General features: G+C 35.4%; 6 protein-coding genes across 6 annotated transcripts; 4 read left to right on the top strand and 2 right to left on the bottom strand.

Annotated features, from left to right (window-relative positions):
* Positions 1-3,959: 3,959 nt before the first annotated feature.
* LOC123654877 (sphingomyelin phosphodiesterase-like) lies at positions 3,960-23,620 on the top strand. The gene is made up of 9 exons (XM_045590737.1): positions 3,960-4,076; positions 4,747-4,908; positions 10,476-10,640; positions 10,925-11,287; positions 11,368-11,543; positions 11,716-11,910; positions 15,833-16,003; positions 16,390-16,564; positions 23,117-23,620. Exons 1-9 carry the CDS (start codon positions 3,960-3,962, stop codon positions 23,465-23,467), a joined length of 1,875 nt encoding a protein of 624 aa, XP_045446693.1. The 3' UTR covers positions 23,468-23,620.
* Positions 23,621-23,874: 254 nt separating this feature from the next.
* LOC123655387 (ubiquinol-cytochrome-c reductase complex assembly factor 1) lies at positions 23,875-32,511 on the bottom strand. The gene is made up of 5 exons (XM_045591201.1): positions 32,234-32,511; positions 31,981-32,148; positions 30,364-30,642; positions 29,693-29,887; positions 23,875-24,013 (listed from the first exon to the last, which is right to left on the bottom strand). The coding sequence occupies exons 1-5, from the start codon at positions 32,258-32,260 to the stop codon at positions 23,933-23,935; spliced, it is 750 nt and encodes a 249-aa protein (XP_045447157.1). The 5' UTR covers positions 32,261-32,511; the 3' UTR covers positions 23,875-23,932.
* Positions 32,512-34,579: 2,068 nt separating this feature from the next.
* On the top strand, positions 34,580-36,198 carry LOC123655386 (ATP synthase subunit beta, mitochondrial-like). Its single transcript, XM_045591200.1, has one exon. The coding sequence runs from the start codon at positions 34,595-34,597 to the stop codon at positions 36,140-36,142; it is 1,548 nt and encodes a 515-aa protein (XP_045447156.1). The 5' UTR covers positions 34,580-34,594; the 3' UTR covers positions 36,143-36,198.
* Positions 36,199-38,821: 2,623 nt separating this feature from the next.
* On the bottom strand, positions 38,822-46,615 carry LOC123655385. The gene is made up of 10 exons (XM_045591199.1): positions 46,462-46,615; positions 45,815-46,002; positions 45,540-45,701; positions 45,014-45,295; positions 44,571-44,736; positions 44,212-44,359; positions 43,868-44,027; positions 42,183-42,402; positions 40,949-41,779; positions 38,822-40,344 (listed from the first exon to the last, which is right to left on the bottom strand). Exons 2-10 carry the CDS (start codon positions 45,992-45,994, stop codon positions 38,948-38,950), a joined length of 3,546 nt encoding a protein of 1,181 aa, XP_045447155.1. The 5' UTR covers positions 45,995-46,002; positions 46,462-46,615; the 3' UTR covers positions 38,822-38,947.
* A 153-nt stretch (positions 46,616-46,768) lies between these two features.
* LOC123655015 (nedd8-activating enzyme E1 catalytic subunit) lies at positions 46,769-50,647 on the top strand. The gene is made up of 7 exons (XM_045590863.1): positions 46,769-46,862; positions 47,164-47,504; positions 47,587-47,747; positions 47,908-48,076; positions 48,336-48,585; positions 49,359-49,578; positions 50,332-50,647. The coding sequence occupies exons 2-7, from the start codon at positions 47,167-47,169 to the stop codon at positions 50,544-50,546; spliced, it is 1,353 nt and encodes a 450-aa protein (XP_045446819.1). The 5' UTR covers positions 46,769-46,862; positions 47,164-47,166; the 3' UTR covers positions 50,547-50,647.
* A 3,425-nt stretch (positions 50,648-54,072) lies between these two features.
* On the top strand, positions 54,073-56,007 carry LOC123655014 (signal peptidase complex catalytic subunit SEC11A). Its single transcript, XM_045590862.1, has 4 exons — positions 54,073-54,257; positions 54,340-54,599; positions 54,906-55,083; positions 55,481-56,007. Exons 1-4 carry the CDS (start codon positions 54,210-54,212, stop codon positions 55,529-55,531), a joined length of 537 nt encoding a protein of 178 aa, XP_045446818.1. The 5' UTR covers positions 54,073-54,209; the 3' UTR covers positions 55,532-56,007.
* Positions 56,008-60,948: the final 4,941 nt, after the last annotated feature.

Raw genomic sequence — 60,948 nt, 5'->3', positions numbered from 1 at the left:
ATAGATTGCTCGTTTAATAGCATAAGATATTTACTTTTAGAGACATATTCTTATACAAAGATTTGGTAATATTTCTAATTGGTACATTTGTACATTTTTATTGACTATCAGTTTATCTATCAATATTTTTATACCTATACGGGATTTACCGCGATTATCATTTTGAAACTAGCCGATATTTCGCTGACGTTGCAATCGCTATGATTACGAACAAAAACGCAATTTAAAAATTTCTGACATCATATATACTCGCCGGTAACTATGAATAGATTTAAAAAATCACATCAAAGAAATTATACAAATTTTAACTTAATTATTTTATTTACAGGGAACAACGAATTCCTGGACGACTTAGAAGAGGACCAAACTCTGAGGCAGAATATTAACATATTTAAAGACGAAAACAAGATACCAGTGGACATAGACAAGATAGACCCGGCCCTGCTGCGGATAACCCTCGCCGAAATGTTGGACGATTTGGTCATTGAAGATGTAGATATGACAGAAGTATGGAATATGCAGAAGTTTTCAAATAAATGTTTTTAAAATGTATGTATTCTTCTTTACAAAATACTCTTATCAGTTGTTAATCAATTCAGTACCTAATAATGTTGGATAAAAAATATATGATATATGATACAGATAATAATACTATAATAGGTAATATTGCGAAATAAATGATTTAAACAAACAAAAAATAATAGTAAGTGTCAACCTTGCATTATCTTAAACAATGATAAATTAAGACTTATCTACACTAATATAATAAGGCTAAAGAGCTAATTAAGCTGAGAGGTTTGTTTGAACGCGCTATTCTCAGGAACTACTGGTTCGCCTTGAAAAATTCTTTTTGTGTTAGATAGCCCATTTACCGAGAAAGGCCATAGGTTTATAGGTTTTTATTTTAGTATTTTTTATCTTCACATCAACGTTGATGAACAATGATTCGCAGGGCACAGTTAGCACGTGAATATAATAAGTGGGGATTAAAATCGTATCGTTTATGGGTTCATATCACACCAGCCACAAAAACGAACCTGTATTATAACTTCTTTGTATTTGTCAATATTCCGGTATTTTTTAAATGATACGGTGTTTATATTGTACTCCTAAATAGTTTAGTTAAATTTTTGATATTAATAGCCGGTTTGGTTCAGGAAAGAAGAAATTAACAAAAAATATGGAATTAAGCGCATTTAATTTTAAGTGCACGTCTGCTGTTCGTCACGTTAAATTTAGACACGATGTCAAGGAATCATTCTTCATTTCTTGCAGTTGTTCGTGAATATATATATATATATATATATATATATATATATATATATATATTGTATTCTTCCTTAAGACACTTCGTCTTATAAAGGGTTATACGTTAAGTCCACCAAGTCATATGGAATTCGGAATCAGAATTTCTTTACATTCGAAGATTGTTTCCTATGTACCAATAAATTCTGTGAACATGAGAAAAATTATAATCAATTACATAAAATTAAAAGTGCCTCCTTATCGACTGTTGAAGATATTAATATTCCACCTGGCAAACGAATAACTGCATTGAGCAAAATATCTTTAAAACACCTCAATCAGAATATTGCATCAAATTCTGAGACACGTAAAACTAAACAACCCAAATTAATAAAAAGGCTTGCAGATATAAAGTCCCATTAGACCAATAAAACCTTCATAAATAACCATGTAAAGACATCTGGACATGAAGAGGCTTTTCTGTGGTTCATTTATGATAAGACTTCGCAGTGTAAATAATCATAGAAAGAAGAAATGACGATTCTGATTTCGTAAATTAACAAAAATTTAAAATACGAAATCAAAAAGGGAACTAGAATAACTAATACCAACCAGAAAAATATAGAAATGACAGCGACTACATTAAACGCATAATTTTAAATATTTCGTACATAAATCTGTATATAGTATACGTTATATGGGCCCAATATTAATTAAACGACGATTTTTGCAAAAGGAAAAAGGTGGCAATTTAAATCGTTTTATGAAATCAACCCTTACAATTCCACAAATATGTTAGACGTGGTTCGGTAAACCTATACCTACTCACGCGCAAAGCGTGACGAGATTGTTGCGATAATATTATTTTTCCTTTTATAAAATATATTTGATAATTTATTAAAGATTGACAGTTATAAAGTAGTGTCATAGCACTTATCGTCCATTGCCAGTGTCTACTCTTACAATGGTAGTATTTTTTGGATTATTGTTGGTATTAAGTTCAAGTTTTGCATCACGGCTCATAACTTCAGGTAAATAACTTTAAATTATTAAAACCACGAATTTTTTGTTTATCTATTTGTATATTTACAGAAACAAATACAATTTGTGTAATAAACAGTGCAGCAAAAACAATTAATTAATTATTTAAATAATTTATGTTGTTAATGTATACATGATTTTTTTCAAAAAAGTTATATTAATAGTTTATTTCAGACTGTAGATCAGTAACATCTTAAACAAAAAGAGGTATGACACAGATAACCATCATTCTTTCATTTAAATTATTTAATTTTAATGAAAATTATTAGACTTTTAAACTTTTTACTTATTGCCAAAATTTCTAGCTTAAATTTTTTAGTAAGAAAAAACTTGGTTATTTTACGGATGTCTGACGTGTTTTTTTTTATATTTTTATAATGTGAAATTATCAATTTTGTATATATCTATTATATATTATGCCGTGTTCGAATTTAACGGTTGGCATACAAAACGAATCGTTTCCTAAATAAATATAGGAATCGGACATAAAAGGTTCAGCACCTAAAGGGTCGTAAATTTATCACTTGATGTTATTTAGAAAATTTTAAACCCCCTAAGCCACTTGTATACACTTTACTTTCCTCCCCATACCCAATGATCAGGTGTATTTTTCTGTGTTTAAAACAGGTATAATCGGATTATATTTTGAAAAATTAAGCATCGTGATGTTCTAGACTGGCATCAAGGTTGCAGGGTGTTTCTTGGGTGTTTTTTTTTTTCAATTAAGAAACGAACGAAGTTTAAAGAAAAATAAATACTCGTGACATCTCATTATAGACCCCTCGTGATATTTAGTGATTTTTTTTCCGAACCTTTTGAGCTTCGCGTAATTATTAGAAAACTCATAAGTGCGTCAATAGCTAATTAATACGACATTTAAAATTTATTGAATTGTTAATACTTCAAAGACAATTTAAGGAACAAAAGAAAAATTCCATTTACTTATCGTGTAATTTTAGATGAGCTTCAAGTATTGTTTACTAAGGTTTTAAAAAACGAAACTGTAGACAACGATTTGAAAAGTATTCAAGATGTCTTTGAAATCTACAGACCGGCTTCGAGTTCCCTAAATATGCAATTTGAAAGAAATAGTAGAATGGTAAGTACAAAGCAATCCCGATTAGTGATTTAGCTCACCTTAGTCTTATTGTTTTTATTTTTATTATCTACTTTATATAAAAACACCGAATCATGTCTATTGAGAAATCGCTTCTGTAATCAACCAAGGCGGTTGCTAATAGAACTTCTAGCATATAAAGGACCTATATTATACTCTTATCTGTCAGATATTTCTTCTTGCGAATCCGCATCATCTAATTTATTAATTGAGGTATAACAGCCCTCAGGGGCCAGTTTTACCTTATGTTTTTGTACCTATCAATAACTTATGTACATGTGATTTTATTAGTAACCGGTGAAATATGGCAACTAATATAATGCTGACAGTAAAGCCTTGTTAACCTTGAAGTTTTGATTATTGTTATTTTCGTATACTTTTTTTTTTGGTTTACTTATCAATCAGGGTTTTTTTCTTTAATTATCAAAGATTTACGCTATATATTACGTTATGGAATTATCTGATATTCAATTATCTGATATGCAATTACATTAAATGTAGGGTACCTACTATAATTTACAAACTATAAAAAATTAAATGCTTATTAGTTTATATAATGAGTGTATGGGTGAATTTAAATACATTACATACATTAACCCTGTGGAAAAAATCTCGTAAAAGTCATAAAGACATGGACAATGCAGACCAAATGGTCACACTGAGTTATGGGAGGGTATTGAGATCTATGACAATTTGGTCTGCCTTTGTCCAGATTTTTATGCGGTTTATGATTTTTTTTCCATAGGGAACTGTAGTCGGCTTTTACTACCCACTTTTATACTTTTTTTTATTAAACTATACATTTAAAGAAAAAAAACAGAAGTCCGGTTTAAAATATTCAATATCATCGTCTAATTCAAGAATTTTTTTGAATAGATCGTACCTACAACTATTTTAAAAAACAGGCATGGACACTATCTTTTTTATATGACTAGGTCAGCAAACTAGCGGTCGGCCGACTTATGGTGACCGGCCGACCTGGTGGGAAGCGTTTACCGTAGCCCTCCCCAGGAGCTCTGGACCCCTTACTCACCACATGAACAAAATGGCACTTGAGTGTACTTATTAGGTATTATTTAGCTGTCATTTTCAACAAAATACATGAGTTCACGCCACTTTTGGTGCGAACTTTTGGAGGCCTATGTCCAGCAGTGGACTGTATTAGGCTGAAGTTATGATGCTGATGATGATAATAGCTGTCGTTTTCTGTAAGGTTGAAGTGCTTCCCCAGATGGGCTGCTTTAGATTTCAAGCAGGATACATCCTATTGTTCCCTATCTCAATGAAATCTATATGTCTGTTTCTAAACATAATTTGTTCTCAAATTGAATTATCGTTTTCAGGACGTTACTTGTTTAATATGTACCAGCGCTTTCGCTGCCCTACGCGATCTAGTACTCGAAGGGCAAACTGATGAAATGCTTTCAGAGGCTGTCATTACTATATGCACATCCCTGCAAATCGTCAGCCACAGAACTTGCCAAGGAATCGTTCCATTGAATATAGTAAGATTAAGTTTGATTATTATTTTTTACATCTTAAGCTTAACTTCCTTTACAGTCTACCTTTAGTCCTTTACAGTTTAATACAAATAAATACGATGAAAAGGCATTATTATATAGTACAAACCCTGCAATGCATTTATAAAACATGAACGCATCTATGCTCTCTTAGTAAACTGGTTTAAAGAAAGTGATAAAAAGAACATCTATGGCTTATATAGACGATAGAAAAGTTTGCTGTTGTTTTGTGTCGATGACCTTTAAAATAATTTTAACGATTCTTTAAAAATATTGTCTATTCTACGAATATCAAGAAGTGAGATACAACTGTAACACCACTCCACGATATATTTGACAACTGGTTGATTTAATGGTCATAGAAAGTGCTTGTTGTATAAACGGTCGCGGTTTTGATTCCCGCTCATGACTTAATTATGTTAAATATGTTGACCATTGTTTGGGGTTTTTGTTTGTTCTATAGTTTTAAGTTAATGTTATACATTAAAATATTTTGAAAACTGATAAAGCTTGGAATCGTATGAAGAAATCCGTCATCATTTATTTTTAGTCTATCATAATTTTCTTTCGTACCACTTGCTCAAAAAAGTGACATTCTATGCCACAAAAAGTGAACATAACAATAGTCATTTTTAATCTGTTAAAAACAGGGAAAGAAAATTGTACTGAATTTCATTCATCCTCTAGGGGGAGAATGTAATTTAAATTTGGAATATTTACCGAAATTTATACTGAACTATATCTGTGTTTACACCGTTGACTTTGTATATATTGCTTTAGAAGCTTTTATATATACTGCTTTAGAAGAACTTTGGCGACTTTCTTGGCGGATTCAGGGGCGGATATTACGTCAATAAAAATAAACTGTGGTCGGAGCTCTGATGGAGTAGTTGAGGGTTATATCGAAAGCTCATTGGCAAATAAAATCATATTAAGTAGTCATTAACAAAAATATAAAACTTAAACCATCAGAGCCACAACCATCAACTTCTGGTATCTTATCTTCTTCCGTAACTCACGATGCACCACCACTATCTCCGACGTATACCTACTATCTATAATGAAAAGCAAGTTTCTCAGACGCAAGAACAGAGAAATACTCAAATCAACTCATCAACAATAAATGTACCAAACAAAAATGTAACTGTAATGTAATCAATAATTGGATTAATGTTTCGAATGTTAACTTTTACTTTTAATTGTCATTATTTTTCATAAATGCTTATCTCATATTATTATTGTTAATTTTTTCGCAAATGGTACGAAAAGTAGAGTATTTTCCTCGGTGATAAAGCTGTCTTAGTCTTGGGTGAACTTAAATCCCTCGCTACGCTCGGGAGTAAACCTCGAGTCCTTCGTTATGCTTGCGATTTAAATCATCACCCGCGACAGAAGACACTGCTTTATCCCCTTGGTTAATAATCTGCTATTATTACCTTAAGATAAAGCAAAATTGTTACATTTAATCCTTTTTATACGTCGCGAATGTTTTGATAATTTTATTGTACTAGATTTTATTTACCTTATTATAGAAATCCCTGTCCCTTGTAAGTTAAAACTCAAACCTTCGTATTTTGTCGGTTTTGTTGGTTACTGTACTGCTACTTACATATTAGTTTTAACTTAATATTTAATAGTCTGACAGTTATAAACATAATGATTTTTTTTTTCTTCTGAAATCATCTGCTTTAGCAACGCGATGATTTTTCAACCCTGAATTCATAGCTAATTAAGTATGCTTAGATTTTATTTACAGTAGACGTCGAAGACGGTTAATTTAAAAAGCTCGTATTTTTAATCGCCCTCAAAAAAAGGAGCAAGTCCTCAATTCAACTATCTTTTATGTATGTTACTTCAATAATTTTTTAAAATCGAAATCTGATGCTTTTTGTGTGGTTTCATTTAAATTTAATTGATATGTGACGAGTACTTTTTGACTTATTTCTAATAATGCGTATTCATTTGACTATTTTTACATCGACCTAAGTTGTATGTATTAATGGTCCATATAACTGAAGTCGGGTTTTTTTCTTGCGCAAACAAACACAATTATTGCATTTACCGATGCTAGTTTATATAATCCTTCCTCGATAAACTTGCTATATCAAGAAAGACCATTTTTCTTTAAATAAATCAAAATCAAAAATAGCTGTATTCAAATAGTCTTCAAAAGTACTTTCAAATTGTCATTTTACAAATTAAAATTTAATAATGATTATTATTTTTAGAAGTAAAGCTACCACCGATCCGGAATGAAAATTCTGCAGAGAAGAAACTCCGCAATAACTCTTTTTCAAAATATAATATAAACTGAGTTTTAATACAAAATTAGTAATACTTACATGAAATACTACGTCACAAAGTCCACACAGCTTTATCCACTATGTAAATCTTGCACCGAATAATAAGCTTTATCTATTCATTTATATTTAATGAAAAGTTATTTAAATTTATGGTGCGACAGTTGCAAAATTGTTTGTGGGATTTTATTAAACATGCGAATACCACAACACAGAAAGGAGACGTTTACATACTTACTTAGCGTTCAAAACCAAGTTGTTTGTTTTAAACCAACCTTGAATTCGCGACAAAGAACAGTTCACGTTAACATAATTTATTTTTTCCTACCAACTTTAAATATAAGCGATAAATTACCAGCATTACATCACAAATACCCTTAACTACGGTCGTATACACGTCGTATATACGACCGTTCCCTTAACATAAAATGGTAGAACATTTATATATATGAAGAAAAAAAGAAAATAACTTAGAACTGATCCCTGTGGAATGCTTATTTTTAGTACAGATCCAAAGGACTTCATTCCGTTTATTGATACATGTTGTATCAACTATTAGATATGAAGCAATTAGATTAAGAGCTTTACCATTAAGACTGTAATACTCAAATTTACTTAATAGAATCTCAATGACCACTAAATCAAATACCTTTGATAAGTCACAAAATATACCAATAACATGATGTGACCTCTCCTAAGCGTTATATCTATGCTTAAAAACTGCTACATCAGCATCTGTCATAGAATCTGTCGTGAAACCATATTGTTCACAATGAAAAATGCCATTAAGTTTAAAATGGAAAAGAAGTTGATTTAGTATAACTTTTTCAAAAGGACGACAGGATTAAAATGGGTCTATAGTTACTGGGATGTCCAATTTCCCTTTTCAAAAAGTGCTAAAACTACTATATTTTAAGAAATCTGGAGAAGAACCCACTTTAATAGAACATTATCATTCATGAGATTAGCACATTCATAGAAGTTCTAAAGTGTAGCATTAGTAGATAAACATATATTAGTACTAGCTGTGCCCGCGGCTTCGCCCGCGTTGAAATCAGTTTGTCACAAAATTTTCCCGGCAAACTTCCAGTGAAACTCTCATCAAAATCGGCTTAGCCGTTCCGTAAACCTTCCTCTTGAACCCCTCTCTCCATTGGTGAAAGCGCATGAAAATACGTTCAGTAGATTTTGAGGGAATCGATCACATACGCTTTTGGGGACTTCAAAGGCACAATTTAGTTTAACTTAATAGTTATTCTTATAAAACCTCTCTATACCCCACATTTTTAGTTTTATTTTCTGGCTGCAATATAAATAACCTATCAGGCGAACTTATAGCTGCTGTATATGTTTCATACAAACTATCAACCCCAATTAAACTCCCTTAGCGGTGGAATATCGCAAAATCCGTTCTTAGCGGACGTCCAATAACTATAATGTACCTCCCTGCCAAATCTCATCTTTGTCCATCCTGGATGGATGGACCATCAAGCGGTTTTTGAGTTATAGTTTTAAGTGACTCAGTGACCTTTCTCTTTTATATATATAGATTACGATGCATTATTTGGACACTTCCTCACCATCTATAGAGCATAAATTTTAAATGTAATCTTTACTTTTAATTTTTATGCGAAGTAATTTTAATTATACTTGCTTCATGGCATTAATATATTGTGGAATGTTGTGTACCCCGTAATGGGATACACATTAGATAATAATGTAACAGTAAATCATATATAATGTTCTATATGTATTCTGTGGATGTACCTATAAAATAAAATAAATAAATAGATAAATAAAAAATTATGTAGTGAAATTTAAGTAAATAATAGAAATAGATAATTTATACATAGGTAAATAAATAATAACTATATAAAAAAATATATACATAAGAAAAAAAAAACCCTTACTAACAGTAACATAGGTTAAGTGTACATTGTAAGTAGAACATAAGTGTACATATATGGTAATTAGGAAATAAGTGTACATATATGATAACTAGCAAATAAGTGTAAATATAGACATATATAGATAAGAAAAATAATAATGTTAGAAATTAGAAAGCAATTATGTGTATACTTCTGCATAAACAGTATTTAGTAAGGAAAAAAAACCATCGGCGTCGGACCACGTCCTAGTTTTACTAGGCAGTCACAGGACTGTTGATCTGTATAGTATAATAAGTAGAAAAATCGCCTGTGGTATTATAATGCATGCATGATAAACAAAGGCACGGGCATTTTGAGCCCGTAGATCAAAATTTATAAAAAAAAAATAAAAGAACAAAAAAAAAAAACTACCATCCCCCGTTTTAACCCCAAAAGGGAGTTACTTTCTGAAGATACATTATTTGGACACCTCCTCACCATCTAAAGAGCAAACATTTTAAATTTCAAGTCTCTTACCTTAATAACATAGGACACTCATACAAACTTTCAACCCCCGTTTTATCCCCTTAGGGGTCGAGTTTCATAAAATTAGTTCTTAGCGGATGTTTACGCCCTATAAGAAACCTACCTGCTAAATTTCAAGTTTGTAGCTGTTATAGTTCCGGAGATTTCGTGATCAGTGAGTAGTAACCTTTCGCTTTTATATATATTATAGAGATAAATATAAGTATCTTATATTTTATTTTATATACTATTAAACGAGCAATTCTTGTATATATATATATATATATATATATATATATATAATCTGAATCTCGGAAACGGCTCCAACGATTTTCATGAAATTTAGTATGCAGGGGATTTCGGGGGGATAAATAAATCTAGCTAGGATTCATTTTTAGAAAATGACGTTTTATCCACGTTTTTAAGCAATAAAAAATGGCTACACTATGGTTAGAATACGAAGGTTATTTTCGCACTTGTCTACAAAGTTGTAATAGCTCAGGGGGAAATCGGCCGATCGCAATCGACCGAAAAGATCATGATTCAAATCCTCATGTTTCCAAGATCAATTATTATTTTTTCTTTTTTTTCTAATTGCACTCGTTATTTTTATTTAAGTAGTCAGTTCTTATTTTTTATTATTATGTCGGTAAAATCGGTATTATTATTATTTTTTGATTTTTTATATTTGTTTATATTTCTTATTATTGTCGGTAAAAAAAATACTATTCATATTTTATAAATATTTAATTCGTATTTAAATATGATTTCCAAAATACACGATTTACTAAAAATACCGAGCTAAGCTCGGTCACCCAAGTACTGTTTTATATACTTACAATACTTTTTATACTTTCAGCCAATAATAACATATATAGTAAAGACAACGCCAGAAGCCTCGCCGAGAACATTCTGTAGCCTCCTTCTACAAAATGCAGGCAATCCAAATACCTGCCCCCACAATGATCCTCGATTTGAATGGACGATAGACTTGCCTGAAGAAAATCCAATAGAAAATGATCAAGTACGTATCAACATAATGTCAGCGCTGTTATTAGTACGATTGTTTGCCGAACGTGTACTTAGTATTACGTGTTTCTGCTTCGATAAAATCTTCATATTATATTTTGCTATAGTGTAGTTATATAACTAACCGGTAACTAGTACGTTGACTTCCCACAATGTATGTAACATTGTGTTCCGCACATTGCAAGTACTATAAAGTTTATCAAATTGGTACTAGAGTAACTTGATTCGACTTGACGTGACGCTTAAGTATATTTTATTCTACTGCATAATTTTTTATAGATTATAAGATCAAACAATAAACCATTAAAAGCAGTTCTCGTTGCGGATGCTCATATCGACCCTTCGTATGAACCCAATGGCGTTGCTGATTGTAATGAGCCAACTTGCTGCAGAAAAGGACAAGCTCTAAGAGCTGACATTTACAAAACCAAGATACCAGATTCAGTATTTAAAAATCGTATATTTGAAATAAGAGACGATTTTATAATGGACCTAACTCTCGCTGACGATATTAGAAATTTATCAAATGTGAGAAGAAATTTTAGAAACTCACCAGGAGCTGGTTATTGGGGAGATTATAGGAGCTGCGATTCGCCTCCTTGGGCATATGATGATGTCATTGAAACTATTGCAAAACATAGGGTATGAATTAAAGATCTTATATTGTTTAAGTGGTGGTATACGAATTTATTAATCGGAACATTTTTAAATAACACTTTCAGGACATAGATGTAGTTTATTACTTGGGAGACAGTATCGACCACCACGTGTGGGAAACAACTTATGAACTAATCGATAGCGTTAATTTGTACACTATCGATAAGATTAAGAAAGAATTTGGTGAAAATGTCATAGTTGTACCGTGTATTGGAAACCATGAATCTCAACCTACGAACCAGTACGTTTTAGAAACTAGAATATTTGCCAAATAATAATTGGTTAATAACTTTTTTTATAGGTTTTCGACTTTAAGTATTTTCTTATCGTTCGTCTTCCGTTAATGTATAAATAAAAATATTATTTCGAATTGGTCATATAGATTCTTCTACTTAAATTTGTCTATTTTCTAGATATGCTCCAAGTACAGTCAAAGGCGCCAAATTAAACACAACTTGGTTATACGATTCCTTAGCTAGGAAATGGGATTTCTATTTAAGCGAGGACGCAAAGGCTACTATAAAAAAACACGGGAGCTTCACTACGTTGATCCGCCCGGGATTACGTGCAATTTCTGTTAATAATAATTATGCTTTTAGAAGTAACTGGTATGTTGCGTTTTCTGATTCAATTCTATTATATTTCCACCGACTTAATATGTTTTATTTTTGTCTTTTTGTATTTGTTTTCGTCGCGTGGCAACCGGCGTAGAATAGTGTCACCCCATCTCATCCCGTGGGTATCGTAAGAGGCGATAGAGGGAAAACCACTAGAGGGTGGGCAGCAGCGCCTTCTAAACACATGGTTACAACTGCAATCACCAACCCGCCTGGTAAGCGTGGCGATTACGCCAAATCCCCCTAAATGGCAGACACGACACAAAATTGTCAGCCAGTCCTCGGCGGCCCCGCTAGTTCTGGCTACGGTGGCGGCCACGGTAACGGCGGGGCAGGAGGCCATAATCTCCGGTAAAAGCCAGGCCACCACACTCAACGACGACACTTGGCCCTGGCAATATATAACGCTAGGACGCTGCAGACCGACGCGAAGCTCATTGAGCTGGAAGAAGCTCTCAGCAGGTTGAGCTGGGATATTATAGGATTATCTGAAGTCCGAAGAGGGGGAGAGGACTCGATGAGCCTCAAGTCTAGCAATCTGCTGTACTACCGGGAGGGCGACCAACAGTCCCGGGGTGGTGACGGGTTCCTCGTCCGCAAATCTCTCGTCAACTGCATCATATCCAAGCGGTATTCGCTGAAGGTCATACAGGTTTACGCACCGACCTCGGCACATCTAGATGACGAAGTGGAAGCTATGTATGAGGAGATCTCTACAGCCATACATAGCTCTAAATGCCACTACACTGTTGTGGGGGCGTTCAAGTATTACGTAACGCATTTTGGGGGGAGGGGGGGTCTTGTAAAACGTTACAATGCGTTACAGGGGCGGGAGGGGGGTTTGAACAACGCGTTACGTAACACGTATTTTATTTAAATAAAAAAAAAAACTAGGGTATTAAAATCTCCCAAGTTGGCAATCCTTTTCGTTTATGGTTTACGGGGAATCCCCCGATTGTATTGTACGACATTTTTATTTTGCTCTCCCAAGTTGGCAACTCACGGGGAATCCCTCACTGAATTGTTACGTGTAAGTTTATTAGGACTTTGAGCCAATTTAATATATTTGAAACTTAAGTAAATGTTTATTAAATTATGTGCGATTATTTATTAAATAAATATATAAATAAATAAAATACGCATCTATTGCGAATTAGAAATCTAATGTTTTATTCATTAATTACTACCGCAAACGCGATTAGAACAATAACAAAAGTAATTTAGCGACTTTCCGGTAGTTTATTCAAAAAAGTTGTGACATTTGGATAAAAATGGTCAGTTGGGTGTTACGTAACGTTTATGGGGGGGGGGAGGGGGGTGTACAGGAAAACGTTACTGCGCGTTACATGGGGGGAGGGGGGGATCAAAAATCTTCAAAATTTGCGTTACGTAATACTTGAACGCCCCCTGTGAGAAAGACTTCAATGCGAAGCTGGGCACACGATGCGATGATGAGTTGAGAGTGGGGCAATTTGGATACGGGTAACGGAACACCCGGGACTGGCTGCTGGCTGACTTCATGGAGAAGGAGGCACTCTTTATGATGAACTCCTTCTTCAGGAAGCCGGAACGGCGCAAATGACCTGGTTGAGTCCCGACGGCACCGTCAGGAACGAGATACTTTATCATGTCAACGAACAAGCATATATTTAATGATGTCTCAGTGATCAATGCTGTGAAAACAGGAAGTGATTACCGACTTGTCCGAGGCACATTAAATATCGATGTCAAGCTTGAGAAGGGTCGGCTGATAGGGCTACTCTACGACCTGTGCCTGCTCAGATTCAAAACCCCGAGAGCTTTCAACTCGAACCCCAAAATCGCTTTGAAAGCCTGGGCGACTGCGTAGATGTGGACGAGCTCAACGACGGGCTGGTGGAAATTGTCCGCGCGGTGGGGTCTAAGTTCTTCAAGACCCGCCGCCAAAAAACAAAGAAGATCTCCGACCACACACTCCGACTCATGGCAGAAAGGCATGATATGCAGCTGCAGTCTTCGGCGGATGCTACCCGTTACCGGTGGTTGAATAGACAGATCTCCAAGTCCTTGAGAAGCGACCTTCGCCGCTTTAACACTGAACGTATGGAAGAGGCCATAGAGTGGAACAAAGGCTCGAAAGTGTTCGCACGAGATCTGTCTATTGGACAAAACCAATTGGCGCAGCTGCGAGCCGACGATGGCAGCGTCATCTCGTCAAAGCCTGAAATCCTGAGGGAGATCGAGAGCTTCTACGGCCAATTATACACCACACAGATACCCGCCAACATCAAGGCAAACGCCCCAGAGCGAAATTAACAAGGCACGAAACCCAAGAAATCCCAGACGTCAGCCTGTACGAGATTAGTAGTGCTCTCAAACAACTTAAAAACAACAAGGCGCCGGGTGATGACGGTATCACAACTGAGCTTTTGAGAGCGGGCGGTAAGCCAGTACTCAAGGTCCTCCAAAGGCTCTTCACTTCCGTCACCCTCGAGGGCAAAACGCCAGCGGCATGGAATAGAAGCGAGGTGGTGCTGTTCTTCAAAAAGAGTGATAAAGCCCTACCGAAAAACTATAGGCCCATCTCGCTTCTAAGCCATGTCTATAAGCTGTTTTCGAGAGTCATTTCGAACCGTCTCGCACGCAGGTTTGACGACTTCCAGCCTCCCAAACAAGCCGGGTTCCGTAAAGGTTTTAGCACCATAGACCACATACAGACGATGCGGCAGGTAATACAGAAAACCGAGGAGTATAACTTGCCATTATGCTTAGCGTTTGTGGACTATGAGAAGGCCTTTGATTCGATTGAGACATGGGCTGTGCTGCAGGCTCTCCAGAGGTGCCAAGTGGACTGCAGGTACGTCGAGGTGCAATGTCGGTCCGATTACAGGGACAGAGCTCGAAGCCAATACCACTTCAGCGAGGCGTGAGGCAAGGGGTTGTTATATCTCCGAAGCTGTTTACCGCCACGTTGGAGGACGCTTTCAAACTTCTGGACTGGAAAGGATTCGGCATCAACATCAATGGCGAGTACCTTATCCACCTACGTTTTGCCGATGACGTAGTCCTTATGGCTGAGACCTTAGAAGACCTGAGCACAATGCTCGAGCATCTCCACAGTGTTTCCCAAAGAGTGGATCTCAAACTGAACATGGACAAGACGAAAATTATGTCGAACGTCCATGTCACACCCGCTCCAGTTGACATTGGGAACACTGTTCTCGAAGTTGTTGACAATTACATATACCTAGGACAGTCAATTCAGTTAGGTAAGTCCAACTTCGAGAACGAGATCTTTCGTCAAATCCAACTCGAATGGGCAGCGTTCGGGAAACTACGGAAAATCTTTGCGTCCAATATCCCGCAGTGTCTGAAGACGAAAGTCTTCAACCAGTGTGTGTTGCCAGTGATGACATATGGATCCGAAACGTGGTCGTTAAATATGGGCCTAATAAGAAGGCTCAAAGTCGCTCAGCGGGCGATGGAGAGGGCAATGCTCGATATTTCTCTGCGTGATAGAGTAAGAAATGAGGAGATCCGTAGGAAAACCAGGGTAACTGACATTTCTCGAAGGGTCGCACAGCTGAAGTGGCAATGGGCAGGGCACATAGCTCGAAGGACCGATGGCCGATGGGGCGGAAAGATTCTCGAGTGGCCACGTACCGGGCGCGGCAGCGTTGGCAGGTCCCCCACGAGGTGGACCGACGATCTGGTCAGGGTCGCGGGAGGCCGCTGGATTCGTGCTGCGCAGGACCGATCGTCGTGGAAACCATTAGGGGAGGCTTATGCTCAACAATGGGCGTCCGTGAGCTGATATGACGATGATGATGATGATAATGATGTATTTGTTTTGTTTCTTTTTATAGTGCATTGTAGGCAATATTTCAGTAGAATATATTTTGATTATAAGTAGTTTAGAACATAATACTTTCAGGTGGTTAGTCTACGACCCATTAGAATCTAAAAGGTTAATGGAATGGTTGGTTCAAGAATTGTACAAAGCTGAACAAGCTGGGGAAAAGGTCCATATACTCGCTCACATTCCGCCTGGAGGTCACGACCTCATTTACTCATGGACGAGAGAGTACAATCGAGTCGTTAATCGGTAATTTAATTGAATAATCTACTTATTATATTAGCCATTTTTGTATTGCTATGTAAATGTTATAGCAATCTTCTAAATTTATCAAATATGATCTAGTAACTTCTTATATCTATTTCGAATAATATAAGGAACTTAGTAAAGTCTTGTGGGACGTTTACATTACTACTTTGGTCCAAAAAACGTAGTTTTATCGATGAAAGTATAGAACAGGGGATTTCGAGATCGGAAATAAAAAAAGTCTTTTTTATTACAAATAAGCATATTTAGCTGTGATCTTCCACTCGTATAAGTTTGAGATACTTCACCAGTCAGGCTGCTTCAGATTTTGAGCAAGATATTTCGTGCTATTACTTTAATGGAACCCAACGTGTTAATTCTAATTTAAGTTTCTCGAAAACGATTGCGGCCGAGTTCAACGGACACACGCACTCCGATGAATTTAGGATCTTCTATAACGCGGCGGGTGAGCCCTCCGCCGTGTCGTGGGGCGCCGGCAGCGCCACCGCCTACTCCAACTACAACAGCAACTACAAAATTGCGACCATCGACCCTGTCACCTACGTGAGTATTCGTAACAACAAATCAACGATATACAAAACCACGATATACCAGTCCAATGCTGGGCATTAGCCTCTTTCCATGCAGTAAAAGGATCACAGTTTAATCCACCACTCTGAAGTTTGATGGACCACAATAAATCAGAAAAAAAAACAACACAAACACCAAAATGCTTAATTCTTAATTTGCCTCTTTTAATAAAAACATATACAAGTACAGGATTATTAATTAATAATAACGTTTCGATCCATAAATTCAAATTATAATATGCAAGTTAAGAGTACTTACTATAAACAGACTATAACAAGACTAGGTACTTTCACTCTACACTAGTTGAAGAAAGAAGTAGTAAGAACAGACAGGAATCCACTACGAAGTAGGAAAAAGACATACGACTAGCCCGTTGGCGCAGTTTGTAGTGTGCTTTCTGTTCTACGGGTTGCGGGTTCGATTCCCGCCTGAGTCTGGGTGTAATATAATATTTGTATTGATATATGTATTATTTATATGTATGTTTATTAAAAAATAGTTATAACGGTCGGCTGTTACCTGTAACACAAGTATTAAGTTGCTTACCGTAGGAACAGACGACCGTGTGTGTATGTTATATGATATTTATTTATTTATTTATAAAAAAAAAACCGAAATTTTCTCACGATATACCTAACTCACGGTACTTTCACTTTAAAATATTATTCCGTAGTTAACTGATAGCAGCTTAGCGCTTTTTAACACATTCAATGCCACCACGATTTTCTAATACTTCCCAGCGATGCCGCTCTATAAAAAACGCAAACATGCTAGGTGTGCTCGCGGCACTGCAGGATGGAATTACGTAGCACGCTAGGCGTGTTCACCGGCACTGTTAAGAGGTAAAATCAAAGAAAGCGTTATTTCGGCTTCAACCGTGTTTATTGATCAGTCTTTCTCGAGTTACTGAAGAGATATTTTGTTTTTAGCAGTGTTTGTGCTTTTGAAAGTTAAATTATGGCAGTTAGTAGATTCCAAGGTAAGTATTTATCGTAATTTGATCAGTGAATTTCAACCTTTGGTTACTTATTTATGATTTTTTAGGGAAAACAAAATATGTGCAAGAAACAGTGGAATATGATGATGATGCGACGCAAGCAGATAGCCCACCCTCACAAAAACGCCCAAAAGTAGGAGGTGAGCCGATAACATATTTCTCTTATCTTGTCTTAAAACTTTTAGTGCACTTATTGTGACGTAGTGGATTAGTGTTAAATTGTAAATCATTCGGTCGGTACCTGGTACCTACTTTATGATATGCAGGTACCTATAGATAGCACATTATATTGTCAATATTAACGTATTTCATAAGGTTTTTGAAGCAGCACCGCAAGTAATTAACCGCATCAATTTTACACAAAAGAATTAAGGAACAAAAAGATTCTTAAAAAACCGACGATTGTGTTTGAAAACATTATTTGCACTGTTATATATTATCGCTAATAACACAATAAACAAGCCGTGCTGACTGCTGACGCATCTATTGTTTTACAAATAGGCTGATAACATTTCAACTCCAGATGTTTAAAACGTTACAGGAATCTGTCTACAATTCTAAGAAGTTTAGATTTTAATTTGGAGACAGTAAATGTTTTGAACTTATTGTTTATTAAATACTAGCTTTTGCCTGCGACTTCGTCCGCATAGAATAGTTAATTTGGGTTATACACTTTTACCTACACGAAGCACAGAATTTAGAAGATGAAAATATTTGCCGACGTTGTCGTTACGTTACGTTAGTATATTTTTGGTTTTTTCGCCTAATTGTTTTTTTTTTAATAAAAATGACATTTATTAAAAGTTATAGCCACTTTATACGACTTTAAATAATTGTTGATCATTATTTGCTTTCAGAATACATCGCGAACGCATCAAGCTCACCGAACTCATCGCAAGATATATTTACAGAACTACAAGATGTACCTTACTCCCAAAAATGGACATATTCGCAACAAATGGATGAATATGACAAAAAGGATGTAAACACCATGACTGACGGAAGACCAACAATTACTAAATATAAAGAAATTGGTACCATGACTGAACCAGGGTTGACTTGTAACAACAATACTAATATTGAAATTCGATGCAATGAATATTTCGGAAGTGTTGTAGCATGCGAGCTAGCAAATTATCACGGTCGCGTTCGTTACGATAAAATGAAAGCTATCATTGATATTTTTAAAGAAAAGTGAGAAATTAGTTGCCTTGATTGTTTAAAAGGTTTCTATGATTCTCTTGAGGAAAGAAATTGAGTTCCTAAGGGTTGTGATTTCAATTGAAATAATAATAGTGATTTGAGAAATCAACGTCTTTATTAAAGCACTTATTGTGTGTACAATATTATAGTTACTACTTATGTTAAAGATAAATGTTAAAAAATCAACGTAATTAGACCAACAATATTATACAATAATTATCAATAGAAATTGTCCTTTTCTTTGATCAAATGCACATTGGAAAAATTTTTTTTTTTGATAAGTGGAGTACAACTCTTACTTAATCAGTAGGTATCTATGAATAAGTTTAGTACCACTTAATATTTGTGATACGGTCTGAAACATTCCATGCACAAGCCTGGCTGTTGCGGACAGGTGTCGCAACCAAATAGCGACATTACTCTTCCTTTTTTTGTTCTCCAGCAATGTACGCATCTTTTTCGTTTGGTTTTTCCGTGATAATTTTTTTCCAATTTCATCAAGCAATGTACCTGTCTATGTAATGGGATTTGTTGTTCCCGTTCTATGTAGGGTTCCACGATGGATTTTATGACGCTTAATCGGAAATCATATAAGCTTAATTTTCGAGTTGAATACTCATTGTACAGGAAATAAGAGTTGATCATGACGATCTGCATGATGTGAATGATAACTTTTTTATACCACCGCAAAGATTTATGCTCGCACGTATAATATGATAGCATTTGGTCATGCTTATCTATTGCATTCATATTTTTATTATATTTTGTTATCATTTCTGGTTTTGCTTTACTTTGCCCCCTTCGATTAGTAATAATGTTAAAGTTGCCTTTGTATTTGCTAGAGATCGCCATGACTTCCCTCTTATCCAACCATTTAATTATACACACATTATTTTTATGTTGTATACACAATTCACCTTTTTTTAATTTTGTTTTTACAACTAATTGAGGATTATTTTTTCGAAATTTTCGTAGTGTTCCTGTACAATAAGTATTCTTATAGTATAAATCTTCTATCAAATTAACGCTTGTATAAAAATTATCCATAAATAAATGGTGCCCTACATTTAAATATTCTTTTATCAAATGCATTACCACTTTGTTAACGTGGTTTAATCCTCCCACAATAACATCAGACGCACCGCCGTACAGGTGCAGTTTCAATATTACCCCAGACTGGTCAGCTAGTGCATAGAACTTCAGACCATACTTATTTTTTTTTCCTTTCATATATTGCCTAAAGCGTAATCTACCTCTCCAAAGCATCATTGACTCATCAATAACAATATTTTTTGTTGGGTAATATAATTCTGACATTCTTTTGTTAAAAAAATCTATTATATTTTTGATTTTGCTATAACTTGTTGCTGTTTCTCCTATACTAACGCATAACATTCTTAAAATAAGTAAAAACCTATTTCTTGCCATCGTCAATGAAAATATTGGCTGATTAAAAAAAATATCTTGTTTCCAATAATCACATAATCTATTTAGTTTTATAAAACCCATATGAAGAAGTAGGCCAAAAAACAGTTTCAACTCTTCACAACTTATTGCCTTCCACGATTTACTTCTACTTTTGTCCGCACTAGCTGACGACTGCTCGCGTTCACCGTAATTGTTAGTGCAATCTGTTAGCAATTGAAGTAACTCCATATTGCATATAGCATCAAAGTAGCCAATGGGTGTATCGACGATATCTTCTTTGAGGCCTGGAGTCTGCGTGAATGGTATTACTGGATAATCACAAGGATTACCTGGGCACCATTCACGATCGGGTACATTAATAGCAGGTACTTCTTCAATGTTCTGCACTTCCAGTTCGGGTTCCGGTTCCGGTTCGGATTCATCTGTTTCCATTTCGTCAATAATATTGTCACAGAGTATGCCATAGAGCTCAGCGTCAGTCAAACACGAAGTTGGTTCATCTCTTGGAGGAGTTGATTCCAGAGTTACCATAGCTCCTAAAGTTTCTTCTATCCCATGGTAAACCCAATTTGGGTCTTCCCATGAGCAAGATGGCATAGAATTGTCGATTGGATCCATTACCTAAAATGTAAAATCATTTTTTCAAATATCAAAAGTCATCAAAATATTATTAATATGACAGAAAATGATTAAAGTTGCAGTGTACAAATTGTGTGTACAAATACAATACGTTTAAAGTATCCCGCCAAAACTCGCAATGTTTGGACCGATTAAAGTGTATGAAACAAACAAATTATGTATCTATTGAATTTATTATACAGTGTAAACTCGTACAACAAGTGTAAATTCCATGTAACGTCACTCGATTTAACGACAAATTCTCTAAAGCATCGAAATCAATTGACTTTGGTTGGTTTAGTTTGTCTACCATACAATGATACACTCTACATAGCGTCACACTCACTCTCAATAACGACGTAAAATACCTTGTAAGTTGCTAAAATTTATAAAAACTGCGCAGCTGTGTACGTTTTTTTGTCGTTTTATTATCCTAGCCCACTATAATCTCGACAGTCGGCACCATGCAAACCGAACTTTCTAAGAAATTCATTCTTTTGTTTTCAAATTGGGATTGCTTGCACGTGTATCTACTGTTTTTGACCATGACTAATAAATAGGCGTCATTTATTTATTTATAAACACTTACACCAACATTACAGGTTATTACCTAATGCGTTGATGTCGTATACATGTCATGCATTATCTATACGGTATCATTTTTGTCAGACCTCAGTTGCTCACAAACTTTCAAACTGTAAACATGGCGAAGTAAAAGCAAAAGACGTCATACAAAAATAACAGACTATACCCAATAAGATTAAATAAGATTGTTTTTGTGTACATAACTACTAAAACTAGTCTGAAATATTTTTAGAATTCTGATTTTTCTTCTCTCCATTTAACGACACCTCTCTATAACGCCATAAAATGCACAGTCCCTTCAGTGTCGTTATTTGGAGTTTACACTGTATTTGTTAAGATTATTATTTTTCACGTTAATGAAACGAACTATGTAGGTATCTTTCACATTTATAATAAGAGTATAATTTAACTTACCACCGTTTTAAGCGAAGTAATTAGCGAAGCCGGTAAGGATACCAAATTCTTCACAAGGACAAGCTGAGCTCGTCGTAAAAACAATCACAAAAGTAACACTAGTCGGGGTCTTTGCAAGAGTAATCACAAGGTCCAATAACACAAGCGGGGGTCTATGCAAGAGAAATCACAAGGTCCAATAACACTAGCCGGGGTCTTTGCAAAAGCAACGTAAATCCAGTGAAAGGAAGAGATCGTAGGAAACATCCGATGTCGAACACTTCGAACACTGATGTAAGGAGCTATACTAATGTTAAAGACTTGCTGCCCGTGGTGCAATAAAACGTGGGAATAGGACGCCGCCTGTTGCGCTCTCTGTTACAGACCTTACGGCAGGCATGGTAACGTCCCAATGTGCGGCTCACCTAATCTTTTTATGACACTCGGGTTTGTTTTATTACCAAAAAAATAATTGGCAAGCAACTGAAGTAAATGGTATTCCTACTAGGGACTTTATTTATAAACGATCGCCAAACGTATCTAATATTAGCAGTGCCCCGCGGTTTTACCCACGTCTTACGGGAACCATTTACTTTTTAGGGATAAAAAGTAGCCTATAGCCTTCCTCAATAAATGTGCTATCAAACACCGAAAGATTTTTTCAAATGGGCCCAGTTATTCCTGAGATTAGCGCGTTCAACCAAACAAACAAACTCTTCAGCTTTATAACATTGGAATAGATCCTGGGCAGGGTTTTGTCTTCTTCCGATGAATGAAAAGATATTGGTGAAAGAGAGAGAAGGAAACAGATCCGAGTTACACAACAGCTGATAAGCGTTTATAATTAGGTACCTAAAGGGGTACATTATAGGTAAATATTTTATGCAATTTATTTTATCTTTTTTGTTCAACCTAAGTGCCAAGGAATAAAATAAATGATAACTTATAAAAAATATTCTATATTTTATTATTGGCATTATAAATGTAGTAAATTGACCTAATAATATAAAAGATTGAGAACTGCTGGAGATGAACACGCCTGGTATGTTCGCGGCATTACATAATAGATTATTTTTGATGAACCTTAAAAAAATATCAGATCCTGGAACCACTTCAGAATACTTTAGCTTACGGCAGAAAGTTTATGCTCAGAGTCTTTCGGACAATAATATTGTCTAATCTTTGAGATATAGATGAAAAACGGTGAGCACGCCCGGCGTGCTGGCGGCATGCAGATAAGAATTAGTGTGGACACGCTAGGCGTGTCAATGGCACTGAATGTGTTAAATGTAATTTTCCAGAAACCGATTAACATTGTGAACTACATGTACAATCTCACCGAAGCGAACCTCACACCGAACAGAAGACCACATTGGTTTCAACTCTACGACATGAAAAACAGCTTCCAACTACAAGACCTCTCCGCTACCTCAATGGATAACTTAGTTTATTCAATGGTGACAGATAACTTACTCTTATTAGATTTATACGCAGCATTTTACTCAAAACTAAGCGACGGAAGATGGCCGTATTGCAATAACGATTGTAAAATTGATAATCTCTGTAAAACAGTCGTTACAGTTTTATGGCACCGAGAAAAATGTGAAGAACTGCGTAACTTGTTCTTTACAACGCTTAGTAATTTAAAATAATTCTTATTTTAATAACTTTATTGATATTTAATTTATATTTTAAACTCATCTAATTAAGAATTTAAATTCTTGTATTTATACTGTACCTACAGTACCTATGCTTAATTTTTAATCTTATGTGATATAAAATGTAATAAAGAATTATAACAAGAAGCTTTTAAATTCATTTCGGTGGAACCTAATTCAAGTGAATTCAAACAAAAACCTTTTTAGTTTTTTGATAATTATGTAGATATCATAAATGAAACATTATTCTTTTTTTTTTGCAATAAAATTTTAAAGCTATAAAAATTGAAGGTCTGTAAATATTGGTCAAAAGTTGCTAACATATATATTAAATCAAGTTCGCCTGAATAAGTTGTTATTTCAAATATAAGGATTTGCTTCATGTAAATAAAACAACAATAGATTCACTTCTTTTGTAATAAAATTAACAAACAACCTTTTCTAACACTAATATTAATGTTAATGTTTAATTATATTTAACCAGTTGACTTGAGGTTTCCATCTTAAGCTTTCGCTGGGTATTTTATCTAATTCAAACAACTGAAACAATAGACATATTTAGATCAATATTAAAATTAAAAATAAAATAACGTGAAAGACCTTATTAATTTGCAGTGACATTATAGTTTAACTAATGTCTGTCTGTGCTGTGTGGCTACGGCACTAAAGAATTTAGCCACCCCCTCTCTTCCCGTGGGTGTCGTAAGAGGCGACTAAGGGATAACAAGGTTCCACTACCACCTTGGAACTTAAGAAGCCGACCGATGGCGGGATAACCATCCAACTGCTGGCTTTGAAATACACAGGCCGAAGACGGGCAGCAGCGTCTTCGGTGCGTCAAAGCCAGTACTGCGGTCACCAACCCGCCTGCCCAGCGTGGTGACTATGGGCAAAACACATGAGTTCACGTTATTTTTGGCGTAAACTTGTGGAGGCCTATGTCCAGCAGTGGACTGTATAGGCTGTAATGATAATGATAATGTCTAATCTGATAAAACTATAATCTAGGTACATAGAACAAACAAACAACACAATGTTTCTCAAACTTTTATTTCACTGTTTTTTTATTTCTTTTTATATAAATTAGGATTTTCCATTTTTGTATCTAGTAGTTTATATATCGATGGCTCCTAAGTATACTGAGTCAACTAACAACTTTTGATAATTTCATTTTTTAAGATATTAATAACATTTACTTCATTTCCTATCTACCTATGTAACAAAAAGTAAAGTTATTAAAAGTAGAGTTGACTCAGTATACTTAGGAGCCATTGATATGTTTATATTTTATGGTTCGAAATACCTATTTTCAAAGGAAATTTAATACTCTACAAAAAAAGTTTCTTAACATTTTTAATTAAATTCACTCCTTTCACTCCTTTCTTCGGCGTTGAAGTCAAATTCAAAAGTAATTTATCGTTTTTTTCGCATTACATGTGTATTATTTTCTATTATTATGGGCCGTGTGCTGCCGGCAGAGTAGAATAGCACCACCCCCTTTCTTCCCGTGGGGGTCGTAAAAGGCGACCGAGGGATTAACCTGGCTCAAAATTATCAGGGTCCTGGAGAAGGAAAACTTCACTTGAAACCCGGAACGGGGTCTCCGTCAGGCATTCGTGGCATAGCTCTAAATGCGAAAGACCCCTGCAGCCAAACTGGCTCCACACGTATCGACTCGTCGTTCCTGTGGGCCTCGCCAGTGAGGTCGAGAGGGTGGCGCAGAGCTTAGGCAACTCTGCGTTTTCCTTAAGAATGTCCTAGGCGACACAGTGTCTGTCTGTGGAGAGGATACTCCACCCACGTCAGCTCGGCTTCGTGGAAAATAACACGGGGAGTGGCAGTTACCAGTTTTAAGTCCGCGCGTATGGACGTAAGCGCGGGCGCTAGGGGTCGCTCTCGTCAGTGGGAGGGTCCATCGAAGGCCCACTGATTGGTTACCGCCCGCTTCAAGCTGGGCAGCCCCCGGCCAGTAGGGTACCGATCCGTCTCGGTGCTGGTTTGTTCCTTTGGGGTGTAGGGAGCACCAGACTATATCTGGATAATTGGCGCCGTTATCTAGCACACCTGCGGATAAAGGTCAAAATAATAATAAAAAAACAAAGAACCAACATAACACTGCCATGCGCATTTCGACATGGAATGTCCGTACTATGAGGACAGGTCTCCCGAACACCTGCGGAGATTTACAGAACGTACAAGATCCGCGTAAAACCGCAGTGATTGATATGGAGCTCTGTCGGCTGGGTGTATCATTATGTGCCTTGCAAGAAACGAGACTGCCTGGTGAGGGATCCATTCGTGAAAAAAATTATACATTTTTCTGGAAAGGTAAAGACATTGAAGCCGTTCGCGAGCATGGTGTTGGCTTTGCGGTAAGAAACGACCTCCTGTCATCCATAGAAACACCACACGGTGTGTCGGAGCGTGTTATGGTGTTGCGTCTAAATACCAAGTGCGGTTTTATTACAATCATCTCCGCCTACGCTCCAACGTTGATGGCAACCGATGAAGCCAAAAGTCAGTTCTACGACCAACTTGAATCTGTGATACAGAAAGTAAAACCCCGAGACCGCCTTTACATCTTGGGTGATTTAAATGCTCGCGTCGGCCAAAATCACAGTGCGTGGCCAGAATGTATTGGCACCCATGGCGTTGGTAAGATCAACGAGAACGGGCAACGCTTGCTCGAATTCTCTTCAAGACACTCACTTTGCGTTACCAATACCTACTTCAAGGGAAAGCCATCAAGTAAGGTTTCCTGGAGACATCCACGCTCTGGTCATTGGCATCAACTTGACCTAATACTCACTAGAAAGAGCGACCTGGGCGAAACACTTCACACACGTACCTTTCACAGCGCCGAATGCGAAACAGACCACTCCCTCGTCGTGGCGTGTATTGCCGTCGTAAAAAAAAAGATCCACTCATCCAGGCCGTTCGGTAGAAGACGAATTGCTCTTCAAAATACCAGAGACGATGAGATGGTCCAAAAATATGAGACTTCGGTTCGCAGCGAAACCGCTTCCTGGGATGCTTCTATGTCTGTAGATGAAGAGTGGAGTAAAGTCAAACGACTCCTAACAACAACAGCTTGTGAAGTGTTTGGCCACCAGGATACTAAATCACAGGACTGGTTTATTGACAACATCCAGCAACTTCAACCTCTGCTGGATTCCAAACGTAGGGCAGCTCTAAACTACCGAAAAAACCCCTGTCCGAAATCATCCGATGAGCTTAGAATTGCTAAAGCAAATTTGCAACGTAGTACGCGGCACTTTGTTAACGCTTACTGGAACGACCTCTGTATGAGCATTCAATCTTGCGCAGACACGGGTAATTTTGGCGGCGTTTACTCAGGAATCAGAACCGCTTTAGGGCCAGTTATTAAGAAGACAGCTCCACTAAAAGAAGCTGATGGCACTATTATATCAGATAGCCTGAGGCAAATGTCGAGATGGGTGGAATATTACACCGGTCTATATTCACAACCAGTGGACGTTCAGCGGGAGGCTGTGCATAACATGCCGAAACTGGCCACCTGGGAGGAGCTAGACGATCCGCCTACTGTAGAGGAATTGCTCAAAGCTGTCAAGCAGCTAAAATGCGGCAAAAGCCCCGGCAGCGATGGCACCCACGCCGAAATAATCAGACTCAAGTGTATATTACCTGTTCTGCACAATCTATTGTGGAAATGCTGGGAAAAAGGATACATACCGCAAGATATGCGCGACGCTAACATCATAACTTTATATAAGGGTAAAGGCGACCGCGGCGATTGTAACTGCTACCGTGGGATATCCTTACTAAGCATAGTAGGCAAGCTTTTTGGACGAGTGGTTCTTGGGCGAATCCAGAAACTAGCTAATCGTGTGTATCCGGAATCACAGTGCGGGTTTCGTGCACAGCGTTCCGCAATCGATATGGTGTTTACGCTCCGACAACTACAGGAGAAGAGTAGGGAGCAGAACATACCTCTGTTTGTGGCGTTCGTTGACCTGAATAAGGCTTTCGATACGGTTAGCAGAGATGGACTATATAACGGACTTGAAAGCATTGGGTGTCCATCAAAACTTCTGAGCCTGACGAAATGCTTCCATAAAGATATGAAGGGTTCTGTCATATTCAACGGAAACACATCCGGTCCGTTCGAGATGCGTAGAGGTGTGCGACAGGGCTGCGTATTGGCCCCTACCCTGTTTGGTATATTCTTTTCATTACTCTTAAGAGAAGCGTTCGGCAATGACCAACAGGGTATCCATTTTTATACGAGGACGGATGGGAAGCTCTATAACATCACAAAACTTCTCAAATCCAAGCGTAATCGCGAGGACATTTTTGTAGACAGCCTCTTATTTGCCGATGACGCAGCTTTTGTCGCTGACTCCGCTCTCGAGCTTCAGACCATATTGGACAGGTTCGCCCGGGCGTGTGCACTGTTCTCAATGACGATAAATGCCAAAAAAACCGTTGTGATGGTGCAGGGAAGCACGAAAATACCGAAAATTACGTTGGATGGCGTGCCCCTGGCTGTCGTAAACAAGTTTACGTATCTAGGGTCTACCGTGTCGAACAATCTCTCGCTTGATGCGGAGATCGATATTCGTATCGGCAAAGCGGCGACCACCTTCGGGCAGCTTAATACGAGAGTATGGAAAAACAAACATCTTACCACGCGTACCAAGATGATCGTCTATCAGGCATGCATCTTGAGTATTCTCTCTTACGGAGCTGAAACCTGGACGACGTACGCGAAACAAGAACGTCGACTAAACGCCTTCCATATGCGCTGTCTTCGTAACATCTTGGGCATATCCTGGGAGGACAGAGTTACCAACGAGCGGGTTCTTAATATTGCACAGCTGCCTAGCTTCACAGCGTTACTCAAGCAGAAGCGGTTGCGTTGGCTAGGGCATGTGCATCGAATGGAGCCCTCGCGCCTGCCTCGGCGGATCTTGCTTGGTGCTGTAGCAAACGCAAAACGTAACTTGGGGAGGCCCATGCTACGGTTTAAGGATTGCGCTAAACGAGATATGCACGCCTTTGGTATCGACCACCAAAACTGGGAAGCAGTTGCCGAGAGTCGTGACGGATGGCGTAAAGTTGTTGTGGACGGACGCAAGATACACGATCAAGCTTGGTTTGAGACTTTAGCGGCAAGAAGAACGCGACAACAACAAGCTTCTTCCGTCGCTGACACCACCCGGTTTACCTGCAGGGCGTGTGGCAAAGGTTGTCGCTCACGTATCGGCTTATTTAGTCACGAAAAGAGCTGTGTAATTAACTCAAGCTGACACTGTTTAAATCGTCTGCAACAGACGGATTGAGGCCAATGATGATGATTTTCTATTATTCAGTGAGCTTATGATATGATACATGTTAATTATGTAAGATAAACAAAGTACAGAAACTAAATGCATAGTTTGTTTTTATCATGGCATCAGGCTTTCAGACAATACAACAAAAGAACAGTATGTACATACATATATGACAACGTAAATAAAAATAAACGTAATAAAACGTAACGTAAACTACCCTTTTATAGTTTGTTTAAATTTATCTCATGGCTCCCTGAATACGGTATAAATGATTATTTTGAGTAACTTGAACCATTTAAAATTTATTTTTCTAATTGTTGTCTTAGATATAATTTACTAAAATGAATTTAAACGAAGATTTTTTTTGGAAAAAATCATGATAAACTGTGAGCTCCTTCAAATCTTCGAACTATCAGCTGCAGCTCAACATTGGAGATTGTCCATAAAATACATTCTTATATGCATAAGAGAACAAGATCCATAATCCCAGACTTCTCACTCTTTTACTTGTAATAAAAGGATTGCTTTATCATCCATATTACTATACCTCTATTGTATATATTTTTCCCATCACAAAATAAGAAAGTTCTGGATTTTCTAAGATTTTTGTTTTAATCAAAAAGTGGTAAGTGTTATTATTCGTGTTTAATCGAAAGCTAACGCTTGTCTTATAGTTCCTTTAAAATTTGATAGAGATCTGATGACTACTTTTTGAGTAATCTTTGATAATGTGATTTATTTTTTCATCTACTTAAATTGTATTACTTGTCGATGTAATTGAAGTTGGTTTTTTTCTTTCGTTTGTAGGCAAACACAATTATTAAGTTATTTAATAAAATAGTTTTAATTTTAATTATATTCTGACAACCATTTATCACATACATGTATAACTCTATGGACATACCTGATGTCTTATAAAGTGGACAATTTTGAGAACATTGTCCGCCTTTGCATCACCAGAAAGGGAATAAAATCTTCTCCATACTGCTGCTGCTAATACCTTATCATCGGCAAGGCCTTCATCATAGCCAACTAAAGCAGCTTGAAACTGTTCTGACAATTCTGATACTTGCTTTCTTGCTATTACCGGATTTGCTCCCTAAAAAATTATTATAATTTAAATAATCAAGTATGGCAAAATATATATAATTATATCTCATTGTTTTTAAATCCTTTTCTTTCTCAATATTAACATATTTTTTTTATATATTTAACAATCCCATCAGTGCAGTTGGAAGTGACTCTACTTTTTAGTCAAGTCTAGGAGTATTATTAATATTTGTTTTATCTACTATCAAATAATCAAATATATTGCATCTATCGGTTGTCCTTAGGAGTATTTACAATCAGCCTTTTATTATATTATAATTGACTATGTCATATTTATTCTGCCTATTATTATTCCTTGGGAACAGACAAATGTGTAGATAAGTTAAACATATTTATTAAACTTTGTCACAATATCATTTTTAAATCTTTATGTAGCATTGTATTCTTTGTTCGTTGAGTGTGCAGTGTTCATTAATTATTATTAGTTTATTATTATTCTAAGATATATAAATTAGATTAAATTACATCCAGTAATTTGATTCTGTTTGCCACATCTGCCCATAATGCTTCTATTATGCAATTCCTTATAAAATGTCCATCTCCTTTAACATATTTCTTTTTTTGTGTGCTAGATGTCGTCACATCTTCTGCCATATACCGTACCAGCAGTAACCACACATGTAGTTCTGTTATAGTGAACCACGATGCAAATGTGTCTGGAAGATCAAGAATCTCAAACCATTCATTGTATGCAACTTTGACTGGAACAGATTCATACAGAAAATACCCCGTCAACTTTAAGCGCTGAAACATAAATAATATTGTGTAAGCAACACATACAATATTATAAGAATTCTATAAGTGCAGGTAAAAATTAAAAAGTACATTTTCTAATACTGAATTTCTAATACTGTATGTACAAAAAAAAAACAATAAAACTGCTTTCAGTTTTAAAATATGAATTTTTAGACAAATATAAATGGATCTATTATTTTTTTTATATTTTTATATTTTTTAGTCTTTCTTTCGGAATATTTAATCTGTTGTCCCAGTAACGATACAAATGATATGAAAATAAGGAACAATATAAATAATATACTGTAAATATACAGTTCATAGTTTGAGTCATAAGTTATATATGCTACTACTTTTAGAAGAAATGTTTTTTTTTTATACAATTAGGTTGGCAAATAAGCATTCAGGCCATCTGATGTAAAGTGACCCCTGATCCTCCTAAGGAGCTGTGGCCACCTAACTCACCACAGGAACACAACACTACTAAAAAGCAGTATAATTTAGCTGTGATGCTTTGTAAGGTTGAGGTACCCCCACAGAAGGGCTGCTCCAGATTTTGAGCAGGATATATCCTGCTGTGACCTATCTCAATAAATATAAATAATGTCATATAATACAAAAAACTTTTGGCTATAATGTGCATTACCAGTGATTAATTTATGGGAGGTTAAATTTTTGTTATTTCTGACTCTACTTTAATTCTGTTGCTGCGGGAAGTGCACTCATGCTCCGTTCCGCGACTTTCACACGTTATTTTAGAACAAATTTTCGTAAAAACGATCTCTACTGCAAGATCAACATAAGATACAAATTGACCCTTAAATTACTGACAAATAGACACTTTTAAACAAAATAACGCGTCAGACATAATATTCTAATAAAATTAGTAACATTGCGTGCTAGACTGTAGGTATAGAAATTCGAAAAATACCCAAAACCGAATTGGAGCACCCCACTGTCCACGTGGTCTTGGTCTGCCCTAGAGGGTTTGAGTTAGAGTGCTTTCGCACTCAAGGGCGGAAGGGCTGCACTTACCGCAGCGCCAGAGCCAAGCGTTATTCTAACCTCAAAAGTAGTAGGTTAATTTTTTCCGACTTAAAAATTTAATCTCAAAACTTTAACCACGATATCTCCGTAACCACGGGGTTTACACGATAATAGTCGTCCGGGGGGTAAAAAACTCACCCTCCCTCCCCTTCAACCCCTCTCACCCCAACCCCATAAATTAGTCACCGGTTTTGTACATCTTTACCAAACTTTTTAAAAATTTGTGAATACCAGCCACTCAATACATAATGTAAAAGTAAGGTTATAAGTAAATTTATTATTATAAAAGAAGTCACTTACAGTTCGTTCATGGTCCATCCATCCTACTGCTTTCATAAACTTCTTTATATAACTTTCTTTTAGAGCTACAGTACATTGTTCTTTTATATCTATCCAATTCGTATTTATATTGATTGCACAGGGTCTTGCATAATCGATCTTTCTTAATGCGCCATACCGCCACAATATCTACAATTTTTTATTTCATTATGAACAAAATTATTCCGTTTTCATTGTAAGAATTATAGGTAATACATAAATAGAAAGGGCTTACTCGGGTTAAAACTCGACTTCGATTCATTTTTATACCACAAAATCACAAATCCGGCCTAGTGGTTAAATTTTCTACTTTAAAACTAGTTTATATACATTTTATCCGTCAATTTCCATAAATATAAGATTTAATTTTTTTTACATAACTGCTTTGTAGTAAGATATGTCCTATTTTCTAATAATTTATTAAATTTCAGAATGTTTTTATATGACAAAAATATTAAAATAGATGTCGACTTGTCATTGTCACTTGTCTTGTAGTCAACTCAGAACAGAGTAAGTAACTAAGTAATATTGAATTGATGCAAAATGTTTTGGATCCTATGTCATTGTAATAAGATCTAAACTTTAGTATATACTATATTATGCCTAATTGACATCTAAGGTTGACAAATGCACGGTCTTATATATAGGTCATGAGACAGATCCCAATTTTAATGGTGGGCTTGAAAGATCAGTACGATAGTGTCATAACATTCATTCGCGTTAGCGTCGCTGTACGTCACTGCTATCGATGGGTGCGGTCACGTGATGAGGCTTCATTGTAATTGGTTATATTGTGTGACGTTTTATTGTAATTGATTATATTTTAAAACAATCTTTCGTCCTGCCTCTGATAAGATAAGAGCAGCCATTAAGGAGTATATGAGAATCGAGCAATCTGTTCTGTTGGTGGATAATGGCTTCGTGAACTGCAAATAGCTCTTTCAGGTTGACATACCATTGCTATTGAGCCGTGTTCCACTGACCCGATATTTTCACGTCTCCTTCTTGTGCACCCCAGCCTAGTTCCGAAGCATCGGTTCTGAGATGCTGAGTTACCGAGTTCACGTGATGGATGGCATGGAGGCCGAGGCACTCCCACCATCTCATATCGGCCAGTACAGAGTCTGTTAGTTTTACTTGACGGTGAGGTTGTCGCCGAGGAAGTTGTCAGCTTTAGTACTGGATAGTCCGACAGTGTAACTTCCCTCAGCGGATCACGAAAGAGGCGAAGTTGAGTCTCCCCAGAAGGGACTGTGCTTGTTGGAGAGACCAACTGCCTGTCATTAACTATCGCTGAATTGACAACAAAAGCCACTTGTTCGCTCAGAAGCTGACATGACTGGTTGACTAGAAGAAAGTATAAAACCATATAAAATTATTTCTAAAATAATTGTGTTTGCTGGAAACATATAATTAGAAAAAGAAAGTTGTCAAGTAATCCACCGAACATACAAAAAATACGATTACAGGCTTGGCTGATTTTGGGTGGTCAGAAGAAATAGAAAATTGGGCTGAGGAAGAGAGATCTTTGCTTCTATCTAGCTGGCGAGAATTAACTATGAAAACATACATGCCAGCTTGGCGAAAGTGGAGAACTTTGTGCACAAATAATACTGTTAGCTACAAAAACCCAAATCCAGCTGAAGTAGCTCGTTACTTGGCTTATCTGATTTCAATGAAGGTTTGGCGTACAGAACGATACTAGTTCATAAGTCTGTAATTTCGACCTTCACAAATATATCGACAAAGGTAGATTTATCTTCTTTTTTGTTAAGTACAAGTTAAAAGCCAACTCCGTTGCGAAAACAACTTGGACTCGTCGTCTTAAGAATTTATCAAAAGATTGTTTGTATCCTGTACGGTAAAGTATTAACAAATTTATTCCTTACTACAAGGGGAATAACTAAGGCCACATCAAGGACTGTTATCGGAGGCTGGCTAAAATCAGTCCTAAGAGAGGCTGGCGTCGAAGCTTCACCGGGGTGTATGCGATCGGCGGTTACATCTCTTAGCTGGTTAGAGCAATTTCCTATTGACAAAATTTTGGAAACTGGTAATTGGAGACAAGAGCATATATTTCGAACATACTAACAATAGATTTAGATATTAAATCAATCAAAGGAAAATCAAAAAAACACAAAAATATAATGGATTTGTGAATCTCCTCTTTTTTGGAAGTTGGTTAAAAACAATTCTAAGACACTGTATTTTGTTACATCCCAAGTTTTATGTTGGATTTAATGAAAGCTTTTAGTAGGATTTTGGTGAAATTTAAAATTTTTTTATTTTAATAACTAATAATACCTGCTATAAAACTATTGTGCCAATATTCCTATTAGACTACTCAAAATTCAAATAATAAATACCCGATCTTACCATTTTTTATTACTTATTAGAGTTAGAGAACTTCATTAAATATAGGTATAAATGATATAATCCAATTTGAATTTTTACCTTTGGAATTATAAAATTATCTGTGGTGTATTTTCACGTCGTCTGTAGGTCGACTGTAGACAGTAGACTAGATAATTTTAGGTTACATAATTTTACTTAGCGGCCGCCCATTATACTTCGCCCGATTGCTCAATCATAAAAAATGTTAGGGGCTGTAAGTAGGGTCGGTGGCGGCTTTTTAGCCGCCAAATCGGTTGCCGAAAAAGCTCTAGCGGAATGTGGAAAAATTGCTGCTGTTTCTGCCCAAAAGAGGGATTATGCCGCAAAAGTCTCCGCAAAAGGGCAAGGTAAGGTGGTCGCAGTAATTGGTGCCGTAGTAGACGTGCAATTCGAGGACAATCTTCCACCTATCCTAAATGCTCTCGAAGTACAAAATCGTTCACCACGTCTAGTGCTCGAGGTGGCCCAGCATTTGGGAGAGAACACCGTTCGTACCATCGCTATGGACGGTACAGAGGGTCTCGTTCGTGGACAGCCCGTCCTTGACTCCGGCTCTCCGATCAGTATCCCCGTCGGCGCTGAGACTCTCGGCCGCATCATCAACGTAATCGGGGAACCCATCGACGAGCGTGGCCCCATCCCCACCGACAAGACGGCCCCTATTCACGCCGAAGCTCCTGAGTTCGTAGAAATGTCTGTGGAGCAGGAGATCCTGGTAACCGGCATCAAGGTCGTAGATCTGCTCGCGCCATACGCCAAGGGTGGAAAGATCGGTCTGTTCGGCGGCGCCGGCGTCGGCAAGACTGTACTTATCATGGAACTGATCAACAACGTCGCTAAGGCCCACGGTGGTTACTCAGTGTTCGCCGGCGTAGGAGAACGCACTCGCGAAGGTAACGATTTATATCACGAGATGATCGAGTCTGGTGTCATCTCACTGAAAGACAAGACATCCAAGGTAGCGCTTGTGTATGGTCAGATGAATGAGCCCCCCGGCGCACGCGCCCGTGTCGCTCTCACCGGACTGACTGTCGCCGAGTACTTCCGTGACCAGGAGGGACAGGATGTACTGCTCTTCATTGATAACATTTTCCGTTTTACTCAGGCTGGTTCTGAGGTATCTGCCCTATTGGGTCGTATCCCCTCTGCTGTAGGTTACCAACCCACCCTCGCTACTGACATGGGTACCATGCAGGAACGTATTACAACAACCAAGAAGGGTTCCATTACCTCTGTGCAGGCTATCTATGTACCCGCTGATGACTTGACTGACCCCGCCCCAGCCACCACCTTTGCTCACTTGGACGCTACGACTGTACTGTCCCGTGCTATTGCTGAGCTGGGTATCTACCCTGCTGTGGATCCCCTTGACTCCACCTCTCGTATCATGGACCCCAACATTATTGGAGCTGAACATTACAATGTTGCACGTGGCGTTCAGAAGATACTCCAGGACTACAAGTCTCTACAGGACATTATTGCCATCCTGGGTATGGACGAGTTGTCTGAGGAAGACAAGCTGACTGTAGCACGTGCACGTAAGATCCAGAGGTTCCTTTCCCAACCCTTCCAGGTAGCTGAAGTGTTCACAGGCCATGCTGGAAAACTTGTACCTCTTGAAGAAACTATCAAGGGATTCTCTAAAATCCTTCAAGGAGAGTATGATCATTTACCAGAAGTTGCTTTCTACATGGTTGGACCAATTGAAGAAGTTGTAGCTAAAGCAGAAACTTTAGCTAAAAGTGCATAATTCTGATGTGAATGAAAGATGTAATCTTATTTCATAATAAATTTAGCTATAACTTATTGTGACCTATTTATTTGTCTACAGCTGTGGTTTATTTATCATTGTTGTAAACACTACTAGTTAATTAAAATTATGTAATCAAGAAAACTTTTACTTTTTAAAATTAATATTTAAAATGATTATGTTTAATATGTAGTTGAGAATTACTGTCAGATAAATGTTTAGAACATAACTATGGAATGATGAAATGAACAAACAAAAATTGGTCAGGTGCAAAAAACAATAAAACTCATGATATACATACATTTTTCTTCTGTCAAATCTGTAATTATAATTATATAACTTGTTTGCAATTAAAAATGCATCAAAATCAACCATACAAGAGTTATAAGTAACATAAGTACCTATGAGGATTGTTTGACATTTGTATTGAAAAAATTTAGGTTTTTTGAAAAGGATTAATATTTCAAGATTAAGTGCTATTTACATTTGAGGTTATCTTTGTACAAATATACACCAGCTGATAATTGTTATTAAAATATTTACGATTTTGGTTTACTAAAATTAATTTAACTGTGATTGAAGTTTTGACAATTTAAACCTTACTGCACTTCAATAAAATGAAGCTAGTGTTTTGTTTTAGGAATCTTTTTTTTTAATCTTTGTTTGTTGGCCTGTTTATTGAGAAACGTTTTAGTTGTAAAACAGCATGCTATCGTTTCAGAAATAAATTATAAGTAGGTACTTAAATATGAACCAATTTAACCATTGTCTAAACTGGGCTTAGTTGAAACAAAGAAGGACATCAACTTATTGTATAATTCAGCAGACTCGACTTTTCTGTTGTGTGGCTACGGCAGTAAAGAATATAGTCACCCCCTCTCTTCGTGGGTGTCGTAAGAGGCCAACCGATGGCGGGATAACCATCCAACTCATTTTGAAATACACAGGCCGAAGACGGGCAGCAGCGTCTTCGGTGCGATAAAGGCAGCCTCAAAGCGGTCCTCCACAAGTTCACGCCATTTTTGGCATGAACTTGTGGAGGCCTATGTCTAGCAGTGGACTGCGATAGGCTGAAATGATGATGATGATGAATCGACTTTTATTAGACAAAGTTCAGTGGAGAAAATACTGGATGAATCATAGTGAAGCACAACTTTAAATTTAAACTAGCTATACCCGTGCGAATAATTCACACTAAATAAGTATAATAATTATCACGTTACTAAATAACAAAAAAGTATTTATACGTGAGTTGATTTGAATTGATCAAAAAAAATTACCGACCATCAATCATGTTGACGTTGTGTCTCAATGTAATCTACATAATTATATAATTTTAATCAATGAACTGAACTATAGAATTTTAATAATTAATTACTTTACGAAAAAAGCAATAACAAATTTTTAGTTGTTGTCGCCGGTAGAGCGATAATTGCTTAATTATCTATAAGATGATATATAATTTATGTGGAATATTAGTGAGACTTTTTCTAAAAAAGGAGGTTAACATCATAAACCTTAGCGTACCTAAAATTTGAATGTGCGTGGTGACGAAAGATCTGTTGTATATAACTGGACATTTTTTAAACATCACATCAAAAATACTGACCGTTTCGTGTCGATGGAGTGAGTCAGAGGTGCGGGTTCGATCCCCGCTGGAACGGTCGGTATTTTTGATATGATATTAAAAATGTTTAAATTTCCTCATGTGTGGGTATTACACAAAAAAAAAATACAAGCAAATTAGATTTTTTTTACTATATACGGGTAGTAGGTAGATGATAGATTACAGTCTGTAACATCCCACTGCCGGTGATAGGCCTCTTTCTCCACGTAGGAGAGAGGCCTATGACATTCTGATGTCGCGTACCTACGTTTGTTCACAAAGTGTAGTAATTTTGATAAATAGCTTTTACTTACACATTTTAAACGACTTCAAAAAAGGAGGTTCTCAACTTGACTACTTTTTTTTGTTACCTACCTCATAACTTCTTACTGGGTAGTAGACCGATTTCGATGATTTTTAATAGCCTCCCAAAAAAGGTGGTTCTCAATTCGATTGTATTTTTTCTATGTATGTTATACCTCACAATATTTGACTGGGTGGACTGATTTCGATAATTTTTTAAATCGAAAGCTGATGCTTGTCTTGGTCCCATTCAAATTTGATTGAGATCTGAGGACTAATTTTTGAGTAATCTTTTATGACGCGGATATACTTGACTATTTTGCGTCTACTTACGTTGTATTACTTGTCGGCAGAGGCGGCTCGTGACATTTTTTGATGGGAGTTCTCAAAAAAATAAACGAAAAACTAGCTTACCATTTATTTATTTCTATAGAAAATCCATTATGTCCATGCAGATACACCATCACTGCAGGCGCCAGCTCCATGCACCAGACACGGAAAACAAAATCATTTATTGGTTTCTTCACATCCACACAACCAAGGGGTTTTAAATTTTGTTCAGATTTAAAAACACGAAATATTTATTTCGTCATTGTTTAATTCCGATAGTCGATATTTTTAAAACACTTTAATTTAAAGGAAGCTTTAATCTAAGAAGCAAACAGATCGTAAAACATCACACTAGGATTCTTTTGAAAAAGTCAGGGCTAAGGGCTATAAGCTATTTATTTTCAGAGGTTTGTTAATAGCAAAAAAAAAAAAATGTTAAATAATTGAGGCATGGCATCTTAAAGTTTATTTTTCCTACCTAGACTTACAATATTAAGAACTGTACAAGTATAAACATAACAGTATTCTTCTCAAAAACAAAATAATACTTTTGTGAACATAAGCACTTATCCTTCTATATTTGTAGGCTTATTTAAATTTACAACAGTTTCAGGCGTTTGAATAACAGATTCTCTAGAATCAGAAGTTATTTCACTTTTAGGTTTCTTTGAAGATACTTGAGCATCTGCACAGTCTTCTACTCCTATCGGATCATTTTCATTTGAAGTTGTGTCCATCGGAACATTTTCATCTACTTTTTCAGAATTTTTGGTACCATCGGTAGAACATTGTTTTACGTTACTGACAACACTGTGGCTTGATATTGGCCTACCTAGAGTACAATCAACTTTTGGTACTTGGACTACTACAACTTGATCTTTCTTATCTTCATTTAAACTGCTCTTGTTGGGATCTTTCAATTTAATAGTTTGAAATTTAAGTGCAGAATTAATAGATTGAGTTCCATCTGCATTCCTATTTATTGGTTTTATGACTAAAATTTTTGTTTTCATACCAGCCTTTGTAAAGTCTGTTATATTTTTCTTGATTAATGGATTTTTAATAACTTCTAAGCTTTGGCGAAATTTTATCGGCACTACAGGCAAATTTTTGTTTGTTTTGGATGTTTCTAATGAAGGCGCTGCTGTAAGTTTGACTGTGTCCACAGGTACTTCTTTCACTTCTTCTTTGTTAGAATTCACTATCGTTTTGTCATCGGCCTGGAGGGCTGATTTATCTGGAGTATCTTTACTCATTTCTATCTCAGGCGCTATACTACATTCTTTATTAACCGTGTCCATACAAGCAAGCTTACTATTTATCGGATTTTTATTGAAGTTAGGAAAGTTAGACGTTTCTACTACTTTATTAGGGCTACTAGAGTTAAGATTAGATGTTTCTACTACTTTATTAGGGCTACAAGTATCTTTTGATTCCTTGTCTTCTTTTTTTGGCGATACTTTATCGGCACGTGTAATTTTTGGTGTCAGTGGTCGAGCAAATACGGCTGATATTCGCGATTCTTTAGAAATATTAAATAAAGCGAGATTCTTCATATGACCCTGTGCATTTTCTACTGACTTGCGAGATAACGTTACTAATGCACCACAACAGTCTTTATTTAGAAGATCATAATTACTTTGAATATCTTGCTGCATTTTCTTTTTATTCGGAGTTGATTTAGTTAATACCGTTTGAGAGTCGCGATATCCTTGCGCTTCCATTTTTAAGAGATTAGATAAATCGTATTCAAAATCTTCATTTTTGCGTTTTGTTTTATTCCGAACGGGCCTACGAGAAGCAACAGTTGTAGGTAATTCTACTTGGTGACGTTTTATTTTCTCATCAACGTCATCTAGATCTGAAGAGTTTTCTTCGAATAGTTTAGAATTCGATGATGAATCATTTTCGATGAAAACAACGTCTCTTTGGTTATCGTCTTCTTTAGGATCATCGCCCTCATCTGAAAAATCAAATAATAACGATGATGAATGCAAGCTACTAGTCATCGTCATCATCATCATCACTTCAGTCTATCACAGTCCACTGCTGGATATAGGCCTCCACAAGTTCGCGCTAAAAATGGCGTGGACTCATGTGTTTTGCCCATAGTCACCACGTTGGGCATGCAAGTTGGGTTGGTTGAATAATTCGCACGGGTATAGCTAGTTTTAATTTAAAGTTGTGCTTCACTATGATTCATGCAGTGTTTTCTCCACTGAACTTTGTCTAATAAAAGTCGATTCATCATCATCATTTCAGCCTATCGCAGTCCACTGCTAGACATAGGCCTCCATAAGTTCATGCCAAAAATGGCGTGAACTTGTGGAGGACCGCAGGGACGGCTTTGTTGCACCGAAGACGCTGCTGCCCGCGTCTTCGGCCTGTGTGTTTCAAAACCAGCAATTGGATGGTTATCCCACCATTGGTCGGCTTTTTAAGTTCCAAGGTGGTAGTGGAACTGTGTTATCGCTTAGTCGCCTCTTACGACACCCACGGGAAGTACCTAAAATTATTACTTGTTGACAAAACTAAATTTTTTAAACAAAATTTAATAAAATACGAACCTGCAACTAAAGCTTCTTTTTTCTTCTTCAAGTTATTTTTGTATCGACTAGCTTTTCGTTTTCGCGATCCTGATTCCACTCGAGTACTGCTAGAGGAACTATCATCGGATAATCGACTTGAGTCACTAGAACACCTACTGGGCCGTCTTGAATCGGGATTAATTTCATTTGCATCATTTACTTCATCTGATGTATCCGCGAGTTCTAAGGCTTCAATTCCATCTACGGCTTTTACAGTGCTGTAGTAGAAATCAGTATCACCTTTAAGTTTATGTACAATTTTCACATGTTCTGGAAGCTTATCGAAATCGAAATGCTTAAAATTACATAATTTACATGCATAACGGACCCACTTATAATGTCCGCCCATATGATTGAATAGTTCATTAAATTCATTAAATGTAGTATCACATTTTTTGCATAGCATTTGATCTATATTTATATCAGTTTGCATTTTTTGTTTGAATGCATTTAGATTGCTTTTTTCCACTTGTTGGGCGAAGGGCAATTTGTTAATAAGTGTACTGTTAAAAAAGTATGGTTTATTTTGAACAACAGTATCTTCATCTTCTATTTTATCATCGCTTTCTATTTTATCATCAGTTTTTACTTTATCATTAATTTCTGTTTTATCATCAGCTTCTATTTCTGTATCTTCTATACTGGGTTCCTTTTTTTTGTCTATGGGAGTAATTACTGCTTCAGTTAACACTTTTCCTTCGTCTTCATCTTTTATCTTTTTACCTACAACATTTTCCTTGTTCGGACTATCTTCAACAACACTTGCCGAATCTTCAACAACAGTTGTAGAATCGTCAATTGGAGCAGTATCTAAAAAAGAAATATGAGATTGTATATTATATCTTTGAAAATTCTGACGCTTCAATTTCATTACATTAATATAATTATGAATTATCAGTAAAGAGCTAAGCAAAGATTCACTTTATTTGTATTATCAATATTAATGTTTAATGAAGTTGCGTACAGTGGAGAGAGCAGCTAATATACAGTAAGTAATCACTAACAGTCAGTCTTAAATACTTTCGACGACACAAGTTTTCTCTTTGCGGTTCCTTTGCGTTCATGACCTCATCTCATTCTTGTGATACTCACAATTTAATATTTTGATACTAAGCATAATTACGATTTACATCTCTTAGCGATACAACGTTTGATAGTTGATAAAATTTAATGAATAAAAGTGTGTGAAACAGGTGAGACGAGTGAAACGCACCGGCAGACGGCGCGTGCGGCGCGCGTACGGCGGGCGACGGCAGGTAGGGGTTGTGCTGCGCCTTGTGGTAGTCGCGGCGGATCTGGATCTGGATGCGGCGGCGGTGGCGGCGCGCGCACGTGTGCGCGTGCGCGGCCAGCGCGGCGCGGCGCTCGAAGTTGCGCCCGCAGCCGCCGCAGCGCCGCCCGTCGCCCTCGCCGTCCAGCTGCTCCAGCCACGCCTGCACACGTTTCTATATATCACACTCGTCCGGTCGAAACTTTACTATTATAGAACTACACCGATAAATCTATCGTTATGTATTAACATTAATTACAGATTTTGAATATTTTCACTTTCGACAGAAAATTCCTAACACATGGGGGGGGGGGGGGGGGGATGGAAGAAATGGGTCGAAAGACTAAATTTTTAATTTCTTATCCATAAATTACGCCACACATCAAGGGGCGTAGGGGGTCGACGAAATGCGACATTGTGTGACAAGGATTAACCATCCTCGAATCCCCTTGAACTCACACAAAAAATTTCATCTAAATCCGTCCAGCCGTCTAGGAGTTCAGTGACATACACACGCACACAAGAAATATATATATAAAGATATAGAGTTGTATTAGCACAAACAGTCCTACTTTTTGTTGGGTTACAGCTGAATCAATGTTATCCAAAATTCCGATTATTGCCGAAAATATACACCAAAATATTATGATCAAACTTGAAGAAAGTAAAACAATTGTCAAAAATTTTAACTTGTGAAGGGCTATGCTGGCCGTGTATTTCATACAAATCAAATAATTTTGTCTAGATGCAATATTATCAATAGAAATATCACTTTAAAATTTTTGTCAGGAAAGTTGTTATCGAGGAAATTAATATAATAAATGCACACATTTCTCTGTTTCTCTATCCAAATTCTTTCACTCATTAGCATACATAATTGTGTTTACTCGTAAGCGGAAAAAAACCGATTTTAATTACATCGACAATACAACGGTACATAGTTGTACACGAAAAAAAATAGTCAATTAAATACGCGTTATCAAAGATTACCTACTCAAAAAGTAGCTATTAGATTACAATAAAATTGAAATTGGTATAAAAGAAGTATCATCCATATAAGCTTTATATAATAATAAAACAAGAATCATTAAAATCGGTATACACAGTGAAGAGTTATGCAGTATTACATAACGTAGGTCGACGAAGAAAGAGTCAAGTAAATACGCATTATTAGATATAACGCGAAAAGCAGTTGTTAGATTGCAGTTAAATTTTAATGGTACCACTTGACACGCACCACATTTCGAATAAAACAAAAATAATCGAAATTGGTTCACCCAGTCAATAGTTCTGAGGTAACATACATTTAAAAAAATCTCCTTTTTTGATAGTCGGTTAAAAATACTATAAAACTATATAATAGTTATACTTATTCACGCGCATACACACACATCACACACGCACGCAAGCAAGCACGCACGCTCACGCACGCACGCACGCACGCACGCACGCGCTCACACACGCACGCACGCACGCACGCCAGTCACGTTCACAGAAAATTTAAGTCAAGCTAGTATTATTCTACACTGTAGCAATCTGTAAACATCTTGGTATATGTGCTCATTGCTCCAGTGTGGTTCGTCAAATATACCAAAGCTCATAAAACAAAATAAAAAAGTAAATGTTACCTGATTTTCTTGGTCAAGCCTTTCTTCCTCAGTTATTTTCTGTGGTACAACATTTTTTGAAACAGTCTTCCGCTTTTCATAGTAAGCAGGTGGATTGTTCATTTTAAATGCTTTTGCTTGTATCGACTCTCGTAATCTTCGAATTTGAGCTGCTGTTTTTCTGTAACACAATTAAATATTATTAACTTAAAATACAAAGAAACTTTGAAATTATACAAATATTATTTAAATATTTTTTATCGATCATAAATAAAGAATTAGTAACGGCTAGCAATTGAGTGAACAACTGAATTTAAGATTGACAAACATTAATTTAAAGATCTAGGTTAAATACGTGCTCTTACCTATGAACTTTAAATAAATGCCGGTAAACACTCCAAGAAGTTGAAAATATATCTAAGCAATCTGGACATGGGTAGACAAGCCGACTTTCTACATGTTTGTACTTCATGTGGAATTTTAGTGTTTTCTGAGTCGAAAACTGTTGATCGCCTGAAAATTTAGACAAAAGGAAATAAATACACATTTTAAAAAACTGTTATTTACTTTAATACATTGTATTTAATTTAAATGGAACAGTTTTTTTATAAATGTACGTTGATTTTGTATTAAGTCTATTTGTTAAAAAAATTGTGAGATGTGAGACTTTATAAACGTAACATTCAAAATAAAAGATAGTATGAAAAAGATAACAAATCCTTACATATTTTACATTTGAGCTTATCCTTATCCTCATTCTCTTCATCATCACTTATTTGTATAACATTATCCATATTTGACGACTCATCATTGTTACTTTGTACTTTAAATGTTCCATCACTTTGTAGAACTGCATTTTCTTGATATAGTATATTATCCAACTCTTTCACCTAAAATAATATTTATTATAGCTACAAAATTATAGTTTACAAAAATAATTATTTTTGGCCTAATTTAAAATATAATAATTTTAAAATATTCGCCAGGAAATTTCATCACACATAACACTAATTAATACAAATTGAGTGAAGAAGTTTAGTTAATTACTACTTTGTAGATAGTGCAAACCATTTGGTTTCCCGATAAATGAAAAGGAATGAAAAAAAATCTTCAACATATATATTAAAAAAAAAAAGATCACAGGGAATTAATACAATAATCTCTTACTTGGACTTGCATACTATCATTGCTGGTATCATCATTAACAACATTTTGATACATAGCAACTGAACTTTTTGGTATTTTCTGAAACGCCAATTGTTGTTCTTTTAGTTTTTCTCCTTGCACGCCTTTATGTCTAATTATTCTTTCTACTACTTCAGTTATATCTTTAGTCATTGGAATCCTTTCATCACTGGCCTCATCTTCTGAGCAGTTCAAATTTTTTGTTTCTTTTATATATTCCTGGTAACTTTCTTCTAACTTCCTTATTTTTAATACCTCTTGTATCTGAAATAGTAAAAAATAAATTTCAGTGTACCAGTTACAAAAATTTTGTGACGACTTATTTTGTATAACAATAAAAAAAATTGTAAAAATAAGTTAGGCAGATTTAAACTAGAAATTATAAGTGGAAAGGCTATCAAAAAGTTTATATATGTAAAATTTTACATGCATGAAAACATAACATATAATAAATGAATAACATACATTTTCACATAAAAAAATCCAAATCATGTGCAAAATAACTTACAGTACTTGTTTCTTTAAAAAAGTGCCCATGAATAGAATTCTTGAATTTCTCTTTGCAATACACACGTTTATGTGATATAAAATTTGCTAAGCTTCTGAATATATTCCGGCACACCTTGCATTCATATAAAAGATCACATTCATTGCTTAGCAAATTTTTGAGCTGAAATGAAATATATAAATTTTATAAACATAAACACATGGAAACAAATGTGAAAATATCAAATGCAATAAATGTACTTTAAGTGGATTAACTTTTTGAAAAAATTAAATTACCTCCTCAGTTGCTTGATCAAAAATTTTTCTTGCCTGTGCAAAACCAGTTATATTTGTCAGTATAGGTTTTCTAAGTAATGAGAAATCAGTTTCTTCATTTTCATCTGTTGCTCGACTGCTTATTCTGTTTATCTTACTTTTTTCATCCTTTTTCTTAGTGTTTATTTTATTACCAGCCATTTTGACACCTATAATTTTATTTTTTATTAATAATTATTGTATTCCAAAGCAATTAAAGTTCAATTAACATAGTATTGCTTTTGCATCTTTCTTTACAGTATGAAGTCACATTTTCGAATTGTTCAAATAATAAATTGGCACTGTTTTGGACAACGCGAACCAACCAAGGTAACTATACAAACAATTTAGTAAGGATGTGTTATCTAATCTAACCATCACTAGTTAAGGTCTTAGTCGTAATTTTGATTTAAAAAAAGCTTTTTCATTTATCTTGAAGGACAATTTATTGAACTAAGTAAAAGCATGGTTTTTAATCACGAGGTATATATGTGCTAAGATGTTCACAGTCTGACAGTCTCTCCCTCAAATTTCGACGAAAACATTGATTCTCATTTCAAGAAAACACTTTCGACTAATTTTAGATTTAATGCAGAAAACTAATCAAATATTTAAAGGTTCAAACTTACAAGGAAATCTTGAAAACTGCAAACTTGAAAATCCTTACGTTTCGAGAAATGCACGACCATCACGCCATTTTTAACAAATGAATACATACCAACGATATAGCTAACCAGCCATCTACTAACATTTTTGTATGTAGGTAGGTACTTACATTTGTCAATAATTAAATAAAAAAAATGTATTTGAGTAATCCTTTTTCTGATATTTATATAAAAATATTAATAATATAAAAATATGAATTTCATTCCAGATATTTAATATCCCGATATTATTTTTAAACGACAAAAGCAATGGATGTAGTAGTCATTTTTCATTTTAGCTGTGGTTCGAGTTCGAAGGATCGGATCGGAGGCCTCTACTTTGACAGTTTTGTATTGAATATTGAACTCATATCGAACTTTTGAAGGTAGAAATTTAAGGGTATTTTGAACTTATTAATTCTCGTTTTGTACTTTTAGCTAAATAGTCCTCTTCATACAAATTTAATATTAATTTTCTACTTTCTTCAGTAAGATTTTTCTATGGCCGGATAATATCGTATATTTTTAAAATCAATTTTGGATTACCGGCAAACTTATTAGGCTATAAACATGACTTTTATATAAGATAAAAAATTAAGATATTATATATAAGATTTAAAATGAACATATTTGTTATTTTTATTAGTGACTACACTTTTAGTAATGACTTAATTTATTTTATCGCAGAAAATGGCAGACGGAGAAGTCCAAACTCTTGATTATCAGCATAGAAGATGGCATAACATAAGAAAACTGTTAGAGAGATCTGGTCCCTTTTGTCATCCAGATTTCGAGCCATCTGCTGAAATTCTAGATTTCATTATGAACTCTTGCAAAGTCTTGATTGTTGGGGCTGGTGGCCTCGGATGTGAACTGTTAAAAGATCTGGCTCTGATGGGTTTTAAGAAACTACACATAGTGGATATGGATACTATAGAGCTATCAAATCTTAATAGACAGTTTTTGTTTCGGAAGAACGATATTGGCTTGTCTAAAGCAAAATGTGCTGTCGAATTTGTGAATAAGAGGTAAAGTACTATGAAAGAAGCTTTTTATTATAATATTTCACAATATCGTTTTAATGTTTTATGATCATGTTGTATGTTACAGAGTACCCGGCTGTGAGGCAGTAGCTCATCATTGTGCAATTCAGGATTTAGATGAGGGATTTTACCGTCAATTTCACATCGTAGTTTGTGGACTTGATTCAATTGTTGCAAGGCGTTGGCTTAATGGAATGTTAATGTCGTTGCTGCAATACAACGATGATAGTAATTATTGTTTTCTTTATTAATAATATTATAAAAATATACTTGTAATAATGTCTGCCCAATATTTTATTATTTATTACTGCTCATTATAAGACATTATTAATTTAGTTACTTCTTGTGTGGTTCAGGTTTGGTTTTCTGAAGTAATTTTTGTTTACAGGAAGTTTGGACCAAAGCAGTGTCATTCCATTGGTTGACGGAGGCACAGAGGGATTTAAGGGAAATGCGAGAGTAATTCTGCCAGGAATGAGTGCTTGCATTGAATGCACTCTGGATCTATACCCACCTCAGAAGACATTTCCTCTTTGTACAATTGCAAATACACCTAGGTATAATGTGGAGCTTTTTGTTACTAATTAGAAAAGATTGAATAAAATTGCTATTTGCTATATTTGTTTCTAAAAATAATGATTGTTAGACAGCCTGTATATAAAGAAATGGCTTATAAGGCTTATAAGACATGCCATAATTTTTAATCACAATTACATCACAGTTATAGACCATAATCGTAAGATAAACGTACGAAAGTAAAATCACATTTAAGTCTAAAAAACAACAATTCAAATAATGCATAATTTTCTTAAACAGATTACCAGAACACTGTATAGAGTATGTAAAAGTTCTGCAATGGGCAAAAGAGAATCCATGGGGCAGTTCAACCCCGCTCGATGGAGATGATCCCCAGCATGTGGCTTGGGTTTATGAGAAAGCGCAGGAAAGGGCTATGAAATATGGAATAACATCGGTAACATATAGATTAACTCAGGGAGTTTTGAAGAATATTATTCCAGCCGTTGCAAGTACTAATGCTGCTATTGCTGCTACATGTGCTACTGAGGTAAATTTAATTATTACCTCATAACCTTTTACTAGGTGTACTGATTTTGTCATTTTTTTTTCAAAGCTTCAAAGTCAAAAGCTTGTTCTTGTCATGATTAAACTTGATTGAGTTTGCTTACCTGGCGAAAAAGCTACCAACTCTATTTTGTACCAAATGCACACTACATTTGGTATACAACATTAAGCACCGCATTGAAGATGCAGTTCACATTATGGTGGAATTATTTCAAAATGAAGATATCAGAACCCAAAATTTTAACGAACTTGGAGGTTTTAATTCAATTTTGGCTTATTCTCTTTCAGAGCCAGCTAAACTATTGTACAAGATTGTAAACATTGATATGTGATGACGACTTCATTAGTTATCTTGTTTTTAGTATGTGTGATGTTTCTATCGAATGGCATAGTCCTTATGGACTAAAACTCCTTAGATAAATAAATAAAATAAAAAAACTTGATTGCAATCTGACAATTTTATAAAGATGTGAATTTTATCAGTAACTAAGAATAATTAGGAAACTCGTTACATTTATTGCTAATCCTATTTGCTATAACATTTGTGTAATAATTTATTTAAGTGGTAAAATTATCATAATAGATGTATTTAGTATCAAGATTATTGTTGAACTACAAGATATAATAATTAATCATACATCTGTAATTGTATTGAATTATAACACAGTTACAAAACAGTTTTCAACTGTATAATTGGACCATGAATTTATATGTATGTATTTATGCTTAGATTTATTAAGTCTATTAATATTTCAGGTTTTTAAATTAGCTACATCATGTTGCACCAATATGAACAACTATATGGTGTTAAATATGTCTGAAGGCGTGTATACATACACATTTGCAGCTGAGAAACGTCCCGACTGTGTTGCTTGTAGTAATACTACACGAACAATGGAAATTGAATCAAATGCAACCTTGCAAGCAATATATAATAAATTATGTGAAGATAAAGGGTATTTGATGAAAAGTCCAGGTAAATTTTATATTATTATTTTTTTTATTATTACAGCCTATACAGTCCACTGCTGGACATAGGCCTAAACAAGTTTATGCCAAAAATAACGTGAACTCATGTGTTTTGCCCATAGTCACCACGCTGGGCAGGCGGGTTGTGACCACAGGGCAGGCTTTGTCGCTTTAGTCGTTTAAAAAAAAATTTATTAAAATATTGTTATTGTCTTACTCCTTAGACTACAGATTCCGAAATTATTTTGGGCAAAAGACCTTGTTTCTGAAGGAACTGATACCTTGGACCCCCATAGTTAAATCCCGTTAGCCAAATTATGTTAAAAGTCATATCTCTAGTATTTTTTAATAAAAGTTATATAATATAAAATTTTCACTCATGTCAAATGTCAATACTTACCTGAAAACTGATTTGATTCCAAGGGGTTGAAATCGACTACTATGGGAATCCCTGTGTATATACTTGATTTGTTATTAATAGCTATTGATTTATAATAACATATTATTTTAAATATATAAACTAATTTATAACACTAATTATGTCAAAATTTAGTATTTTTGCAATTTTTATTTTACATCCATTCATAGAAATATTATTTTAGTGATAATATTACTTAAAAAAGGGTTATGTAGGTACAAAATAGGCTGCAAAAAAAGCTTAGGTATTTTATGGATAGTTTTTGTTATATTTTATTTAAAAAGTCAACAATAATTAAAATTACTTTATATTCAGTTTTTAGTTTATTATTTATTTTTTTAGGTATTACTACAATCATCAATGGTCGTAACAAAACTTTATATATGTCTTCAATCAAGAGCATCGAAGAGAAAACAAGAGATAACTTAAAGAAGAAAATCACTGAGCTAGGACTGTACAATGGAGCTGATATACTGGTAGCAGATGTAACAACACCAAACACGTTAACAATAAAATTGAAATTTTCTGATAATCTTGATGTTGATATGGGCCGATAAAAGAATAATTGGTTGAGAAGCAATTTCTTTATGCTATGAATGTAATTCACCCGCTGTTGTAATATTTACATAAGGAATTTAATAAATTATTGTTAAATTGTTATTATTTTTATTTTAGGAGTAGGTACTCAATGGGTGTACAACGTACTAAAAGCTATATTACTAAGACTCCAATTCCCATTTTCGCTTTGATTTTCGTTATTGCATCCAATGAAAAATTAAATTTATAGGTTTATTAGTAGGAATAATCTATTACATATTGATAGTTTAACAGTGTAGTAAGGGGTAAGGGGGGGTGGGGGAGGCACTGATACAGTTGCGGCACGACACGGAGATACGGGTACGACCAAAGATTTAAATTCAATCTTTGGTTACGACGACATAATATAATGGCCACGCAACGTCCGACGACACAAAGACGACGAACGGATTGGCAATAGAGACTAGGACTGCATAGAATAATATTTACTAGTAGTCTCCCAGTGGTCGAAATTAGACAATAATTAATTTAAATTATGTTTGAACACCAAGGTTCTGTTGTCAAAAATTATATATCTATAATAATAAACAATAGAGTATATATGCGTCTGTTATCAAAATACTTGGTCGTGTGTATATTTGTGTAATGTTTTTTTGGAGTTTACTCATTTCCATATAAGACCACGGTATGAAAAAACATGAAGAGTAAAATCTTAATGATAATGTCATCATTATGACGTGTAAACTCGTTTTGGTTGGGATTTTTTATATATGTATGTACCTACACCGATTACGCCGAGATTTCTGATCCGAGGTGATTCTTTTTTTCTTCGATACGGAATAGTTACTTACCAGTTGGTTCTGTAAAATTTGATTTAGTTTGACTCAGTAGTTTTAATTTAATAAGTATTTTTGTTTACTTGGATGATGTGATTTTCGTGATACCTACTTTGTGTACGGCTTTTTTTGGGGAAAAGAATGAAAGCTAGGTACTATGGCGGTATGGCCCCCTGATCTAGTCAAAAAAGGTTCTACTGCAATATATAGGTAAATTAACCTATTATTGATATTAAAAAGTAAAAAATAACATTTAAAAAAGCCGAATTCAAAAACTAAAAAGTACAAAATAACTTAATAAAGATTTTATTTGAAACACGTCTTCTTATTCAAAACTACTACTTTTAATAAAATACTATTTGTATGTTCTACCAACTGATAGTTTTCAAGTCGGTGGCTCGGTGCCAAGTAGTCTCGTGTAGTTCGCGAACGAACTAGTTCTTAAGAGCGCTCCTAAATGCGAACGACGCGAACTAGTTCCCAAATGCGTCGCTCCTTAGTTCGTTATATGTATGAGCGAGAGCGCGTCAACTAACGCTTGGTACTGATTGAGTTTAAGAGTGCTCCATAAATACGAATAATACAAACTATATACTGATTACTGATTGATAAAATTATAATTAATTATAAGTACAAAGAATAGTATTAACAGACTTGTATTGTTTGATATATTTTTATAGATTATATTTTACAATACTTTTGTTGATTATTTTTAAATAAAAAAAATATTATTTCGTAAAGTGTATTTTTATTCATTCAAATATGGACGTTCATTGATTGCACAACTACACTATCACTTAAACAATACGATTAAATAAGAACAAGAACGTGTGAATAAAGCCGCAATGTGAGCGAAAGATCTGCCACTTTCTAGTTCGAGACGGGAGCTGACGAACTAAAAGAGCGAACTAGTTCGCGAAGCAGTGGCGAACTAGAAAGAGCGCTCCCGGTCGCGAACTACTTTGCGCAAGACTAGTGCCAAGCCAAATGTAACACTCGCTGTGACTAGACATGTGTAAGTAATGCAATTGATACATTACGCGTGATATTACCGTGGCTCCACACATGGCTATTTGTGTTTGCGTATTTTCCATATTTGACAAATAACTTCCATGTGTGGAGAGTGTATTTGCCAAATTTATTGCCGTATTTACCTATTTGGCAAATATGGCCAGTAACAAATACGGCTTACCGAACTTCTGTCGGTTTTGCAAGGCACATCAAAGGCCAATATCAAAAAATATGTTTAATTTTTTGATATTTGGCTCCATGTGTAGACGGTCGTATCGTCTATTTGCCCGTACCTCAAATATTTTGTCAAAAACAACAAATACTGAACAGCAAACACAAATAGCCATGTGTGGAGCCACCTTTACTCGAACATGAAATATGGCATCACACATTACGCGACGAAATGAAGTATTACACATCACACTTGACATTACGCGCTCTGTTCGGTCGGAATGTTGGATTTCTTATCTATTTGCTCTGTCTAACTTCACTTACTGAGTGAGACACGGTGATGCGCGGCGCACTTTTGCAACCAGTCATAACCTCACTCTCTAGCTCTACATTATTTTCGTTAGTATGAGTGAGAGCGAGCTACTGAGCCGTGGCGAGTTTCAGTCATTTTTTTAAGTGAAATATGAATCGTATTTAAGAATGCTAAGGCATATTATAGCACAACATTGTACGTAATACTTTTTAATAATGCGTTACGCACTTGACTGCCGCTAAAATTCGAGTTCAAATTTCTGCTTTTGCATTTATTAAAATGTTTTGTTTGTTTACGTTGCTTGTGAAAATAAAATTATAAATGAAGTATTGACATAAAAAAGTAACCATTGTATGTATATAAAGTTGATTTTTAAATACGCCAGTATTCATGGTCATTAGTTTATTCCTAACTTATGTTATAAACTAGCTGCGTCCCGCGGTTTCACTCGCGTAGTTCCCGTTCCTGTGATGATTCTGGGATAAAAAGTAGCCTAAGGCTCTCCAAGGTCTGTTTTATCTGTATACCAAAATTTGAAACCAACTTTTTTTACAAATCAAAGCTAATTTTAGAACAAACTTTTAGAAAACCAAACAAAAAAAAAAACAAAACAAATATTATGAATTTTTAGCCAGTTTCCACCTCTCATTTACCATTTTTATGCTAAAGTGATGTTTGGTCTGCTACGTAGTACACCGAACACCGTACACTTAAACATACTATAAGTACAAAATCTCATGGAATGTCTGGTGTGATGACAATTACGTGATATATAGCATTTCATAAGACATATCTCACGCCGAACAGTACACATTTCGGGTAATGTTCGGTGTGATGGTGTGATGCCATATTACTCAGTACGAAATGTAATGTAATATTACATTACATTTTGAAGCACTGTTTTGCGCAAGTCTAGCTGTGACCTTGAAGACTTTAGCGAGTTGGTTCGTTTAGAACAAAACCAGCCAAGCGTAGTAGGAATTTCATTACAGTAATTTATTAGTATAGCTACATATATACTAATCTGTGATTAGTATTAATTTAAGCTGTTTATAATATGCATTAAGTTTTATGCTATTAAGGCTTAGCACATACCTACTCATGTTTACTATTACTATTTAGTATTACTACCCTCTAACTTTGTATCAAAATTAAACCCAAAGACCAAATTCCAAAACATACTTTAGTATTAGTATATTTTATCTGTATTTGTTTGGTTGTTTTGAAGTTTTGTATCTGACGTGGTGCTGTCGAGCTGTCGAATTATAAACTTACCTTTCGTTCGGATTAAGGATAACCAAAACCGTCAATTTTATTTTCCTTTACAATCTTTAAAAAAATAAGAAACGAAAATGTTGGACAGCTTATTTGACGATGTTAAACGAATGAATAAGAGACAGGTAACTTTCATTGATTATTTTCGTGTTTCGATGACGTGAACATGCACCGGTGTACTATCGATGCTTAATTGTTTTATTCCAGTTTATTTATCAAGTTCTGAGCTTTGGCATGATAGTGTCCTCAGCTCTTATGATATGGAAGGGTTTAATGGTCGTGACAGGGAGCGAAAGTCCCATTGTTGTTGTACTCTCAGGCAGTATGGAGCCTGCTTTTCATAGAGGAGACCTGCTGTTTTTAACTAACTACCCCGATGAACCAGTCCGTGTTGGTGAAATTGTAGTTTTTAAGGTCGAAGGGCGTGATATACCCATTGTACACAGAGTCTTGAAGCTTCATGAAAAGTAAGTACACTGAACTAATAGCACCATTAAAATTTAAATAATAACAGTATCTTATCTAATAAAATAGTGTCTTTTTTAATTAAAGTCTTATTATAGTTTTTTTTTTTAAATACTTAGATTACTCAGATAAAATGGAATGTGTATCTTCCAGCAAATCATCTATATCATTTTATAAAAATATTTAAAAAACATTCTTATACTTGTATGATTTGATATAACTAAATGGAAATGTAGTAAAATAATTTTTTGTTAAAATTGGTATGCTTTAATGTGCTGCTGCATTAATTTTAAATTTTACTTTTAAAGGAATAATGGTACAGTCAAATTTTTGACTAAGGGTGACAATAACAGTGTTGATGACCGAGGTCTATACGCTCAGGGTCAGCTCTGGCTGACCAAGAAGGATGTTGTTGGGCGTACCAGAGGATTTCTACCCTATGTAGGAATGGTCACAATATATATGAATGAATATCCCAAGTTTAAGGTAAATTGACTTTCTAAATTGTCTCATTTATAAAAAAAAAAAAAATCATTCTCTGAAAATACAGTACCAGTGAAAGCTGTTTCATTATGGTTTAATCCACATTATGCATCGGATGTGCCTATTAAGTTTTATCTAACACTTCATAAAGGCTACTCAATACTGGGACTATAAGTCCAAAAAAGTTAAAATACTCTAAAATCTCAACCTAAAGATTTTCTAGTTCAAACAACCTCGCTAGTAGTTGATTTAATTCTCATCCCCCAGGTCTCTCTATTTGTATATATATTATATATATGTAAAAAAATGTCATAGCAGTCGGCGGTTATTTATCTATCTTTGAGCAGATGTTCGTGTTTGTATGTTAAACATATTTATTTTTTTATTACATATTTTTCAGTTTGCTGTGCTGGGATGTTTAGCGGTTTATGTATTAGTGCACAGAGAGTGAAGTTGAATCTTGATCTTATGAATGAAGAGTATGTCTGTTATAAATATTGATGGACTTTCAGATGTACTTCCACTTATTAAATTAAGTTCTCTCTAGAATGATTATTATAATTATTTTGGTTTAAATCTGTTTTTCTTTGATAAGTTAAGATTTTTATAACAACAAATGATTTTGTGAAAATGTTTTTAGATGTAAATTTTAAATGGAGGCATAATTTTCATAGGAGAAATAAATAATATAACACACAAACCTTCAAACATCGTTTTTATAATAAAAAAAGTTTTTCTAAGTTTTTGTAAAGTGGTTGTATATATGCCAAAGCAAAAGATATAAAAATATATGTACTTACATTGCAAGAATTGTTTTTTCATACTTTGTTTTTCATTCAGTGGTTCACTTTGTACAAATGATGAAATAATATTTTCTTTCATGACACAAAATATATTAAATTACACATGCATTACATATAAGTATTATATTACAATTTTTAATTCACCTGAGTCCTCACCCTATAGTTTGTAAATATAGACATTTCCTATTTTTAATAGTAAATAGTCACGGGCTGAAACAAGGTGTAAAACTAATTTCTTTTTTTAAACAAATAAAAAGAAAATCAGGTAGATAAACAAATATAGGATAGGTATTATAGAGAGTTAGATAATGTTGTAAAGTAATGGTAAGCATGAATTTAGAGAGAAGAGAGGGATACAATCTTCAATTATTTATCTTTCCAAGCAATATTTTGTCTTTATATAAATCTAGCAATAATTTATCTTCCAAGAATTTTTTAGCTTAGCAATGAAACAAAACTTTTTTTTCTTAAATTTACTCTGTTTTGCCAGCAGCTCTTAACTCATATTTATGACCTAAATAAATATATTAAGAAAATATCTTGTTTTATAATAAATTTTAAAACAAGATATTTTCTAGACAAGGAAACTAGGTTAAGTCCAATTAGATTGTTGCTAATTACAAGCATATGAGACTCAAGGTGATGTCGGGTTTATAGTATATAACGAATCAGTAAAAAAGTTACACAGTCAGAATCATTCCAAACAGGTGCTTATTTTATTTGGTAGCCCATTTTGTAATAGTTGAAAATACGATACGTTATTCGTTAAACAGTAGTTCTCCTGTATTCAAAATCCACACGTTATTATATAACGTTCTAATGAGAAATTTTAAGCACCTATAGGCGAGCTCGGTTATCTGGAAAACTACTTTTCTATAAATATAAGAAACGATAGAGTATTGCAAGTTGACAATGCGTTAAGATTGTACCCTATGGAAAAAATCTTATAAAACATAGACAAATGCAGACCAAATTCTCATACAGGGTTATGAGATCTGATAAATTCTTATAACTCGGTATGAGAATTTGAGTCCATGTTTTATGAGATTTTTTTCCATAGGGTAGTACAAAATTTTTAGGAAAACTTATGAAAGAGCACAAAACAAGGCTCTAATCTTTAGTAAGAGTCGGGCGTAATTTTGTGACCAGTTCGTGCCACTTGGAGACACAAAATGGGCTGTGTACCGACTCACACTTTTGTATGGAACCGAATGCAGCAGAAATTACGTGACCGAATTTACGCAACTGACAACTAACAAAATTACGCTCATTTGGCCTCACCCTTAAAGGTGTCTGTTTATTTCGATTGCTTATTACTAGAATTCCGTCCAGATTTTCGAATGTGATGGCTATTGATCTTGGTGATTGATTGTGTGTATATTATGATTTAATTTGATAAATTTTGATATTTTTTTTTGCTGTGTGGTTACGGCATCAAAGAATATAGTCACCCCATCTCTTCCCGTGGGTGTCGTAAGAGGCGACTAAGGGATAATACAGTTCCACTACCACCTTGGAACTTATAAAGCCGACCGATGGCGGGATAACCATCCGACTGCTGGCTTTGGAATACACAGGCCGAAGACGGGCAGCAGCGTCTTCGGTGCGACAAAGCTAGCCCTGCGGACACCAACCCGCCTGCCCAGCGTGGTGACTATGGGCAAAGCACATGAGTTCACGCCATTTTTGGCGTGACCTTGTGGCGGCCTATGTCCAGTTGTGGACTGCGAAAGGCTGCTGTGATGATGATGATGATGATGATATTATGATTTAAAGAAAACAATATTTATTTTTAAGTTGTGCATTTCATTTATTTAAGATTGATTTACCTTTTTGGCTTCTTATTGTAAATGGAATTTCATCTCTCCGTCCATATTTTCAAATACAATATTAAGTAGTAGGTACCTAAATGTTCTATTTACAATTACTAAATCTACAGTATTTTCTACAAAGATTGATAACTATTTGATCCGTATTCGACACATTCTCGATCCGGGCTTTTCGTAATGATACGGACCATTGATGTAGCGCAAATCATCTTTAAAAGGAAAGTGCTTCATCACTACTTAAAAATCTTTAAAGGTTCTAGGATAGAACGTGATTCATGATACTTAGACTAAACCTCAGATTTATCCCTAATACTGTTTGACGCTCCCTTATTTAGGTATATGTATATTCTTCAAAATATAGAAATAATTTAGTTAATGTTTAGTTTGCCTATTTTTTTTTAATGTACCTTCACATTTTTTTTACCCTGGCTTTATACTGATTAGTAGGAAAATAAATAAAAACATGATTGTGATGGAAGTCAATACTGTTATGACTAACGTACCTAACCATTTTTTTCTGGCCAAAACTGGACATCGGTTTTTTTTGTTAATTAGTAATTTTATTTATTTACTAGCTGCTGCCCGCGAAGACGTCTGCGTGGACGCTATACAGCACCAAAAATACCTACGATTATACCTTTTAAAATAACATTCATTTACCCGTTTCTTCTTTACATTTCATATCCACAGAAAAATCTCATAGATGGCGCTGCTTTAAAATTGTCTTGTCTACTTATATTCATTTAATTATGTTTATCGGCTTAGTTACTTATATTTTGTGATTTTTATAGTATGAAGCTAGCTTATATAGCATGGTTATTAACATAATAACAACAACATTCAAATATGCGTCGTTAGATTACACGTTGTTACAGAATGCGTTGAGGAAATAAAGGTTCACTGCTCGTTCCCGGTAGGTGATAGCATGATAATATGTAGCCTATATGTTAACCAGACCTCTTAATAATATTCGTGCCAAATTTGAAGTAAATCCATGCGGTATTTTTGAGTTTATCCCGGACATACATACAGACAAACAGACAAAGAGACAAACAGACAAAAAATTCTAAAAACTACATTTTTGGCTTCGGTATCGATTGTAGATCACACCCCAAGTATTCTTTTAGAAAAATATTCAATTTACAGTTTTGGCTTTCCTACCATTTTATTATATGTATAGATTTAACCGATTAACAAAACAATAAAAAGTTCTTAATTATTATTATGTATAAAGTTTTTACTGGTTGTACCAATTTTGATGATTCTTTTTTTTATTCGAAAGCCTTTACTTGTCGTGTGGTCATTAAAATATGAGCAAAATCTGACGAGTAGGTAATTTTTGAGTTATGCAATGTGTATTGTATCCCTTCCAGCTTACTCTCTCCCAACGAGGGAAAGCAGTTGTATTGATTATGTTATCCTCAAACTTGAAACTCTAAATATTCTGATTTAAAAGTTGTTCAGAGTTTTTCAATAAAATCCGAAAGGAGAATGGGCAATTCGGTCTACCTACTCAACACCGACAAGCGATATATAAATGAAAAGGACATTTCTTGTGCTTCATTTTTTTGTATGACAGCTAATGTTTTTCATGAGGTTTCTCGTATAACTGGACCAGACTTTATTTTAATTGGAACAGAATTTACATCTAATGTTACAACATTAGGTGATAGTTCGTCGGGTTTTGCGTAAGAGAGGATAAGGAGTGGGGTTGTTTTGAATTACCGACGCAAGCGCAGGCATAAAACGCCCCGCCCCGCCCCGCCCCGCGTGCCCTGTGCTTTAGCATAGCACCTTGCAGTTGATCTCCGGTTGTCGTTGTGTACTGTGCGTTTCCTTGTTAAGAATAATTATCTTTGACCTTTGCTTGCTTATCGGACTGTTGAATATTGCCATTGTTTTGACCTGTGCTTGTTAATTGGACTCCGATCATCTTTTTATAATGGAAGAAAATAGGCGTGAATGTGTTGTTTGTGAGCGCTCTGTTTTGCGTCAGCGGCGACGTCATTAAATTTAATAACGCATAACATAATACAATCCAGACCTTTTGTTGAGGTATATATACGAGAACATTCTTCACGCGAGGTAAGTTCTGTTTGTTATTGCTATACGTTTGATTAAATAAATTCTCTCGTAGAGTACGCGCCACGGAATAAGTCAATGCGACCTAGTATATTTAGAAATAAAATAATCGAAATTTTAAATTGGCATTCATTAGTTCATAACGCATTCAGCTTCTCTCTCTCTCTAGGTACTTTACCAAGCTGTGGTAAACGTCGTTGGAAAACATAACTTTATATATATACAAACTAGCTTAAGCAAATATTATATTGTGTTACTGTATGTTTACCTAAATAAAAAAAAAAAAAGTATATGAAGATGGAGACGACCAAATCATATACGTTAAACTAGGCTCGCTCGCACGTAGGTACCTAAATAATATAAAATAACAAGTTTAAAGATTTAATAGTGAAATGTCATATTAAGAAACTAATAAACACTTTTTCTTTGGTAAAGGTATCCTTCGATGGAGTTGTGTTTAAGTGCCGTTACGTGACGCTGGCAACGAATTAACACTGTCGGGCGGGTACAACCGGCTATTGGAGCTGCCAACGAAGATGATGATATCCCAGTTCCACCAGCTATACCAGATATTCAACGAAATCTCGCTAGAGCATCTAATACGGCTAGCCATTGCATATTTAATAATTGTTCAAACCAGTCACGACTTCGCATATCCAATAGCATTAAAGCTCACATGTTATCATATTATAATTTCTACATACCTACAAGTGCGCGTGTTTGTAGTGAACACATAACAGCACAAGATTGGGACCAGTTGCTAAACGGCAACGTTTCTCATGATTTTAATCAAGACTATATATTGGACATAATTTCAATTTATAGAACAGTTTTGGAGAATCCATCGACTATTTTTGATTTTGATTTGCAAACAGTAGATGAAAATGAGTTGCGACACTGGACGGGTTTCACGATCGCCGAATTCAATTCGGTACTCGAACAAACTCCATCACTACGACAGCAGTCGAACGCAGCGAATGTTGTTCTAGGTGTATATCTAATGAAACTTCGGACAGGCGAGCCTAACATACGCCTAGCAAAACTTTTAAAATATCTCGCCGAACATTCGAACGCCACTTAATGATGGCGAGAGAATGCTTACTGGCAGACTTCGTGCCATCTCACTTTGGAGTTGACCATATAAGCAGAAACCA

This window comes from Melitaea cinxia, chromosome 7, assembly GCF_905220565.1.
Source record: "Melitaea cinxia chromosome 7, ilMelCinx1.1, whole genome shotgun sequence".
Classification (NCBI taxonomy): Eukaryota; Metazoa; Arthropoda; class Insecta; order Lepidoptera; family Nymphalidae; genus Melitaea; species Melitaea cinxia.
The sequence above is the reverse complement of the archived record's forward strand: the minus strand, read 5'-3'. Positions and strand labels throughout refer to the sequence as shown.

Coding starts and splice junctions, on each gene's coding strand:
- LOC123655014 (XM_045590862.1), top strand. CDS start 54,210: ATGTTGGACAGCTTATTTGACGATGTTAAACGAATGAATAAGAGACAG. Junction 54,258..54,339: donor AACGAATGAATAAGAGACAG/GTAACTTTCATT, acceptor GTTTTATTCCAG/TTTATTTATCAAGTTCTGAG. Junction 55,084..55,480: donor ATGAATATCCCAAGTTTAAG/GTAAATTGACTT, acceptor CATATTTTTCAG/TTTGCTGTGCTGGGATGTTT.
- LOC123655387 (XM_045591201.1), bottom strand. CDS start 32,260: ATGAATCGAAGTCGAGTTTTAACCCGA. Junction 32,149..32,233: donor GAAGTCGAGTTTTAACCCGA/GTAAGCCCTTTC, acceptor AAAAAATTGTAG/ATATTGTGGCGGTATGGCGC. Junction 29,888..30,363: donor ACAGAATCAAATTACTGGAT/GTAATTTAATCT, acceptor ATAATTTTTTAG/GGAGCAAATCCGGTAATAGC.
- LOC123655015 (XM_045590863.1), top strand. CDS start 47,167: ATGGCAGACGGAGAAGTCCAAACTCTTGATTATCAGCATAGAAGATGG. Junction 48,077..48,335: donor ACAATTGCAAATACACCTAG/GTATAATGTGGA, acceptor TTTCTTAAACAG/ATTACCAGAACACTGTATAG. Junction 48,586..49,358: donor CTGCTACATGTGCTACTGAG/GTAAATTTAATT, acceptor TTAATATTTCAG/GTTTTTAAATTAGCTACATC.
- LOC123655386 (XM_045591200.1), top strand. CDS start 34,595: ATGTTAGGGGCTGTAAGTAGGGTCGGTGGCGGCTTTTTAGCCGCCAAA.
- LOC123654877 (XM_045590737.1), top strand. CDS start 3,960: ATGAGTGTATGGGTGAATTTAAATACATTACATACATTAACCCTGTGG. Junction 10,641..10,924: donor ATCCAATAGAAAATGATCAA/GTACGTATCAAC, acceptor AATTTTTTATAG/ATTATAAGATCAAACAATAA. Junction 16,565..23,116: donor CCATCGACCCTGTCACCTAC/GTGAGTATTCGT, acceptor GTAATTTTCCAG/AAACCGATTAACATTGTGAA.
- LOC123655385 (XM_045591199.1), bottom strand. CDS start 45,994: ATGGCTGGTAATAAAATAAACACTAAGAAAAAGGATGAAAAAAGTAAG. Junction 44,028..44,211: donor CATTTATTTAAAGTTCATAG/GTAAGAGCACGT, acceptor ATTGTGTTACAG/AAAAACAGCAGCTCAAATTC. Junction 42,403..43,867: donor GGCTTGACCAAGAAAATCAG/GTAACATTTACT, acceptor AAACGTGTGCAG/GCGTGGCTGGAGCAGCTGGA.